The sequence below is a fragment of the Vidua chalybeata genome, chromosome 1, assembly GCF_026979565.1.
Source record: "Vidua chalybeata isolate OUT-0048 chromosome 1, bVidCha1 merged haplotype, whole genome shotgun sequence".
NCBI classification, from domain to species: domain Eukaryota; kingdom Metazoa; phylum Chordata; class Aves; order Passeriformes; family Viduidae; genus Vidua; species Vidua chalybeata.
This window is the reverse complement of record NC_071530.1, coordinates 54,059,643-54,111,454: the sequence shown is the minus strand read 5'-3', so window position 1 is coordinate 54,111,454 and position 51,812 is coordinate 54,059,643. Positions and strand designations below refer to the sequence as shown.

At 45.3% G+C, this 51,812-nt stretch overlaps 1 protein-coding gene and 4 long non-coding RNA genes across 23 annotated transcripts; 2 read left to right on the top strand and 3 right to left on the bottom strand.

The window, feature by feature from the left end:
* Positions 1-6,934: 6,934 nt before the first annotated feature.
* LOC128786636 (uncharacterized) lies at positions 6,935-10,543 on the bottom strand. 8 transcript variants are annotated; one of them, XR_008430395.1, is made up of 3 exons: positions 8,542-10,543; positions 8,148-8,282; positions 6,935-7,861 (listed from the first exon to the last, which is right to left on the bottom strand). It is a non-coding gene; the product is annotated as an uncharacterized LOC128786636 (long non-coding RNA). The 8 variants fall into 8 exon arrangements; XR_008430394.1 differs by having other exon boundaries at positions 8,148-8,183; XR_008430397.1 differs by having other exon boundaries at positions 8,148-8,630; positions 9,195-10,540.
* Positions 10,544-12,705: 2,162 nt separating this feature from the next.
* Positions 12,706-31,263, bottom strand: LOC128786670 (uncharacterized). 10 transcript variants are annotated; one of them, XR_008430433.1, is made up of 7 exons: positions 31,174-31,263; positions 18,426-18,655; positions 14,558-15,832; positions 14,230-14,318; positions 13,837-13,971; positions 13,249-13,550; positions 12,706-12,962 (listed from the first exon to the last, which is right to left on the bottom strand). It is a non-coding gene; the product is annotated as an uncharacterized LOC128786670 (long non-coding RNA). The 10 variants fall into 10 exon arrangements; XR_008430424.1 differs by having other exon boundaries at positions 12,706-13,550; positions 14,558-14,646; positions 14,882-15,832; XR_008430422.1 differs by having other exon boundaries at positions 12,706-13,550; positions 14,558-15,263; positions 15,640-15,832.
* LOC128786632 (endogenous retrovirus group 3 member 1 Env polyprotein-like) lies at positions 19,332-29,220 on the bottom strand. Its single transcript, XM_053940002.1, has 3 exons — positions 29,091-29,220; positions 21,755-21,835; positions 19,332-21,154 (listed from the first exon to the last, which is right to left on the bottom strand). Exon 3 carries the CDS (start codon positions 21,084-21,086, stop codon positions 19,830-19,832), a length of 1,257 nt encoding a protein of 418 aa, XP_053795977.1. The 5' UTR covers positions 21,087-21,154; positions 21,755-21,835; positions 29,091-29,220; the 3' UTR covers positions 19,332-19,829.
* Positions 31,264-31,290: 27 nt separating the features above from the next.
* Positions 31,291-34,524, top strand: LOC128786688 (uncharacterized). Of its 3 annotated transcripts, none has more exons than XR_008430440.1 (5): positions 31,291-31,382; positions 31,472-31,552; positions 31,955-33,044; positions 33,446-33,850; positions 34,182-34,524. It is a non-coding gene; the product is annotated as an uncharacterized LOC128786688 (long non-coding RNA). The 3 variants fall into 3 exon arrangements; XR_008430441.1 differs by having other exon boundaries at positions 31,472-32,874; positions 32,964-33,044; XR_008430439.1 differs by having other exon boundaries at positions 31,472-33,044.
* A 3,046-nt stretch (positions 34,525-37,570) lies between these two features.
* Positions 37,571-39,809, top strand: LOC128786701 (uncharacterized). The gene is made up of 3 exons (XR_008430450.1): positions 37,571-37,645; positions 38,470-38,633; positions 39,256-39,809. It is a non-coding gene; the product is annotated as an uncharacterized LOC128786701 (long non-coding RNA).
* The last annotated feature ends 12,003 nt before the right edge of the window (positions 39,810-51,812 follow it).

Sequence of the window (51,812 nt, the reverse complement as noted above, 5' to 3'; positions counted from 1 at the left end):
GGTCCATGTCAGTTGAGTTCTTCGCCCGCTCTTAGGATTTTCCCATTCAAATGCAAAAATTTTCTGGCTTCGTGGATAGGAAGGCAAAAAGAAGGCATCTTTTAAATCTAAAACGGTAAACCAAGTTAGCTCGGCTGTTAAGAAGTTAATAACGTGTAGGGATTGGCCACCACAGGATACAGATCCTCAGTTCACCTTCTTTATGGCCCGCAGATCTGTAACTAACCGGTAGACCCATCAGGTTTACGAAATGGTAGGATAGGGTATTAACACTTACATAACATAAGTGTAACAAGGTATTCTAGACAATATCATGGTCATCAATGGAAGCAATATTTGATTGAACTTTTCAGTTTGAGGGTCGTAACTTGTGTTTGTCGGTCACAGCAGGGAAGCACAGTGAGGCTGCTTAACAGGACAGGATGCATACATATACTTTCTTCGTCGACATTCACTTAACTTTATTTTACTTACTCTTACAAATAAAAAAACAACCACAACAACACAGGTACCTTTTATTTTTCAACACACCTATTACACTTTTAGGTGTCCATGGCCTAGTCCCAGTCTTCTTGGATACCCCTCAAATCTAGCTGTGTGGTTCCCAACTCTAGATCCTGTCAGAACTTATTCAAACTGGCAAAATTTTTTACTCAATCTTGGGTGCTCTCAACAACCCAGCAAACTTAAGTCTGGTGCTCTTGGAATGTAATCCCTCAACCAGCAGGTTTGACTTAACCCGGAATGCCTTGGAACATTAATCCCTCAATCCAGCAGGTTTGAATCAACCCTGGATGCTCTCTGGAACATTAATCCTCAATCCAGCAGTTGATCTTGGATGTTCTTGGGCATTCTTATCCCTCCATCCAGCAGAATTTTTATGGGCCCCTCCTACACATTTTACCTTTTATTTTTCCCCAATAGATTATGCCAAGAAACCCTCTTTGTTACCTTTTAATTAATTTTTTTTCTAATTAATTACCTTTTATCCCCCCCACACACACACACTAAGGGTTCCCACCTTTCTCTGAGCACCCAGTCCCAGGCACAGGGGTTCTCTCACTCTTTTTATCACTCGCTTCGTCCTCTTTACTGCGCTTTTCTCGCGAAAAAGACGAAAAGCAGCATTGGAGGACTGCCGCTTCTCGCTTAGCAGGTCTGGGGTAACCAGCCCGCCTCTGTCACGATCCGCTTCTTGCGGGGTGTCGTGATGGTTCTTTTCACCGATCCCAAAGTGCAACAAAGGCAAACAACAAGGGACTATCAGTTAATCACAACAAATGCACCTTTATTAGGGGCCAAAACAGTAAACGCGATAGTGGGGATCTGAAAGGAGATAAAAGGATAGAGAGAGAAGAGGGATATGGAAATAGCTACCAACACAGGCGAGATCCTCAGTGCTCCGGACGATGGGGATCCATCTGTCGTGTCGGGGGAGTCTTCGAAGTTCTGGTCGACTTGGGGGTCCAATTATAGTCCACAGAGGGAGAGAGGGGGGGAACAAGTGTAATAATGAAAGTCCATTGTAATCGCCCCGAGGGAACAGGTGAGTCCACAGTAACCACCAAAGCAAGACGAATCCAATGAAGAATAAGTCCATTTGAATCACTGAAGGGAAACAGGTCATGTCATTAGTGGTCAGACCACCACCAATTTCCCCTCCTCCCCTATAGCAGGGGTCTCAGTCTCAGTCCTTGGGAGGAGGGTTCTCATTCTTTGTTTGTCACAGTGGTAACGAGGCAGAGTGCAGATGAGGGGTCTTCAATGAAGGACCGCGAGAGTCACCCCAAAAGTTCATTTGGCTTAAGAACGGAGATTAGAAGCAGGCCGCGCATCAGGCTGTCCGTGCTGGGTCCACGTCAGGTCTTTGCCAAGTCCTTGCCAAGTCCTTGCCAAGTTCTTACCAGGCCTTGTTCGAAAACAGCCAGCGTGACGGTTCAGTGGTTCCACCTGTGCTGTGTCCTGTTCTAAGCCGGAACTACAGTGGGGGATGGGATTCTTTCTTGTGGCAATCGGAAGGAAGCAGAATGGAAAATGAGGGGCTTCAGACGGGCTCTTACACCAACCCCGTGAGTGACGATTGCCCTCGAAAGATCTTCATCAGCAGGATTCCATGGTGTCGTCGTGGAGTCTTCAGGACTCGTCAAGTGTTGGCAGCACGTCGCAGGGAAAAGAGAAGAGGAAAAGGGAAAGAAAGAGAAAACAGGAAAACTAAAACAATCACAACATATTAGTAATCACAACAAATTATAATTAAACAATAAGGCAAAAATACAATAGTAAATCAATAATAGTTATTTAAATAATAATCTATATTAATCAATTAAACAATAAAGATCAAATAATAAACCAGTATAATCAATATTAAACAGTAAAGTAACAAACCTAGTATAATCGATATTACTCAGTACAATTTTATAAACAATAAACAAAAATAATTAAAACAGTGATTAGAGCAAATCATAAACGAAAATTATGTAAAACATATCTTCTAACCTTATAATCTTCTTGTGTCTACAGTCCTGGGAACATCTATAGTGTAAAGGATGTCGGCCAAGTGGTGTGCATTAATTATAGATGTTAATTTTGTTCATCGTTTCATCATTCTCCAATTTACAATAAGCAAGATTACTGATAAAACAAAACAATCATAACTAAAACCAGAAGAACAACAATGGGATGGCACAATTGTTCAGGATACCGGTGGCGGTGGGTGACCACCCGAAAAGGGTATCCCACCACTTGTGCTCAGCATCACTTTTCACCCTTTCTACAACACGATGTATTTCTTGCACATCATGATGAACAGTTACCAGAGTTTTCTGTCCATTGCCCTTGATTTTCCTAGGATCTCTATTAGATCTTGATGAAGTAATAATTGCTTTACCAGAGTAAGGTTCATCCCAATGGAGTAGGCAGTAGCTTGTGAATCAACGTGAGATTGGATTCTAAAAGTTCATGTGAAGTAACTGGAGCTACAAAAGAAAAATCACATCCTGCAATTTTAGTAAAGTTACAAGCACAAAATTTGAATGATTTTAGTATCTACTACTGTACTTTCTATAAACACAGTATCACAAGCGGTTCTGAAGCAGGCACACCCATTGTCTGTATATACAAGGACTGTTTCAGAAGTCTCGTTAGGATGAATATCAAAATGACAGCTATTTTGTTCTGTGTTCCAGACAAATATCTTGAGCTACAATTGCATTACCTTCACAGATAAACCCTAGTTGTTCTCAGATGGTACAGGACTCTAAATTGACAGTTTGCCATTGTCATCAATTGACGGGCCCATTCTCTATGTTCAGAAGGATAGAAAGTGGGGTCCATCATGATTTAATCCTAGTGCAATGATAGGGAATATCAAATCCACCGAGGCATTTCTTTGGTCAGCACAAATGCTGTGGCTTGTTTGTGTTAGGGTTCATAGGTAAAATCACTAAAATTCCACCAGGATGGAAATCCTTTCGAAGTCAGTGGCACTGTCCCAGACTATTTTCCTAATCTCAGTAGGAAAAGTGCCTTCTTCACTTCTCTTATAATTGAGCAGCAAACTGACTGCATCCATAATTGAAGCCTGGATACAGCTAAGAGCTAAGGAAACGTTGCTTTGTGTGGCATTAAGTCCATCAATTATCCAATTTGCTATTATTTACATTTATCTTTTCCCAATTTGTAGAATGTTTGATAGCAACCACTGATGTGTTCCCAGGCTGATAAGGACGATTGCAGTGGTTGTTGTATTTTGGTTAAATCTTTAGTTGTAGGAAGCCATTTATTCATTAATACTTCTGAATCAATATATTTAGGATTCCCAAATCCTGTCCCCACAAGACCAGTTAACGTCTCTTGGCACCCGGTTTTTAGGAGGGTTCACTGTCGCAGCCAGGTGGTCCAACCCTGAAAAGAGGTCTGCAAAAAGGATGGTGAACAAGCTGGTTGTATTTCTGAGATATTGTTTTGCATCAGCAATTTGACTTGTTTAGAGACAAACAGATTAAACAATATCTGTTGTTGGCCAGTTTCCTGATTATATATGGTCAATTCCAAAGATTTTGGGTAAGTGTAACCTGGTTGGGTGGTAGGTGTCACAAACATTAACATCAAGTCCTACTCCAGTATTTGAATCAATACTTTAAACTTAAAAAAACAAAAAACAAAAACAAAAACAAAACAAAACAAAAAAAAGTGCTTCGGTATTTTGGACCAAAACCAAACTACTTCTACAGTTGTGTTAATGTGTTAATTGTGCCAACAATCCTGTATGCTTGGTGCGTACACACTTTTTGTGCTTAAAGAGATCCGTTTCACTTTTTCTGCATGCTACCACAATTAGTTCAGACCACGGCCACTCAGTGGTTTCTGGCCATGGGGTTGTGGTAGGATGCAGAAAAGTATACCAGTTTTATCATGGATTAGGTGGTCTTCATGTCCCTCGGGGGTTCTTCTGAAAAAGTAAACAGAAACAGAATTCTGCTGCGAGAGGCAGAAAAGTTAGAATGATGGAATTATCCAGCATGTATTGTCCAATGCTCTTTCCCTAGAGCACTAGAGGCTTCCCAGCATATTATTCAGAGGGGGTTTTAGCACAAGCTTGCTCACTAGTCCTATAGTAAGAGAGGTCCACCAGAACAGGGTTGGCCAGGGTCATGAGCTGGATGGATTATTAGGATCATTTGGTACAGAGCTAGGAGTCAGTGTAGATGCAGGACCAAAGAGGAATTCTTTGCTCTTGTTGAAAAATACTCCAGGACAGCTATCAGATCCCCAATGTGTGTACTACCTCTTCCTCTTAATCATTTGCTCACCAGAGGAAAAGTGCGGGGCTTCTGCCCTATATTTCCATACTTTTCCTTCCCCTTACAGAAGCATCAGTAAACCAAGAGTTTGCTGATTGTTTGGGCAGAAAGGAGGGGGTACTTCGATTACAGAGGCAGGTTTGTCAAGCTCTCAGTTCTTGGATTAGTAAAGTTTTACAGTCCTTCTGTCATTGAGAAGAAGTTACAGTAATGTTCAAGCTGAGCATACACTTTCCACTAAGGCCCTCTGGGCCACCCCGTCAGGAGGGGGAGTCCCACTAGTGGCTGTCTTTAATAACTTGAAGGGGCCTCTCAATACAATTGGTTGTTTTCCATGCAATTTTCACTTCTAGGAAGCTAAGATAACATCAACAATCCTTTTTCCCAGGTAGTGTATCTTTTCTCAGCATCTTTGGAACCAGGGGAGTAAAAACCAACAGGTTGTCAGACCCTCAGCACCCCGCTGCCATATGTGTACTGACAGCCTGAGCAGGCAAATCCCCATCCACCTGGAAAGGATCTGTAGGATGGATAGGGGTCATGCTTGATGAGCTGTGCTTCAAAAATCAGCAATTGCAATGCTGACTCCTGAGAAAGACTCCAATCCCATTTCACCCCTTTCCTCAACAAGTCATAAAGGGGAACAAATGGGTCCTTGCTTACTAGGAAATCTAGCTGGTCTTTCTACAGGAGATACAGCTGCTATCGTTTTTTGGAAGGAGAATTGCTGTAGGTTGAGTGATTCTGGAAGCCCACAAATTAAAGGGGTCATTATCTTGGGCTTCACAGGTAATTGCATCAGGGATTCAAAGCCAGGAATTAATTTCTTTTTGTGAGTCATTTGCAGGCAAGCAGCTTTGTGCACATTTTCCAAGAGTTGGTCGGGGGTACTAATTCTAGCTATGGGATCTCCCTTTCCAAGGGGCTTGTTCCCCCGGCCCAAAAAGCTGCACGCTGTGTCAGGGACCATGTGTCACCTTTCTCTCCTGTTGTTAAGAAGACACCATGTCCCCAATACCCAGTGGCTTCCTGTTCAGTTAATTGAATTTGATCACCACCAGTGAGGACACCCGGAAAACACATTCTGTTTCTGATTCATGTGGAGGCTGTCCATATTCCCTTTTAAGCTTAGCTAGCTCGGTGGCAGTGTTTAGTTGTGATGGTATGTGTTTGGCTGTGATGTGAGGTTCGAGATCATCATCACTGAGATAGTTCTACTCTGTTTAATCAAGGGTCTCAAGTGGTGGCAGCAATGTTCCCCACAATTACTTGCTGCTTCAAGTTCTTGATGAGGATAGATTTGTTTCATGTGAGGAGTTTCCTTCTCCTCAAGCTCTGTAGAGGAATCAGCATGATGTGATTTGTTAATATGTTCCTCTGTTAAGGCAGCTCGCAATGCATAGATCACATCTTTTGCTTCATAGAACTGGTTTTGCAAAATTTCAACTAGATTTTGAAGGGAGTCTATTATAGCATGTTCCTCACTTCTTCGCTCGAAGCCATTTTCTATAGCTGCCGTAAGACAAGCTCCCAAAACTGAGCATGAGATAGTATTTTTTTGCCCAGTTTGAATTTTGTTTCATGTTGTAATGAACACACTCTATCAATAACATTTTCTAAGTTCAACCAATTACTCTGCGCCCATTTTTCTCCTTCCGTAGAAGGTCTGGCATTGTGTTTGGCTAGTAGTGCATAAAATTCAGCTTTAATTTCAAGGCTAAGATTGTCACTCATTTTGTGAAGGGACCAAAACCACGACAGGGAGCTACAAACTTAAGTTCCACAAAACTACACAGCCCTCGCTGTGTCGCCCTTCGCTTCCCTGGCTGGGTGAAAGGACAATAATCTGCCTGCGAGGCTCTGCTTAGTTGCTTCAAGTTGTCCCTTCCTTCCCAGACCAGATACACACAACAACAACAAAACAACAGTGTCCCGCCTTTTGCACTAAGGGATCCTTTATGAATTTCCAAAGACAGTGTGGGTGCCTTTTCAGCTGCAACCCTTCTGTCTAGACAGAAATCCTGTCCGTGACGCCAATTTTAATGTCACGATCCGCTTCTTGCGGGGTGTCGTGATGGTTCTTTTCACCGATCCCAAAAGTGCAACAAAGGCAAACAACAAGGGACTATCAGTTAATCACAACAAATGCACCTTTATTAGGGGCCAAAACAGTAAACGCGATAGTGGGGATCTGAAAGGAGATAAAAGGATAGAGAGAGAAGAGGGATATGGGAATAGCTACCAACACAGGCGAGATCCTCAGTGCTCCGGACGATGGGGATCCATCTGTCGTGTCGGGGGAGTCTTCGAAGTTCTGGTCGACTTGGGGGTCCAATTATAGTCCACAGAGGAGAGAGGGGGGGAACAAGTGTAATAATGAAAGTCCATTGTAATCGCCCCGAGGGAACAGGTGAGTCCACAGTAACCACCAAAGCAAGACGAATCCAATGAAGAATAAGTCCATTTGAATCACTGAAGGGAAACAGGTCATGTCATTAGTGGTCAGACCACCAATTTCCCCTCCTCCCTATAGCAGGGGTCTCAGTCTCAGTCCTTGGGAGGAGGGTTCTCATTTTTGTTTGTCACAGTGGTAACGAGGCAGATGAGGGGTCTTCAATGAAGGACCGCGAGAGTCACCCCAAAAGTTCATTTGGCTTAAGAACGGAGATTAGAAGCAGGCCGCGCATCAGGCTGTCCCGTGCTGGGTCCACGTCAGGTCTTTGCCAAGTCCTTGCCAAGTCCTTGCCAAGTTCTTACCAGGCCTTGTTCGGAACAGCCAGCGTGACGGTTCAGTGGTTCCACCTGTGCTGTGTCCTGTTCTAAGCCGGAACTACAGTGGGGGATGGGATTCTTTCTTGTGGCAATCGGAAGGCAGAATGGAAAATGAGGGGCTTCAGACGGGCTCTTACACCACCCCGTGACTGACGATTGCCCTCGAAAGATCTTCATCAGCAGGATTCCATGGTGTCGTCGTGGAGTCTTCAGGACTCGTCAAGTGTTGGCAGCACGTCGCAGGGAAAAGAGAAGAGGAAAAGGGAAAGAAAGAGAAAACACGAAAACTAAAACAATCACAACATATTAGTAATCACAACAAATTATAATTAAACAATAAGCAAAATACAATTAGTAAATCAATAATAGTTATTTAAATAATAATCTATATTAATCAATTAAACAATAAATTGATCAAATAATAAACCAGTATAATCAATATTAAACAGTAAAGTAACAAACCTAGTATAATCGATATTACTCAGTACAATTTTATAAACAATAAACAAAAATAATTAAAACAGTGATTAGAGCAAATCATAAAAGAAAATTATGTAAAACATATCTTCTAACCTTATAATCTTCTTGTGTCTACAGTCCTGGGAACATCTATAGTGTAAAGGATGTCGGCCAAGTGGTGTGCATTAATTATAGATGTTAATTTTGTTCATCGTTTCATCATTCTCCAATTTACAATAAGCAAGATTACTGATAAAACAAAACCAATCATAACTAAAACCAGAAGAACAACAATGGGATGGCACAATTTGTTCAGGATACCGGTGGCGGTGGGTGACCACCCGAAAAGGGTATCCCACCACTTGTGCTCAGCATCACTTTTCACCCTTTCTACAACACGATGTATTTCTTGCACATCATGATGAACAGTTACCAGAGTTTTCTGTCCATTCCCCTTGATTTTTCCTAGGATCTCTATTAGATCTTGATGAAGTAATAATTGCTTTACCAGAGTAAGGTTCATCCCAATGGGAGTAGGCAGTAGCTTGTGAATCAACGTGAGATTGGATTCTAAAAGTTCATGTGAAGTAACTGGAGCTACAAAAGAAAAATCACATCCTGCAATTTTAGTAAAGTTACAAGCACAAAAATTTGAATGATTTTTAGTATCTACTACTGTACTTTCTATAAACACAGTATCACAAGCGGTTCTGAAGCAGGCACACCCATTGTCTGTATATACAAGGACTGTTTCAGAAGTCTCGTTAGGATGAATATCAAAATGACAGCTATTTTGTTCTGTGTCCAGACAAATATCTTGAGCTACAATTGCATTACCTTCACAGATAAACCCTAGTTGTTCTCAGATGGTACAGGACTCTAAATTGACAGTTTGCCATTTGTCATCAATTTGACGGGCCCATTCTCTATGTTCAGAAGGATAGAAAGTGGGTCCATCATGATTTAATCCTAGTGCAATGATAGGGAATATCAAATGCACCGAGGCATTTCTTATGGTCAGCACAAATGCTGTGGCTGTGTTTGTGTTAGGGTCATAGGTAAAATTCACTAAATTCCACCAGGATTGGAAATCTCTTTCGAAGTCAGTGGCACTGTCCCAGACTATTTTCCTAATCTCAGTAGGAAAAGTGCCTTCTTCACCTTCTCTTATAATTGAGGCAGCAACTGACTGCATCCATAATTGAGCCTGGATACAGCTAAGAGCTAAGGAAACGTTGCTTTGTGTGGCATTAAGTCCATCAATTATCAATTTGCTATTATTTACATTTATCTTTTCCCAATTTGGTAGAATGTTTGATAGCAACCACTGATGTGTTCCCAAGGCTGATAAGGACGATTGCAGTGGTTGTTGTATTTTGGTTAAATCTTTAGTTGTGGAAGCCAATTTATTCATTAATACTTCTGAATCAATACTATTTAGGATTCCCAATCCTGTCCCCACAAGACCAGTTACGTCTCTTGGCACCCGGTTTTTAGGAGGGTTCCACTGTCGCAGCCAGGTTGTCCAACCCTGAAAAGAGGTCTGCAAAAAGGGTGAACAAGCTGGTTGTATTTCTGAGATATTGTTTTGCATCAGCAATTTGACTTGTTTAAGAGACCATAACAGATTAAACAATATCTGTTGTTGGCCAGTTTTCCTGATTATATATGGTCCAATTCCAAAGATTTTCGGGCTAAGTGTAACCAGTGGTTGGGTGGTAGGTGTCACAACATTAACATCAAGTCCTACTCCAGTATTTGAATCAATACTTTAAACTTAAAAAACAAAAACAAAAACAAAAAACAAAACAAAACAAAAAAAAGTGCTTCGGTATTTTTGGACCAAAACCAAACTACTTCTACAGTTTGTGTTAATGTGTAATTGTGCCAACAATCCTGTATGCTTGGGTGCGTACACACCTTTTTGTGCTTAAAGAGATCCTTTCACTTTTTCTGCATGCTACCACAATTAGTTCAGACCACGGCCACTCAGCTGGTTTCTGGCCATGGGGTTGTGGTAGGATGCAGAAAAGTATTACCAGTTTTATCATGGATTAGGTGGTCTTCATGTCCCTCGGGGTTCTTCTGAAAAAGTAAACACAACAGAATTCTGCTGCCGAGAGGCAGAAAAGTTAGAATGATGGAATTATCCAGCATGTATTTGTCCAATGCTCTTTCCCTAGAGCACTAGAGGCTTCCCATGCATATTTATTCAGAGGGGGTTTTAGCACAAGTGCTACTAGTCCTATAGTAAGAGAGGTCCACCAGAACAGGTTGGCCAGGGTCATGAGCTGGATTATTAGGATCATTTGGTACAGAGCATAGGAGTCAGTGTAGATGCAGACCAAAGAGGAATTCTGTGCTTCTTGTTGAAAAATACTCCAGACAGCTATCAGCTCCCCAATGTGTGTACTACCTTCTCCCTCTGTAATCATTTGCTCACCAGAGGAAAAGTGGAGGGCTTCTGCCCTATATTTCCATACTTTTCCTTCCCCTTTAGCAGAAGCATCAGTAAACCAAGAGTTTGCTGATTGTTTGGGGCAGAAAGGAGGGGTTACTTTGATTACAGAGGCAGGTTTGTCCAAGCTCTCAGTTTCTTGGATTAGTAAAGTTTTTACAGGTCCTTCTGTCATTGAGAAGAAGTTACAGTAATGTTCAAGCTGAGCATACCACTTTCTCACTAAGGCCCTCTGGGCCACCCCGTCAGGAGGGGGAGTCCCACTAGTGGCTGTCTTAATAACCTTGAAGGGGCCTCTCAATACAATTGGTTGTTTTCATGCAATTTTTTCTACTTCTAGGAAAGCTAAGATAACCATCAACAATCCTTTTTCCCAGGTAGTGTATCTTTTCTCAGCATCTTTGGAACCACGGGAGTAAAAACCAACAGGTCTTGTCAGACCCTCAGCACCCCGCTGCCATATGTGTACTGACAGCCCTGAGGAGGCAAATCCCCATTCCACCTGGAAAGGATCTGTAGGATGGATAGGGGTCACTGCTTGATGAGCTGTTGCTTCAAAAATCAGCAATTGCAATGCTGACTCCTGAGAAAGACTCCAATCCCATTTCACCCCTTTCCTCAACAAGTCATAAAGGGGAACAAATGGGTCCTTCTGCTTACTAGGAAATCTAGCTGGTCTTTCTACAGGAGATACAGCTGCTATCGTTTTTTGGAAGGAGAATTGCTGTAGGTTTGAGTGATTCTGGAAGCCCACAAATTAAAGGGTCATTATCTTGGGCTTCACAGGTAATTGCATCAGGGATTCAAAGCCAGGAATTAATTTCTTTTTGTGAGTCATTTGCAGGCAAGCAGCTTTGTGCACATTTTCCAAGAGTTGGTCGGGGGTACTAATTCTAGCTATGGGATCTCCCCTTTCCAAGGGGCTTGTTCCCCCGGCCCAAAAAGCTGCACGCTGTGTCAGGGACCATGTGTCACCTTTCTCTCCTGTTGTTAAGAAGACACCATGTCCCCAATACCCAGTGGCTTCCTGTTCAGTTAATTGAATTTGATCACCACCAGTGAGGGACACCCGGAAAACACATTCTGTTTCTGATTCATGTGGAGGCTGTCCATATTCCCTTTTAAGCTTAGCTAGCTCGGTGGCAGTGTTTAGTTGTGATGGTATGTGTTTGGCTGTGATGTGAGGTTCGAGATCATCATCACTGAGATAGTTCTACTCTGTTTTAATCAAGGGTCTCAAGTGGTGGCAGCAATGTTCCCCACAATTACTTGCTGCTTCAAGTTCTTGATGAGGATAGATTTGTTTCATGTGAGGAGTTTCCTTCTCCTCAAGCTCTGTAGAGGAATCAGCATGATGTGATTTGTTAATATGTTCCTCTGTTAAGGCAGCTCGCAATGCATAGATCACATCTTTTGCTTCATAGAACTGTTTTGCAAAATTTCAACTAGATTTTGAAGGGAGTCTATTATAGCATGTTCCTCACTTCTTCGCTCGAAGCCATTTTCTATAGCTGCCGTAAGACAAGCTCCCAAAACTGAGCATGAGATAGTTTTATTTTTGCCCAGTTTGAATTTTGTTTCATGTTGTAATGAACACACTCTATCAATAACATTTTCTAAGTTCAACCAATTACTCTGCGCCCATTTTTCTCCTTCCGTAGAAGGTCTGGCATTGTGTTTGGCTAGTAGTGCATAAAATTCAGCTTTAATTTCAAGGCTAAGATTGTCACTCATTTTGTGAAGGGACCAAAACCACGACAGGGAGCTACAAACTTAAGTTCCACAAAACTACACAGCCCTCGCTGTGTCGCCCTTCGCTTCCCTGGCTGGGTGAAAGGACAATAATCTGCCTGCGAGGCTCTGCTTAGTTGCTTCAAGTTGTCCCTTCCTTCCCAGACCAGATACACACAACAACAACAAAACAACAGTGTCCCGCCTTTTGCACTAAGGGATCCTTTATGAATTTCCAAAGACAGTGTGGGTGCCTTTTCAGCTGCAACCCTTCTGTCTAGACAGAAATCCTGTCCGTGACGCCAATTTTAATGTCACGATCCGCTTCTTGCGGGGTGTCGTGATGGTTCTTTTCACCGATCCCAAAAGTGCAACAAAGGCAAACAACAAGGGACTATCAGTTAATCACAACAAATGCACCTTTATTAGGGGCCAAAACAGTAAACGCGATAGTGGGGATCTGAAAGGAGATAAAAGATAGAGAGAGAAGAGGGATATGGGAATAGCTACCAACACAGGCGAGATCCTCAGTGCTCCGGACGATGGGGATCCATCTGTCGTGTCGGGGGAGTCTTCGAAGTTCTGGTCGACTTGGGGGTCCAATTATAGTCCACAGAGGAGAGAGGGGGGGAACAAGTGTAATAATGAAAGTCCATTGTAATCGCCCCGAGGGAACAGGTGAGTCCACAGTAACCACCAAAGCAAGACGAATCCAATGAAGAATAAGTCCATTTGAATCACTGAAGGGAAACAGGTCATGTCATTAGTGGTCAGACCACCAATTTCCCCTCCTCCCTATAGCAGGGGTCTCAGTCTCAGTCCTTGGGAGGAGGGTTCTCATTCTTTGTTTGTCACAGTGGTAACGAGGCAGATGAGGGGTCTTCAATGAAGGACCGCGAGAGTCACCCCAAAAGTTCATTTGGCTTAAGAACGGAGATTAGAAGCAGGCCGCGCATCAGGCTGTCCCGTGCTGGGTCCACGTCAGGTCTTTGCCAAGTCCTTGCCAAGTCCTTGCCAAGTTCTTACCAGGCCTTGTTCGGAACAGCCAGCGTGACGGTTCAGTGGTTCCACCTGTGCTGTGTCCTGTTCTAAGCCGGAACTACAGTGGGGGATGGGATTCTTTCTTGTGGCAATCGGAAGGCAGAATGGAAAATGAGGGGCTTCAGACGGGCTCTTACACCACCCCGTGACTGACGATTGCCCTCGAAAGATCTTCATCAGCAGGATTCCATGGTGTCGTCGTGGAGTCTTCAGGACTCGTCAAGTGTTGGCAGCACGTCGCAGGGAAAAGAGAAGAGGAAAAGGGAAAGAAAGAGAAAACAGGAAAACTAAAACAATCACAACATATTAGTAATCACAACAAATTATAATTAAACAATAAGCAAAATACAATTAGTAAATCAATAATAGTTATTTAAATAATAATCAATATTAATCAATTAAACAATAAATTGATCAAATAATAAACCAGTATAATCAATATTAAACAGTAAAGTAACAAACCTAGTATAATCGATATTACTCAGTACAATTTTATAAACAATAAACAAAAATAATTAAAACAGTGATTAGAGCAAATCATAAAAGAAAATTATGTAAAACATATCTTCTAACCTTATAATCTTCTTGTGTCTACAGTCCTGGGAACATCTATAGTGTAAAGGATGTCGGCCAAGTGGTGTGCATTAATTATAGATGTTAATTTTGTTCATCATTTCATCATTCTCCAATTTACAATAAGCAAGATTACTGATAAACAAAACCAATCATAACTAAAACCAGAAGAACAACAATGGGATGGCACAATTTGTTCAGGATACCGGTGGCGGTGGGTGACCACCCGAAAAGGGTATCCCACCACTTGTGCTCAGCATCACTTTTCACCCTTTCTACAACACGATGTATTTCTTGCACATCATGATGAACAGTTACCAGAGTTTTCTGTCCATTCCCCTTGATTTTTCCTAGGATCTCTATTAGATCTTGATGAAGTAATAATTGCTTTACCAGAGTAAGGTTCATCCCAATGGGAGTAGGCAGTAGCTTGTGAATCAACGTGAGATTGGATTCTAAAAGTTCATGTGAAGTAACTGGAGCTACAAAAGAAAATCACATCCTGCAATTTTAGTAAAGTTACAAGCACAAAAATTTGAATGATTTTTAGTATCTACTACTGTACTTTCTATAAACACAGTATCACAAGCGGTTCTGAAGCAGGCACACCCATTGTCTGTATATACAAGGACTGTTTCAGAAGTCTCGTTAGGATGAATATCAAAATGACAGCTATTTTGTTCTGTGTCCAGACAAATATCTTGAGCTACAATTGCATTACCTTCACAGATAAACCCTAGTTGTTCTCAGATGGTACAGGACTCTAAATTGACAGTTTGCCATTTGTCATCAATTTGACGGGCCCATTCTCTATGTTCAGAAGGATAGAAAGTGGGTCCATCATGATTTAATCCTAGTGCAATGATAGGGAATATCAAATGCACCGAGGCATTTCTTATGGTCAGCACAAATGCTGTGGCTGTGTTTGTGTTAGGGTCATAGGTAAAATTCACTAAATTCCACCAGGATTGGAAATCTCTTTCGAAGTCAGTGGCACTGTCCCAGACTATTTTCCTAATCTCAGTAGGAAAAGTGCCTTCTTCACCTTCTCTTATAATTGAGGCAGCAACTGACTGCATCCATAATTGAGCCTGGATACAGCTAAGAGCTAAGGAAACGTTGCTTTGTGTGGCATTAAGTCCATCAATTATCAATTTGCTATTATTTACATTTATCTTTTCCCAATTTGGTAGAATGTTTGATAGCAACCACTGATGTGTTCCCAAGGCTGATAAGGACGATTGCAGTGGTTGTTGTATTTTGGTTAAATCTTTAGTTGTGGAAGCCAATTTATTCATTAATACTTCTGAATCAATACTATTTAGGATTCCCAATCCTGTCCCCACAAGACCAGTTACGTCTCTTGGCACCCGGTTTTTAGGAGGGTTCCACTGTCGCAGCCAGGTTGTCCAACCCTGAAAAGAGGTCTGCAAAAAGGGTGAACAAGCTGGTTGTATTTCTGAGATATTGTTTTGCATCAGCAATTTGACTTGTTTAAGAGACCATAACAGATTAAACAATATCTGTTGTTGGCCAGTTTTCCTGATTATATATGGTCCAATTCCAAAGATTTTCGGGCTAAGTGTAACCAGTGGTTGGGTGGTAGGTGTCACAACATTAACATCAAGTCCTACTCCAGTATTTGAATCAATACTTTAAACTTAAAAAACAAAAACAAAAACAAAAACAAAACAAAACAAAAAAAAGTGCTTCGGTATTTTTGGACCAAAACCAAACTACTTCTACAGTTTGTGTTAATGTGTAATTGTGCCAACAATCCTGTATGCTTGGGTGCGTACACACCTTTTTGTGCTTAAAGAGATCCTTTCACTTTTTCTGCATGCTACCACAATTAGTTCAGACCACGGCCACTCAGCTGGTTTCTGGCCATGGGGTTGTGGTAGGATGCAGAAAAGTATTACCAGTTTTATCATGGATTAGGTGGTCTTCATGTCCCTCGGGGTTCTTCTGAAAAAGTAAACACAACAGAATTCTGCTGCCGAGAGGCAGAAAAGTTAGAATGATGGAATTATCCAGCATGTATTGTCCAATGCTCTTTCCCTAGAGCACTAGAGGCTTCCCATGCATATTTATTCAGAGGGGGTTTTAGCACAAGTGCTACTAGTCCTATAGTAAGAGAGGTCCACCAGAACAGGTTGGCCAGGGTCATGAGCTGGATTATTAGGATCATTTGGTACAGAGCATAGGAGTCAGTGTAGATGCAGACCAAAGAGGAATTCTGTGCTTCTTGTTGAAAAATACTCCAGACAGCTATCAGCTCCCCAATGTGTGTACTACCTTCTCCCTCTGTAATCATTTGCTCACCAGAGGAAAAGTGGAGGGCTTCTGCCCTATATTTCCATACTTTTCCTTCCCCTTTAGCAGAAGCATCAGTAAACCAAGAGTTTGCTGATTGTTTGGGGCAGAAAGGAGGGGTTACTTTGATTACAGAGGCAGGTTTGTCCAAGCTCTCAGTTTCTTGGATTAGTAAAGTTTTTACAGGTCCTTCTGTCATTGAGAAGAAGTTACAGTAATGTTCAAGCTGAGCATACCACTTTCTCACTAAGGCCCTCTGGGCCACCCCGTCAGGAGGGGGAGTCCCACTAGTGGCTGTCTTAATAACCTTGAAGGGGCCTCTCAATACAATTGGTTGTTTTCGTGCAATTTTTTCTACTTCTAGGAAAGCTAAGATAACCATCAACAATCCTTTTTCCCAGGTAGTGTATCTTTTCTCAGCATCTTTGGAACCACGGGAGTAAAAACCAACAGGTCTTGTCAGACCCTCAGCACCCCGCTGCCATATGTGTACTGACAGCCCTGAGGAGGCAAATCCCCATTCCACCTGGAAAGGATCTGTAGGATGGATAGGGGTCACTGCTTGATGAGCTGTTGCTTCAAAAATCAGCAATTGCAATGCTGACTCCTGAGAAAGACTCCAATCCCATTTCACCCCTTTCCTCAACAAGTCATAAAGGGGAACAAATGGGTCCTTCTGCTTACTAGGAAATCTAGCTGGTCTTTCTACAGGAGATACAGCTGCTATCGTTTTTTGGAAGGAGAATTGCTGTAGGTTTGAGTGATTCTGGAAGCCCACAAATTAAAGGGGTCATTATCTTGGGCTTCACAGGTAATTGCATCAGGGATTCAAAGCCAGGAATTAATTTCTTTTTGTGAGTCATTTGCAGGCAAGCAGCTTTGTGCACATTTTCCAAGAGTTGGTCGGGGGTACTAATTCTAGCTATGGGATCTCCCCTTTCCAAGGGGCTTGTTCCCCCGGCCCAAAAAAGCTGCACGCTGTGTCAGGGACCATGTGTCACCTTTCTCTCCTGTTGTTAAGAAGACACCATGTCCCCAATACCCAGTGGCTTCCTGTTCAGTTAATTGAATTTGATCACCACCAGTGAGGGACACCCGGAAAACACATTCTGTTTCTGATTCATGTGGAGGCTGTCCATATTCCCTTTTAAGCTTAGCTAGCTCGGTGGCAGTGTTTAGTTGTGATGGTATGTGTTTGGCTGTGATGTGAGGTTCGAGATCATCATCACTGAGATAGTTCTACTCTGTTTTAATCAAGGGTCTCAAGTGGTGGCAGCAATGTTCCCCACAATTACTTGCTGCTTCAAGTTCTTGATGAGGATAGATTTGTTTCATGTGAGGAGTTTCCTTCTCCTCAAGCTCTGTAGAGGAATCAGCATGATGTGATTTGTTAATATGTTCCTCTGTTAAGGCAGCTCGCAATGCATAGATCACATCTTTTGCTTCATAGAACTGGTTTTGCAAAATTTCAACTAGATTTTGAAGGGAGTCTATTAGAGCATGTTCCTCACTTCTTCGCTCGAAGCCATTTTCTATAGCTGCCGTAAGACAAGCTCCCAAAACTGAGCATGAGATAGTTTTATTTTTGCCCAGTTTGAATTTTGTTTCATGTTGTAATGAACACACTCTATCAATAACATTTTCTAAGTTCAACCAATTACTCTGCGCCCATTTTTCTCCTTCCGTAGAAGGTCTGGCATTGTGTTTGGCTAGTAGTGCATAAAATTCAGCTTTAATTTCAAGGCTAAGATTGTCACTCATTTTGTGAAGGGACCAAAACCACGACAGGGAGCTACAAACTTAAGTTCCACAAAACTACACAGCCCTCGCTGTGTCGCCCTTCGCTTCCCTGGCTGGGTGAAAGGACAATAATCTGCCTGCGAGGCTCTGCTTAGTTGCTTCAAGTTGTCCCTTCCTTCCCAGACCAGATACACACAACAACAACAAAACAACAGTGTCCCGCCTTTTGCACTAAGGGATCCTTTATGAATTTCCAAAGACAGTGTGGGTGCCTTTTCAGCTGCAACCCTTCTGTCTAGACAGAAATCCTGTCCGTGACGCCAATTTTAATGTCACGATCCGCTTCTTGCGGGGTGTCGTGATGGTTCTTTTCACCGATCCCAAAAGTGCAACAAAGGCAAACAACAAGGGACTATCAGTTAATCACAACAAATGCACCTTATTAGGGGCCAAAACAGTAAACGCGATAGTGGGGATCTGAAAGGAGATAAAAGGATAGAGAGAGCGAGAGAAGAGGGATATGGAATAGCTACCAACACAGGCGAGATCCTCAGTGGTCCGGACGATGGGGATCCATCTGTCGTGTCGGGGGAGTCTCCGAAGTTCTGGTCGACTCGGGGCTCCAGTTATAGTCCACAGAGGAAAGAGGGGGGGAGCAAGTGTAACAATGAAAGTCCATTGTAATCGCCACGCGGGAACAGGTGAGTCCACAGAAACCACCAAAGCAAGACGAATCCAATGAAGAATAAGTCCATTTGAATCACTGAAGGGAAACAGGTCATGTCATTAGTGTCAGACCACCAATTTCCCCTCCTCCCTATAGCAGGGGTCTCAGTCTCAGTCCTTGGGAGGAGGGTTCTCATTCTTTGTTTGTCACAGTGGTAACGAGGCAGATGAGGGGTCTTCAATGAAGGACCGCGAGAGTCACCCCAAAAGTTCATTTGGCTTAAGAACGGAGATTAGAAGCAGGCCGCGCATCAGGCTGTCCCGTGCTGGGTCCATGTCAGGTCTTTGCCAAGTCCTTGCCAAGTCCTTGCCAAGTCCTTGCCAGGCCTTGTTCGGAACAGCCAGCATGACGGTTCAGTGGTTCCACCTGTGCTGTGTCCTGTTCTAAGCCGGAACTACAGTGGGGGAAGGGATTCTTTCTTGTGGCAATCGGAAGGCAGAATGGAAAATGAGGGGCTTCAGACGGGCTCTTATAGCCTCTCATTCACACACATTCATCCCCCCTTTATTCGCCCTGTAATGCAAAGGATCTCCCAGTTGCCGAGCCGTGGTGTTAAAAACAGGCAAATTCAGAGCCAGAATATGTTAAAAAAATTTGGGCCTGTTTATTAAAATCACAGACAGCTGGGGACGAGGTCCCAGGATAAGCCCAGGACCTCAGCGGCAAGCCAGAAAGTAACAACGTGCAACAGTAACTGTGCACAGGCACAGGGTGTTTCCTTGGCAACCAAGTCCGCGGAAAGACCCGGGGTGGCCAGCACCCGGGGTTATTAAAGTCTCTGGAGGCCGTCAATTGGTGCGTTCTTGATCCTCTCGTTGATTGGCTCCTTTTCTGGTCCTTGATTGGTTTATAAGATGGTGCATTTCTGGCCAATCATTCCTGAACTTCGAGGCACCATTGGTTGGTCTGTTCCTCCAATAGCAGGTTGGACTGATGATGTAGTTCTCTGATGCACCTGGCCTCCCCCCCCTTGATTGGCAACTGTGCACCAACATTTAACTAAGGGTACATATTAAACTTCGTAACTAACAGTAACTCACAACCACTTACTACATTAACAATTTAACAATTCATTACATTGACAATTGGTTACATTAATTAACAATTACCTACACCCCATCACCACTCCCACCTATTAAAACGAGTTTATTTGTAACAACTCCCCCCTCTAAATCTTTGATCGGGCTTTAGCCCGCATCAAACCTTTAATTTAAACAGGAGCATCATAAACTTGGTAAATTTTTCTTAATTTCTGGTACTTTTCATAGGTCTTCTTAGCAGTTTCAGAGTTCTTTCCCAGTTTATTTTCTTGTATGATCATGATCTTCTCGATCTTCTCTCTGCTTAAGCTTTCTAGGGAATTCTGCACAATGTTAGTTATCAACCGAATTAAACAAGGTATTAAACAAGGAAGTAGAATAAGACTTATTAAGGCACCTCCTACAATCAATAAAACCTTCTTCCACCATTCTCCCCCTAAGAGGTTATCCCACCAATTTAATTTTATTAGAGGGCTCCATCTCTGGACTGGGACATGTGCCAATTTCCTAATCCTGGTTGTAATATTTTTGATAAGATCTCCATAATCATCAATTTCAATACAACACTCTGATGAATTAAATTTACCACAGACCCCACCTTCTTCTGCCAATAAATAATCTAATGCTAATCGATTTTGGTAGATAGCCGTCCTCATTTGGCGGTTTTGGGTAGAGATCAGATCTAAGACCATGGCCGTTTCATTGGTTATGATTTCCAACACTGCCTGTAATCTAATAATTCTATTTAACATATAAATGGGAGTTCGGTACCCCCACGACCCATCTTGGGCCCAGGTGGCAGGGCCATATGTCTCGATTATTCTTTCTGGAGGCCACTCTTCTTCCCCCCACTTTTGAGATCCACCAATTAAGTCTCTTCTTTTACGTTTTAATTCATCATATAAGGGAATTCCTAGATGTTGACTTCCGTCTCTGGGCAGTAAAAAGAAAGAAGGTTTTATAATACCTAGTGTACAACTTCCTGTCCAATCTTTAGGCAACATTACATATGCCATTCTACCACAAAGCCAAAATAACTCATTTGGGGCTCTCCAGAATTTATGATGTTCTACAGAAGTGACCCCATTTTTACTCCAAAACTTGTACATTTGGGGATCATCATGGAAAGGGTTGGGATCTGTGGTAATACATTCATATAACTTTTCCTTTTGAATATAAGAACATCCCTGTTTTTGTTTTCTGGACCAATAGAGGTGAGGAGCCCCAGGAATCCACCATTGGTGGGTATCGTTGGTAACTAGATATCGCTTACAGGATAACTCACCCACATATGAAATGAACTTAGAAGATCCCTTCCTCCACAGACATTCCTCCCCGATTACCTCAGATTTTAAATTCCATACTTCTTCGTCATTCCTTTTATCTTGCACAGGTGATGACCTTTGGATTCTCATCTTATTCTTCATTAACCTTAAGATCTCCTTTGGACTCAGTGCAATTCCTTCCCATGGCCAAATTTCTGCTGTTCTAGTGTCTCCACAAATCCAACAGTTAGTTATATTAAATTCATGGCTTATCTTTTCCACCAGGTCTAAAAACAGATTTTTCCCACCTAGAATCTTGAGTCCTGCTCCTTTTCTTATTACCCCTTTCACTTCCTTTTCTTTTATAAAGTCAGGCTCGTGAACCTCTTTTGCTTTCTCCTTTTTCTCTGGCTTCTTCTCCAAACATATCCATTTTTCCCTTGTAGGGCATTCTCCCAACAGTTTTTGTTTATGATTTCCTATGTTTTCGGAGAGCCAATAGGTTGTACCGTCCTCTACACATGTCGTTAATTGTAAAAAGTCAATACAGTTGGGACTCGGATTTGTATGAATTCTTAGGACGGCACTCCGAGAGTCTCCTGCATAAAGTGGATAGTAACATCTATCACAGGGGTCTATCTGACTTCCCTGGATGTTTATCACTGTTAGCAGTGCTAACAGCAACAAGGGTCCGGTACAGGGCACTCTCCCAACCTCCATATTTTTCGGGAAGGCCTATGGTATATCTGCCTTGTGGCAAGAGTGTATCCTGACCCGGTCTTGCCCCTTGTAATATGATCTTACCGTTACCTCCTCCTGCAGTGACTTACTTCCCTCCTTGTATTGACTTGAGTGTTTCTTTTTAGGGCCTGATTACTAAATGAGTGGGAGGATGCTCTATTCTTTGGGATCTGCAATAAAAAGATACCAGAAATTTGACGCAAGTTATAATAAATACTTCAATACTAACAATTTAAACTTTTAACACTAATAACAAGTTAGAATAATTATTTAAATAATAGGTAACAATTAATAAATAATATCTGAACAGTTCATAATAGATTAAAACCCTGCTCTTCTTCTTATTTCACTTCTCTTGAGGTTTTCTCTTTAAAGTCAGTTTTGTGTCAGATGTATTGATCACTGTCCACTCAGTAGGAGCTTGTACCGGACCTTTGACTCTTGTGACATGTGTCCATCCTCTTTCTTGGGTCCTTACTGCAGTTTCAGTAGTTAAGAGAACCTGGAAGGGACCCTCCCACATGGGAGATAATGGCTGTTCTTTCCACACCTTTATTAAAACCCAGTCTCCCGGCTGAAACGAATGAATTTTAAAGTCAATTGGGGTACTTTGGGGAAGATATCCGTTTTTCCTTAATTCCTCTAAGGTATTCGCAATCACTTGTACATACTTCTTGGTACTCTGTTCTCCCTCTTCGTAAGTCCCTGTGTGGTCTGAGACAGTTAGGAATGGCAACCCAAACATCATTTCATAAGGAGAAATGCCAATATCGGCTCTTGGTTTTGTTCTTATTCTCATTAGTGCTAATGGAAGACATTTTAACCAGTTCATTTTTGTTTCCTCCACCAATTTGGTGAGTGTTATTTTTAAGGTTTGGTTCATTCTCTCCACTCTTCCTGAGCTTTGAGGTCTCCACGGGGTGTGAAGTCTCCATACTATTCCTAAAGCCTCTGTTATCTGATGTAAGACCTTGGCTGTGAAATGTGGCCCTCTGTCTGAATCAATAATGTTTACAATACCATATCTCGGTATGACTTGTTCCAGTAAGATCTTACTAACCACTCCTGCTGTAGCTCTTGTAGTTGGAAATGCTTCAACCCAATGAGTCAGATGATCTATTATCACTAATAAATACTTAAACTTTTGGACTGGGGGAAGTTCAGTAAAATCAATTTGGACATTTTGGAAAGGTCTCTGGGCCAATTCTCTTCCACCCAGTGGGGCTTTTCTCATTACTTTTCTATTTACTCTCTGACAAATCATACAATCTCTTGTGATTATCTTAGCTACTTCAAATATACCAATGCATACATAAGTTCGCAGAAAATGATCGCACAAGGCCTGGGTTCCCCAGTGGGTTGAAGCATGCAAATTCTCCAAAATTTTCCTGGCTAGCGCTTTGTTTAATACCTGTCTCCCATCTGGCATTCTCCACTTCCCTCTTTCATCTCTTATTCCCCCATGTTTTAGCAACTCTTTTTGTTCTTGCTCACTAAAAATTGGGTTTTCTTTATTATCTCTGTCCCCCAGATTGACTAACTGCAGGATTTTCTCTTCTTTTTCTAAGGCAGCCTCTTTAGCTGCTCTGTCTGCTAAATTGTTGCCCTGCACCTCTTTAGAAGTTCCTTTCTGGTGACCTTTTATATGTACCACTGCAATTTCCAAAGGGTCTTTGAGAGCTTCCAACGTTTTCTTGATTAGCTTTTCATGGACTAGGGTCTTGCCTTTAGAGTTTATAAACCCCCTTTCTCCCCAGATCTTACCAAACGTATGTACTACACCATAGGCATATTTGGAGTCAGTGTAAACAGTTCCTTTCTTGTACTTTAACCACTGCAGCCCTTTTAGTAAAGCATAAACCTCACAACACTGTGCAGACCATTTTGCTGGAAGCCTCCCTTTTTCTATAATTTCCATACTCTTACCATCTATTACTGCATATCCTGACATTCTCTTCCCCTCCTTTACCCTGGAAGAACCATCCACAAACAACACTTCTCCTTCTGGTAATGGCTGCTCTTGCAAATCTTCCCTTACTTTGGTCTGCAAATCTATGACTTCTATACAACAATGTTCTAAATTTTCTTGTGGCTCTCCATACAAAAATTGGGCTGGATTTTGAACATTCGTTGTGGCTAATTCTAAATTCTCAATATTGGTGAGCATCAATTCATATTTTAACAGCCTGCTGTCTGTAATCCACTGACTTGCTCTCTTACTCAATATAGTTTTCAAATCATGAGGTGTATACACTTTGATTTTGCTCCCAAATGTTAGTTTGTATCCCTCCTCTACCAAAGCTACAGTAGCAGCCACTGATTGTAAACATGTAGGCCATCCTCTCACTACCGGGTCTAATAGCTTAGACACATAAGCTACTGGTTTTCTATCTCCGCACCACTTTTGGACCAATACTCCATATGCAATACCTTCTTCTACATTTATAAACAACTCAAAGGGTCTGTCTAAATCAGGTAAACTTAAAACTGGTGCTGTCACGAACTTTTCTTTCAACTCTTGTAACTTCTGCTCATCTTGCTCATTCCAATCTAGAGGTTCTTCTTCAACTAATTTATCATATAGGAACTTGACCAGTTTAGTATGCCCATCAATCCACAATTTACAATATCCGATTAACCCCAACAATTTCCTTACATCCCTTTTTGTTTTCGGTGCAGGTAGGGAGAGGATCCCTTGAATTCGCTCAGCTTCTAATTTCTTGTATCCTTTCCCAATCAGATGACCTAAATATTTCACTTCCTGTTCTACAAATTGGAGTTTCTTTTTTGACACTTTTAAACCCTTTTCCCCAAAAAAGTTTAATAATTTCACTGTTGTTACTTGAACCTGCTCCCTCTGTTCCCCTGACACCAACAAATCATCAACATATTGCAGAATTTGGGTATCTCCCACCGGTTGAAACTGCCTTAACAATTCTTCCAAAGCCTGGCCAAACAAATTTGGGGATTCTGTAAAACCTTGGGGTAGCCGGGTCCATTGGAGTTGTTGTTTCCTTCCTGTTTCCTCATCCTGCCACTCAAAGGCAAACCAACTTCTACTTTCTTCAGCTAGAGGACAAGCCCAGAAGGCATCTTTCAAATCTATCACACTGAACCATGCATGTTTCGGTGGTACCTTACTTAGAAGTGTATACGGATTGGTTACTACAGGGTACCGTGAAATTGTCTGTTTGTTCACCTCCCTTAGATCTTGGACTAATCGGTAAGTACCATCTGATTTCTTTACCGGTAATATTGGCGTGTTATGGGGAGACATGCATGGTTCTAGGATTCCATCTTTAATCAATTCTTTTATAACTGGAGCTAGTCCTTGTTTCCCTTCGGCCGAAATAGGATATTGCTTTACTCGAATTGGTGAAGTTCCTGGTTTCATTTTTACTTCTATGGGGGGTATATCGAGTAGGCTGCGGCCTCCCCCTTCTGCCCAGACTTCGCTATTGATTTCATTTTCATCCTCCGACTTGAGAACCAGCATCTCCGCTACCATCTTTCCCTCTTTAGGGATTACCCCTACCCCTAATTGCACCTGTAGGTCTCTACCTAATAAATTACATTCCAATTTAGGCATATATAACAAATCTACATATCCTTCTCTTGAATTTCCTTTAACCACAACTTGCTCTATTACCGATACTTCAAAAGGCTCATTACTAGCACCTCTCACTTTACACACTCTTTGACTCAATTTACAACCTTTTGGGAACCGTGAAACACATGACCTATCAGCCCCAGTGTCAACTAAAAATTCAAATTCTTCCCCCTGGGGACCTATTTCCAAATTTATCAAGGGCTCCAACTTATGCTCACCCATTTTCCCCAGGGGATAGAGCCCCTGACACCCCTAATCATCATTTTCTCCAATCTCCGTTTCTTTGTACAGTCTCCTGTCTTTCCTCCATTTCTTACACTCCTTCCTAAAATGACCTTTTTCACCACAATAAAAACATTTCCCCTCCCAGGAGTCTGCGTCCTGCCCTCGAATCTCCTCCTTCCTTGATTTTTCCCTTCCCTTTGGCTCTTCCCTTTCTCTGTCCTGACTCTCCCTAGCTATTGCAACCATAATTCTAGCCTTCGATTTCATCTTTTCTTCCTCCCTCCTCAAATAAACTCTCTGTGCCTCCCTTAACAATTCATTCATGCCTTTTTCCTGCCATTCTTCTATCTTCTCTAACTTCCTTCTAATATCTGGCCATGCTCTAGTTACAAATTGCACCTTTACCAACACTTTCCCTTCTGTGCTCTCTGGATCCACACTGGAATATAATTGAAAATTTCGCCTTAGCCTATCTAACCAGGCATTTGGGGTTTCATCTTTCTCCTGCTGGCTATCAAAGGCCAGCTTTGCATTACTAGTCCGGGGGACCGCTCCCCGGATACCTTTAATAACCAAAGACCTATAACAATTCATATTTCTACGGCCTTCTTCCGTATTTGGATTCCAATCAGGTGGAGTGAGAGGCATCTTCTCTTCACCCCGCGGCCCGGCCCTATTCTCTTTCTCCCATGCTTTTATGCCTGCAACCCGAATGAAATGCATTTCCTCTGAAGAAAAGAGAATACCTAAAATAGAATTCATTTCCTCCCAAGTATATGTACTTGAACCTAAAAACTGATCAACTTGATCAGCAACTCCTATAGGGTCTTCCAATAGGGGTTTAAGTTCTTTCTTAAAACTTCTCACCTCTGAGCCCGTCAAAGGTACATTTACAAAACCGATTCCCCCCTGGACACCTCCCATCGGAACCTCTCTCAAAGGTAATAACCTTTCTCCTGCTTCCCCCTTTTGGAAGCTCCTCTCAACTTGCGATCTAGTATTATAATGATGACTACCTGAGATTGCAATCCTCTCTTTTGGTCTTACAACTCTTTCGCACTCACAGTTGTGAGTTGCTACCCTCTCCAAGCTACTCTGTTGAGTTTGTGTAAGATTTTGTGTGGGAGGCAGAGGGAGGGCGACAGGGATGGAGAGAGGCATGGGAGAAACTGCTGGAGGGGGGACTGTCGGTGAAGCCAGAAGAGTATGACAAGGTGCGGGTTGGGCAGGAAGGGATGCTGATGGAGTAGAGTGGGAGACAGGTTGAGCAGGGAGGGGCCCTGAAGAGGTAGGAGGGGAAATAGGCTGAACAGGAAGGGATGCTGGAGGAGCCGAAATGGGTTCAGGTTGGATAGGAGGGGGTACTGGAGGAGGAAGATAGTCCAATGGATCCCATTTTTGCTTAAATTCTTCTTTTCCCTCTTTTATTTCTTTGCCCACTCTATACATTCGAACCTTTTTATCCCAAATTTCATTTTCCAGCCAACAGGCTGCATATTTGATTTCCTCCTCATCTAGTACTTCCCTTGAATTAACATATTTATTTAAAGCTAGACATAACCATTTTTCTTTTGACCCATACCAAGGCCAATTAACAGGTCCTTCTTGAATGTTCTTTTGTGGCCATATTTCAATACAATAATGTATCATTTTTATCTTATCCAATTCCTTTAAAGTTTTATCATGGTCCCAATTCTCTAACATTTCCCCCAATGGACTGTCTTGTGGTATGTCTTTCAATTTCATTTTCTTAGCTTTTCCCTTATGGGTACGCTTACTTGCACACTGACCCATAACTATAAACAACTTGTATCAATTTAACTAAATAGACAACTTCGCAATAAGTCACTGTGTAAACTTTAAAGGAGAATGACAATCCAAAAGGATTTACAATAAAAAGAACAACTAAAATTTAAACATAAATCAATAGGAGACCCCGTGGGAAAATTGAATACCGTGGGAACGAAAATAATGACCCGTGGGAAAATTAGATGCCGTGGGAACCAAGACTCAAAACAAACCAAAATGGCTGATCAGCCGGAAGTCTTTTCAGATGTCTATCACTCACTCCCAAACCACTCCCCTTCTCGAGGGGAGTACCCCAAAAGCAACTAAAATGGCTCCTCTGAGCCACCCACACTCACACACACGCACCCTGTAAAACAACCACTCCCCTTCTCGAGGGGAGTACCTCAAAAGCAACTAAAATGGCTCCTCTGAGCCACCCACACTCACACACCCACACTATCAATGACTTAAAATCTGTGTACTAGAACAACAAAATGTCGGCTCTTCAACACAACCTCACAAGATACCCTCTGACACGAACAGAAATCCTAACCCAAAGATATAAGCTGACAAAACGCCAAAAAACTCTCTACTCCAAGGAATGTACACCTCAATCACTTAAAGCAAAAAGATTACACATAATACCACAAACAATACTGCAAAATACCAAATTGGTATTTTTGTGTTAAAACAAATAAAACAACACAATATAATAATCCAATAAATAACACTATCGGTAACAACAGACAAAATAAACGTACTTGATAATATCGACCACAAAATTCCAATTAAGAGCAAATCACACATAGACGAGACAACTTATATAAACTAGAACAAAATAATATCCCTAACTGACAGGTTCTAAACCCTCCCTCCTACCCCTAATGGATAGAGGGACTTCTCCTAGCCGGCGGCCTTTTGCCTTCCCCGGCCCGTCGCCGTGCTAGGAGGAATTTCCCCTTGGCCAGACCCCCTGGCCTAGGGTCCTATTCCCCTCTGGTCAGGCTCCTACTCCCTCCCCCTGCCAAAGGAGGGACAATCCCCCAACCGGTGGCCTCACTACCAGTAGGTCTCCGGTTGAGAGTCTTTAGCCCACCCCAGAGGTCCTAGTTCCTCAAGATGCCCGGGACACTTCCCGTGCTCACCTTGAGGAACTGCCCTTCAGATTGCTTGAGCCGGTGGAACTCCCCTGCGCCCCCCTTGTTCACTCCCCTCCCAGCCAGCCGCCCCAATGCCTGTCACTGTACTAGGAGGCCCGGTTCCGAAGGTCTTTCTAGCAAGCCAGAAAGTTTCTGGCAAGCCAGAAAGTTATCCCTACCAACCACCACCTTCGGTTCCTTCGTTTTCGGATCAAGGGTCCAGGGACCGTCCACCCCCCTCCCAGCCAGCCGCCCCAATGCCTGTCACTGTACTGGGAGGCCCGGTTCCGAAGGTCTTTCTGGCAAGCCAGAAAGTTATCCCAACCAACCACCACCTTCGGTTCCTTCGCCTTTTTGGCTCAAGCAACCCCTAGGAGCCCCCACCACCCTGGGGGAACGGGAGCCTACGCGGGTGAGGGCAGGAGAAAAGGAGGTACTCCCCCTTCACCCACGCTAAGGAGGGTCCCTCGGGGTTCCACACTCACTCCAATGCTTTATTCCAATCGCTTCCCTCCGTTCCCGGCCGGCCCCCTCGCGGGAGTCCGAAAACGCGGTACTAGGAGGTCCACTGTCGCTTCGGGAGTCTGAGATGTCAGCCCCCGTCTCACTCACTCTCCACGCATGAGCGTACCCCCTTATGCCTGCCCCACTCGCAACGCCTACCTGTGCGTTGCGAGCCCCGCTCCCTCTCGAAGGGCCTTCTCAGTCTGGGTTGCCGGGTCCTCAGTTGTCTCTCGGGTGTAGCCAGCAACCAACCGTCTTCGGTCTCGGAGAAATCCAAGTTCGGGCAGCAATAAAAAAAAACGCTGGACCGGTCTTCCCGGACCCGTCCTTCTCCAGGACCGCCTCTGGGGCGTGGCTATCCCGGACGAGCCCCCAATCTGTTAAAAACAGGCAAATTCAGAGCCAGAATATGTTAAAAAAATTTGGGCCTGTTTATTAAAATCACAGACAGCTGGGGACGAGGTCCCAGGATAAGCCCAGGACCTCAGCGGCAAGCCAGAAAGTAACAACGTGCAACAGTAACTGTGCACAGGCACAGGGTGTTTCCTTGGCAACCAAGTCCGCGGAAAGACCCGGGGTGGCCAGCACCCGGGGTTATTAAAGTCTCTGGAGGCCGTCAATTGGTGCGTTCTTGATCCTCTCGTTGATTGGCTCCTTTTCTGGTCCTTGATTGGTTTATAAGATGGTGCATTTCTGGCCAATCATTCCTGAACTTCGAGGCACCATTGGTTGGTCTGTTCCTCCAATAGCAGGTTGGACTGATGATGTAGTTCTCTGATGCACCTGGCCTCCCCCCCCTTGATTGGCAACTGTGCACCAACATTTAACTAAGGGTACATATTAAACTTCGTAACTAACAGTAACTCACAACCACTTACTACATTAACAATTTAACAATTCATTACATTGACAATTGGTTACATTAATTAACAATTACCTACACCCCATCACCACTCCCACCTATTAAAACGAGTTTATTTGTAACAGTGGGGGCTTTTAGCCACTCGGCACGAAACTCGGATAGCTGGTACATCTGAGGGTCCACCAGAAGAACGGGAGGGACACTCGGGCTGCTGAAATCCTGCTCGTTGATTGAAGGGTCGCAGAAGGGGCAAACAGGGAGACAACGAAGCAGAAGGGAGGCAGATTCCGAGAGCCCCGAAGGGCGGGGTGAGGATTCTTTTACTGCGTAGGGGTAGGAGGGTTTAGCATTCGAGGGTACAATCGGGAGAAGGCTAAAGGGAGGGGAAATATAACATTAACCAGTGGGGAAAAGGGAAAGGAGTGTTCTTGGTGGAAGAACCAAAGGGGAAACGTGGAACAGAGAAGATTCTAGGCTAAGGGGCAGACTTGAACTATAACTGACAGGACAGGGGGAGGGTACAATTCTCTTACAAAAGGGGGTGGAGAACTCATACAACTGCTGTTTCCCATGGCAACCCTAGACTGCCTTCCCCAACCCCTCCTCCTACACCAGTGACAGCTTTTCACACTGAAGGGCAGTGCTATTGTATAACAAACACTTAACTCTTAGCCCAGCCGGGCTCGCTGGCTACTTTTGCAAGCTTTTTACCAACTAGCGATGCTTGTAAGCGGTGCTTGTAACTCCTAGCTTGTACCACGCTCCCACTAGCTGCGCTATCAGCTAGCGGCGTTCAAAGCAGCTCCTCAAACCGCGGCTTGTGCCCGCGCGCCCGCTGCGCTATCAGCTGGGCTGCGCCTAAAGCACCTTTGCAAGCCCCGACTTAAGCCCCGCGCCGCGCTCCCCCAGCTCGCCAGAGACAGCCCGTGCCACGCATGCGCACCACCCGCTCTATCAGGTAGAGTGCGCACTACCCGCACTATCAGGTAGTGTGGCTGAGAGCTGCCCCGCGCATGCGCACTACCCGCACTAGCAGGTAGTGTGGGCTGAGAGCTGCCCTGCGCATGCGCTCCCTAGCACCGCCGCGCCGCGTCTCTGTATCGTAGCAACGCCGCACCGTTCCACTCACACATGCACACACACGCACAAGCACGCACGTCCGGACGTAACAGACACACTACACTGCAATCGGGACACACACCACACACTGAAATCGCGATTTCGCCCTCCCCGAGCCGCGCTATCAGCTGGGGAGGTCCTCCCGCCGCCGGCCTCTCCCCCGATGGCGGTCTGCTTGCAAGCCCCTAGGCAAACCTGCGCGCAAAAACATCTTTTTGCGACTTATCAGTGCCAACCTTAAGAAAATAAATTAATACATACCGCTTTCATCCGCTAGTCGACGGGCCGTGGTCTGCTCCCCGCAGTGTACAGCCGAGGCGCAGAGTCCCTCCGGGGAAAAGCCCCGTGGCGCCTGAGGGTGTCTGCTCCCAACCGGACCTGCGGGTGAGCAGAGCAGTCCCTTCGTGGTCGCCAACTGAAACGATACGCGGAATAAATAGACTCCATAACCTGGGGTAGTTATGAAGTGGGTATGTACGTCAGCGCCCGGCACAAGTGAGATAGCCCTCCAAAACTTGTGCCCCGAGCCTCAGTCTGACCCACACTTTTATTCTTAAAGACGTTCCATATGCAAAACACTGCACGACTTTTTCATGCATATTCAACCCCTGGCCCCGCCTGTCCTCGCTTCTCATGCTAAGTAAGTCCACGCCCTTCTGGGCATGCGTGGTTTGCTGTGGTGGTCGTACGGGTGTCTCTTGGTGGTCCTGAGGCTGAAGATTGTGGTTTTCCTCATCATTGTACTTTTGAACTTTTCCTCTCTGCGCATGCGCTTTTAGTCCTTTGGTGCTTATCTGAGTACGTCTGTCAGTCTTGATAGGCTTGGAGACAGAGGAGCTTCTTTATCTGGGTTCTTTGCTTCTTCTGGTATTGTTCTTTATGCAAGAAGCTTCAGAAATTTGCATTTTCCTTTGCCCTTTGTATTAGGCAGAGGTTTCCTAAGCAAAAGGTAGAAAATTCAACACATAACTATACAAGCTAAATTATAAATGCTTAATTCATTTTGATAACCTAATTCTAAAAATCTCTGTTTCACCTCGAGAGCTGTCACAGAGCAGAAGGGCAGATGAGAGGCTGAAAAGCAGCAAAGCTGAACAGCCTGCCTCAGCTTCAGCAGTGTGCAATTGACTGAAGGCGAAAAACCAAGCAGCAGAGCAGCAGGCTTCTGTGCGCACTGAAGGCAATTGCAAGCATGCAGCAGCTGCTCCTTGCCAAGCACAGGCAGCTGCCTAGGTTCTTGGTTCTTGACCAACTCACAGTTGCCCTTCTTTTCAGCAGCTGCCACCGTGTTCTCTGCATCTCGCAGCCTCTGGGGAGCAACAAGAATTTCCAAGGTGGGATGCATGACGACTATGGCAAAACCCAGGAAAGTTGTCCTGGAACACCTTCCATTGGCATGCCAAGACTGAATTCAACAGGCAGGAGAGCAGCAGCCACCGTCCTCCAGCTGTCTGCGAGCTTCGCACACAAGCCGGCTTCTTCGCGGCTTCGTTCTTCGCCTCTTGCAAGCTACCGCCATCTCCGGCTGCCGGAGGACAAGAAGCGGCTACTTTGCGCACAGATCACTGGAGCGGCAGCGGTGCGCTCCGGAGCGCCGCTTCTGCCGAAAGACTCCGGGAAGCGGCACTTGCTTTCGGCCAGCTCCGGAGCTGCGTATTCTGCCTCTCTAGTCGCCTACATCTTAGCCAAAAGCTTTTCCGCTCCAGTTCTCAAGGAGAAAGTGTACCAGCACTGCTCACTTAGCCCGACCTTGCCAAGAAATAAGATTTGCTGCACATTCCAAGGACACTGCATTTTCCTGGGCAAGCTGCAACCTTCTGGCAGATGGCTGTGCTCTCTGCCCACTCCTGCCCAGTTCTTGGTACTAGCGGGCACGTTGCAGCCTGGCGAAGGCAAGAAACCTCTGAAACGATACGCGGAATAAATAAATAGACTCCATAAGCTAGGGTAGTTATGAAGTGGGTATGTACGTCAGCGCCCGGCACAAGTGAGATAGCTCTCCAAAACTTGTGCCCCGAGCCTCAGTCTGACCCACACTTTTATTCTTAAAGACGTTCCATATACAATACACTGCACAACTTTTTCATGAGTATTCAACCCCTGGCCCCGCCTGTCCTCGCTTCTCATGCTAAGTAAGTCCACGCCCTTCTGGGCATGCGTGGTTTGCTGTGGTGGTCGTACGGGGTCTCTTGGTGGTCCTGAGGCTGAAGATTGTGGTTTTCCTCATGATTGAACTTTTGAACTTTTCCTCTCTGCGCGTGCGCTTTTGGTCCTTTGGTGCTTATCTGAGTACGTCTGTCAGTCTTGATAGGCTTGGAGACAAAGGAGCTTCTTTATCTGGGTTCTTTGCTTCTTCTGGTATTGTTCTTTATGCAAGAAGCTTCAGAAATTTGCATTTTCCTTTGCCCTTTGTATTAGGCAGAGGTTTCTTAAGTAAAAGGTTGAAAATTCAACACATAACTCTACAAGCTAAATTATAAATGCTTAATTCATTTTGGTAACCTAATTCTAAACATCTCTGTTTCACCTCGAGAGCTGTCACAGAGCAGAAGGGCAGATGAGATGCTGAAAAGCAGCAAAGCTGAACAGCCTGCCTCAGCTTCAGCAGTGTGCAATTGACTGAAGGCAAAACACCAAGCAGCAGAGCAGCGGGCTTCTGTGCACTTCTGAAGGCAATTGCAAGAATCCAGTAGCTGCTCCTTGCCAAGCACAGTCAGCTGCCTAGGTTCTTGCTTCTTGACCAACTCACAGTTGCCCTTCTTTTCAGCAGCTGCCACGGTGTTCTCTGCGTCTCGCAGCCTCTGGGGAGCAACAAGAATTTCCAAGGCGGTGTAAGAGCCCGTCTGAAGCCCCTCATTTTCCATTCTGCCTTCTGATTGCCACGAGAAAGAATCCCTTCCTCCACTGCAGTTCCGGCTTAGAACAGGACACAGTGCAGGTGCAACCACTGAACCGTCATGCTAGCTGTTCCGAACAAGGCCTGGCAAGAACTTGGCAAGGACTTGGCAAGGACTTGGCAAAGACCTGACGTGGACCCAGCACGGGACAGCCTGATGCGCGGCCTGCTTCTAATCTCCGTTCTTAAGCCAAATGAACTTTTGGGCTGACTCCCGGGGTCCTTCATTGAAGACCCCTCATCTGCCTCGTTACCACTGTGACAAACAAAGAATGAGAACCCTCCTCCCAAGGACTGAGACTGAGACCCCTGCTATAGGGAGGAGGGGAAATTGGTGGTCTGACCACTAATGACATGACCTGTTTCCCTTCAGTGATTCAAATGGACTTCTTCTTCATTGGATTCGTCTTGCTTTGGTGGTTTCTGTGGACTCACCTGTTCCCGCGTGGCGATTACAATGGACTTTCATTGTTACACTTGCTCCCCCCTCTTTCCTCTGTGGACTATAACTGGAGCCCCGAGTCGACCAGAACTTCGGAGACTCCCCCGACACGACAGACGGATCCCCATCGTCCGGACTACTGAGGATCTCGCCTGTGTTGGTAGCTATTCCCATACCCCTCTTCTCTCTCTCTCTCTCCTTTTATCTCCTTTCCGATCCCCACTATCGCATTTACTGTTTTGGCCCCTAATAAAGGTGCATTTGTTGTGATTAACTGATAGTCCCTTGTTGTTTGCCTTTTTGCACTTTTGGGATCGGTGAAAAGAACCATCACGACACCCCGCAAGAAGCGGATCGTGACATTAAAATTGGCGTCACGGACAGGATTTCTGTCTAGACAGAAGGGTTGCAGCTGAAAAGGCACCCACACTGTCTTTGGAAATTCACAAAGGATCCACTAGTGCAAAAGGCGGGACACTTGTTTTGTTGTTGTTGTGTATCTGGTCTGGGAAGGAAGGGACAACTTGAAGCAACTAAGCAGAGCCTCGCAGGCAGATTATTGTCCTTTCACCCAGCCAGGGAAGCGAAGAGCGACACAGCGAGGGCTGTGTAGTTTTGTGGAACTTAAGTTTGTAGCTCCCTGTTGTGGTTTTGGTCCCTTCACAAAATGAGTGACAATCTTAGCCTTGAAATTAAAGCTGAATTTTATGCACTACTAGCCAAACACAATGCCAGACCTTCTACGGAAGGAGAAAAATGGGCACAGAGGAATTGGTTGAACTTAGAAAATGTTATTGATAGAGTGTGTTCATTACAACATGAAACAAAATTCAAACTGGGCAAAAATAAAAGTATCTTATGCTCAGTTTTGGGAGCTTGTCTTACGGCAGCTATAGAAAATGGCTTTGAGCGAAGAAGTGAGGAACATGCTCTAATAGACTCCCTTCAAAATCTAGTTGAAATTTTGCAAAAACAGTTCTATGAAGCAAAAGATGTGATCTATGCATTGCGAGCTGCCTTAACAGAGGAACATGTTAACAAATCACATCATGCTGATTCCTCTACAGAGCTTGAGGAGAAGGAAACTCCTCACATGAAACAAATCTATCCTCATCAAGAACTTGAAGCAGCAAGTAATTGTGGGGAACATTGCTGCCACCACTTGAGACCCTTGATTAAAACAGAGTAGAACTATCTCAGTGATGATGATCTCGAACCTCACATCACAGCCAAACACATACCATCACAACTAAACACTGCCACTGAGCTAGCTAAGCTTAAAAGGGAATATGGACAGCCTCCACATGAATCAGAAACAGAATATGTTTTCCGGGTGTCCCTCACTGGTGGTGATCAAATTCAATTAAGTGAACAGGAAGCCAGTGGGTACTGGGGACATGGTGTCTTCTTAACAACAGGAGAGAAAGGTGACACACGGTCCCTGACACAGCGTGCAGCTTTTTGGGCCGGGGGAACAAGCCCCTTGGAAAGGGAAGATCCCATAGCTAGAATTAGTACCCCCGACCAACTCTTGGAAAATGTGCACAAAGCTGCTTGCCTGCAAATGACTCTCAAAAAGAAATTAATTCCTGACTTTGAATCCCTGATGCAATTACCTGTGAAGCCCGAGATAAGGACCCCTTGAATTTGTGGGCTTCCAGAATCACTCAAACCTACAGCAATTCTCCTTCCAAAAACGATAGCAGCTGTATCTCCTGTAGAAAGACCAGCTAGATTTCCTAGTAAGCAGAAGGACCCATTTGTTCCCCTTTATGACTTGTTGAGGAAAGGGGTGAAATGGGATTGGAGTCTTTCTCAGGAGTCAGCATTGCAATTGCTGATTTTTGAAGCAACAGCTCATCAAGCAGTGACCCCTATCCATCCTACAGATCCTTTCCAGGTGGAATGGGGATTTGCCTCCTCAGGGCTGTCAGTACACATATGGCAGCGGGGTGCTGAGGGTCTGACAAGACCTGTTGGTTTTTACTCCCGTGGTTCCAAAGATGCTGAGAAAAGATACACTACCTGGGAAAAAGGATTGTTGATGGTTATCTTAGCTTTCCTAGAAGTAGAAAAAATTGCACGAAAACAACCAATTGTATTGAGAGGCCCCTTCAAGGTTATTAAGACAGCCACTAGTGGGACTCCCCCTCCTGACGGGGTGGCCCAGAGGGCCTTAGTGAGAAAGTGGTATGCTCAGCTTGAACATTACTGTAACTTCTTCTCAATGACAGAAGGATCTGTAAAAACTTTACCAATCCAAGAAACGGAGAGCTTGGACAAACCTGCCTCTGTAATCAAAGTAACCCCTCCTTTCTGCCCCAAACAATCAGCAAACTCTTGGTTTACTGATGCTTCTGCTAAAGGGAAAGGAAAAGTATGGAAATATAGGGCAGAAGCCCTCCACTTTTCCTCTGGTGAGCAAATGATTACAGAGGGAGAAGGTAGTGCACACATTGGGGAGCTGATAGCTGTCTGGAGTGTTTTTCAACGAGAAGCACAGAATTCCTCTTTGGTCTGCATCTACACTGACTCCTATGCTCTGTACCAAATGATCCTAATAATCCAGCTCATGACCCTGGCCAACCTGTTCTGGTGGACCTCTCTTACTATAGGACGAGTAGCACTTGTGCTAAAACCCCCTCTGAATAAATATGCATGGGAAGCCTCTGGTGCTCTAGGGAAAGAGCATTGGACAAATACATGCTGGATAATTCCATCATTCTAACTTTTCTGCCTCTCGGCGGCAGAATTCCGTTGTGTTTACTTTTTCAGAAGAACTCCGAGGGACATGAAGACCACCTAATCCATGATCAAACTGGTAATACTTTTCTGCATCCTACCACAACCCCATGGCCAGAAACCAGCTGAGTGACCGTGGTCTGAACTAATTGTGGTAGCATGCAGAAAAAGTGAAAGGATCTCTTTAAGCGCAAAAAGGTCTGCACGCACCCAAGCGTACAGGATTGTTGGCACAATTTTACACTAACACAGACTGCAGAAGTGGTTTGTTTATGGGAAAAAACACCAAAGGGCTTTCTTTTAAGTTTATAATAAATGCTGTAGCTCAATCTACTACGGTTTATACCACCACCACTACCACCACTCGAGCCCAGCCACCAGTTATGCTTACCCCGAAAATTTTTGAAGTTGGACCATATGTAATCAGGAAAACTGGCCAACAACAGATATTATTTGATCCGGCATGGTCTCTTAAACAAGTCAAATTGCTGATGCAAAACAATGTCTCAGAAATACAACCAGCTTGTTCACCCTTTTTGCAAACCTCTTTTCAGGCTTGGACAACCTGGCTGCGACAGTGGAACCCTCCTAAAAAATGGGTGCCAAGAGACATAACTGGTGTTGTGGGAACAGAATTGGGAATCAATTCAGAGGTATTAATGAATAAATTGGCTTCTACGACTAGAGATTTGACCAAAATACAGCAACCACTGCAGTCGTCCTTATCGGCCTTGGGAACACATCAGTGGTTGCTATCAAACATTCTACCAAATTGGGAAAAGATAAATGTGAAGGATAAAAAATTGATCATTGATGCACTTAATGCCACACAAAGCAATGTTTCCTTAGCTCTTAGCTGTATCCAGGCTCAATTATGGATGCAGTCAGTTGCTGCCTCAATTATAAGAGAAGGTGAAGAAGGCACTTTTCCTACTGAGATTAGGAAAATAGTCTGGGACAGTGCCACTGACTTTGAAAGAGATTTCCAATCCTGGTGGAATTTAGTGAATTTTACCTATGACCCTAACACAAACACAGCCACAGCATTTTGTGCTGACCATAAGTAATGCCTCAGTGCATTTGATATTCCCTAGCATCGCATTAGGATTGAATCATGATGGACCCACTTTCTATCCTTCTGAACATAGAGAATGGGCCCGTCAAATTGATGACAAATGGCAAACTGTCAATTTAGAGTCCTGTACTATCCGAGAACAACTAGGGTTTATCTGTGAAGGTAATGCAATTATAGCTCAAGATATCTGTTTAGACACAGAACAAAATAGCTGTCATTTTGATATTCATCCTAACGAGACTTCTGAAACAGTCCTTGTATCTACAGGCAATGGGCGTGCCTGCTTCAGAACCGCTTGTGATACTGTGTTTATAGAAAGTACAGTAGTAGATACTAAAAATCATTCAAATTATTGTGCTTGCAACTTTACTAAAATTGCAGGATGTGATTTTTCTTTTGTAGCTCCAGTTACCTTACATGAACTTTTAGAATCCAATCTCATGTTGATTCACAAGCTACTGCCTACTCCCATTGGGATGAACCTTACTTTGGTAAAGCAACCATTACTTCATCAAGATCTAATAGAGATCCTAGGAAAAATCAAGGAGAATGGACAGAAAACTCTGGTAACTGTTCATCATGATGTGCAAGAAATACATCGTGTTGTAGAAAGGGTGGAAAGTGATGCCGAGCACAAGTGCTGGGATACCCTTTTCGGGTGGTCACCCACCGCCACGGGTATCCTGAACAAATTGTGCCATCCCGTTGTTGTTCTTCTGATTTTAGTTATGATTGGTTTTGTTTTATCAGTAATCTTGCTTATTGTAAATTGGAGAATGATGAAACGATGAACAAAATTAACATCTATAATTAATGCACACCACTTGGCCAACATCCTTTACACTATAGATGTTCCCAGGACTGTAGACACAAGAAGATTATAGGGTTGGTAGATATGTTTTACATCATTTTCTTTTATGATTTGTTTTAATCACTGTTTTAATTATTTTTGTTTCTTGATTATAAAATTATACTGAGTAATATCGATGATACTAGGTTTATTACTTTACTGCTTAATATTGATTATACTGGTTATTATTTGATCAATTTATTGTTTAATTGATTAATATTGATTATTATTTAAACAAACTATTGCTGATTTAATTCTTGTCTTAGTTTTCCTGTTTTCTCTTTCCTTTCCTTTTTCTCTTCCCTTTTCCCTGGAATGTGCTGCCAACACTTGATGAGTCCTGAAGACTCCACGACGACACCATGGAACCCTGCTGATGAAGATCTTTCGAGGGCAATCGTCACTCACGGGGTGGTGTAAGAGCCCGTCTGAAGCCCCTCATTTTCCATTCTGCCTTCCGATTGCCACAAGAAAGAATCCCTTCCTCCACTGCAGTTCCGGCTTAGAACAGGACACAGTGCAGGTGCAACCACTGAACCGTCATGCTGGCTGATCCCAACAAGGCCTGGTAAGAACTTGGCAAGGACTTGGCAAGGACTTGGCAAAGACCTGACGTGGACCCAGCACGGGGCAGCCTGATGCGCGGCCTGCTTCTAATCTCCGTTCTTAAGCCAAATGAACTTTTGGGGTGACTCCCGGGGTCCTTCATTGAAGACCCCTCATCTGCCTCGTTACCAGTGTGACAAACAAAGAATGAGAACCCTCCTCCCAAGGACTGAGACTGAGACCCCTGCTATAGAGAGGAGGGGAAATTGGTGGTCTGACCACTAATGACATGACCTGTTTCCCTTCAGTGATTCAAATGGACTTATTCTTCATTGGATTCGTCTTGCTTTGGTGGTTCTGTGGACTCACCTGTTCCCGCGTGGCGATTACCATGGACTTTTGTTGTTACACTTGCTCCCCCCTCTTTCCTCTGTGGACTATAACTGGAGCCCCGAGTCGACCAGAACTTCGGAGACTCCCCCGACACGACAGACGGATCCCCATCGTCCGGACCACTGAGGATCTCGCCTGTGTTGGTAGCTATTCCCATATCCCTCTTCTCTCGCTCTCTCTCTCCTTTTATCTCCTTTCCGATCCCCACTATCGCATTTACTGTTTTGGCCCCTAATAAAGGTGCATTTGTTGTGATTAACTGATAGTCCCTTGTTGTTTGCCTTTTTGCACTTTTGGGATCGGTGAAAAGAACCATCACGACACCCCGCAAGAAGCGGATCGTGACATTAAAATTGGCGTCACGGACAGGATTTCTGTCTAGACAGAAGGCTTGCAGCTGAAAAGGCACCCAGACTGTCTTTGGAAATTCACAAAGGATCCACTAGTGCAAAAGGCGGGACACTTGTTTTGTTGTTGTTGTGTATCTGGTCTGGGAAGGACGGGACAACTTGAAGCAACTAAGCAGAGCCTCCCAGGCAGATTATTGTCCTTTCACCCAGCCAGGGAAGCGAAGGGCGACACAGCGAGGGCTGTGTAGTTTTGTGGAACTTAAGTTTGTAGCTCCCTGTCGTGGTTTTGGTCCCTTCACAAAATGAGTGACAATCTTAGCCTTGAAATTAAAGCTGAATTTTATGCACTACTAGCCAAACACAATGCCAAACCTTCTACGGAAGGAGAAAAATGGGCACAGAGGAATTGGTTGAACTTAGAAAATGTTATCGATAGAGTGTGTTCATTACAACATGAAACAAAATTCAAACTGGGCAAAAATAAAACTATCTCATGCTCAGTTTTGGGAGCTTGTCTTACGGCAGCTATAGAAAATGGCTTCGAGCGAAGAAGTGAGGAACATGCTATAATAGACTCCCTTCAAAATCTAGTTGAAATTTTGCAAAACCAGTTCTATGAAGCAAAAGATGTGATCTATGCATTGCGAGCTGCCTTAACAGAGGAACATGTTAACAAATCACATCATGCTGATTCCTCTACAGAGCTTGAGGAGAAGGAAACTCCTCACATGAAACAAATCTATCCTCATCAAGAACTTGAAGCAGCAAGTAATTTGTGGGGAACATTGCTGCCATCACTTGAGACCCTTGATTAAAACTATCTCAGTGTATAGCTATCTCAGTGATGATGATCTCCAACCTCACATCACAACCAAACACATACCATCACAACTAAACACTGCCACTGAGCTAGCTAAGCTTAAAAGGGAATATGGACAGCCTCCACATGAATCAGAAACAGAATATGTTTTCCGGGTGTCCCTCACTGGTGGTGATCAAATTCAATTAAGTGAACAGGAAGCCAGTGGGTACTGGGGACATGGTGTCTTCTTAAAAACAGGAGAGAAAGGTGACGCATGGTCCCTGACACAGCGTGCAGCTTTTTGGGCCGGGGGAACAAGCCCCTTGGAAAGGGGAGATCCCATCGCTAGAATTAGTACCCCCGACCAACTCTTGGAAAATGTGCACAAAGCTGCTTGCCTGCAAATGACTCTCAAAAAGAAATTAATTCCTGACTTTGAATCCCTGATGCAATTACCTGTGAAGCCCGAGATAAGGACCCCTTGAATTTGTGGGCTTCCAGAATCACTCAAACCTACAGCAATTCTCCTTCCAAAAACGATAGCAGCTGTATCTCCTGTAGAAAGACCAGCTAGATTTCCTAGTAAGCAGAAGGACCCATTTGTTCCCCTTTATGACTTGTTGAGGAAAGGGGTGAAATGGGATTGGAGTCTTTCTCAGGAGTCAGCATTGCAATTGCTGATTTTTGAAGCAACAGCTCATCAAGCAGTGACCCCTACCCATCCTACAGATCCTTTCCAGGTGGAATGTGGATTTGCCTCCTCAGGGCTGTCAGTACACATATGGCAGCGGGGTGCTGAGGGTCTGACAAGACCTGTTGGTTTTACTCCCGTGGTTCCAAAGATGCTGAGAAAAGATACACTACCTGGGAAAAAGGATTGTTGATGGTTATCTTAGCTTTCCTAGAAGTAGAAAAAATTGCACGAAAACAACCAATTGTATTGAGAGGCCCCTTCAAGGTTATTAAGACAGCCACTAGTGGGACTCCCCCTCCTGACGGGGTGGCCCAGAGGGCCTTAGTGAGAAAGTGGTATGCTCAGCTTGAACATTACTGTAACTTCTTCTCAATGACAGAAGGATCTGTAAAAACTTTACCAATCCAAGAAACGGAGAGCTTGGACAAACCTGCCTCTGTAATCAAAGTAACCCCTCCTTTCTGCCCCAAACAATCAGCAAACTCTTGGTTTACTGATGCTTCTGCTAAAGGGAAAGGAAAAGTATGGAAATATAGGGCAGAAGCCCTCCACTTTTCCTCTGGTGAGCAAATGATTACAGAGGGAGAAGGTAGTGCACACATTGGGGAGCTGATAGCTGTCTGGAGTGTTTTTCAACGAGAAGCACAGAATTCCTCTTTGGTCTGCATCTACACTGACTCCTATGCTCTCTACCAAATGATCCTAATAATCCAGCTCATGACCCTGGCCAACCTGTTCTGGTGGACCTCTCTTACTATAGGACTAGTAGCACTTGTGCTAAAACCCCCTCTGAATAAATATGCATGGGAAGCCTCTGGTGCTCTAGGGAAAGAGCATTGGACAAATACATGCTGGATAATTCCATCATTCTAACTTTTCTGCCTCTCGGCGGCAGAATTCCGTTGTGTTTACTTTTTCAGAAGAACTCCGAGGGACATGAAGACCACCTAATCCATGATAAAACTGGTAATACTTTTCTGCATCCTACCACAACCCCATGGCCAGAAACCAGCTGAGTGACCGTGGTCTGAACTAATTGTGGTAGCATGCAGAAAAAGTGAAAGGATCTCTTTAAGCGCAAAAAGGTCTGCACGCACCCAAGCGTACAGGATTGTTGGCACAATTTTACACTAACACAGACTGCAGAAGTGGTTTGTTTATGGGGAAAAAAACACCAAAGGGCTTTCTTTTAAGTTTATAATAAATGCTGTAGCTCAATCTACTACGGTTTATACCACCACCACTACCACCACTCGAGCCCAGCCACCAGTTATGCTTACCCCGAAAATTTTTGAAGTTGGACCATATGTAATCAGGAAAACTGGCCAACAGCAGATATTATTTGATCCGGCATGGTCTCTTAAACAAGTCAAATTGCTGATGCAAAACAATGTCTCAGAAATACAACCAGCTTGTTCACCCTTTTTGCAAACCTCTTTTCAGGCTTGGACAACCTGGCTGCGACAGTGGAACCCTCCTAAAAAACGGGTGCCAAGAGACATAACTGGTGTTGTGGGAACAGAATTGGGAATCAATTCAGAGGTATTAATGAATAAATTGGCTTCTACGACTAGAGATTTGACCAAAATACAGCAACCACTGCAGTCGTCCTTATCGGCCTTGGGAACACATCAGTGGTTGCTATCAAACATTCTACCAAATTGGGAAAAGATAAATGTGAAGGATAAAAAATTGATCATTGATGCACTTAATGCCACACAAAGCAATGTTTCCTTAGCTCTTAGCTGTATCCAGGCTCAATTATGGATGCAGTCAGTTGCTGCCTCAATTATAAGAGAAGGTGAAGAAGGCACTTTTCCTACTGAGATTAGGAAAATAGTCTGGGACAGTGCCACTGACTTTGAAAGAGATTTCCAATCCTGGTGGAATTTAGTGAATTTTACCTATGACCCTAACACAAACACAGCCACAGCATTTTGTGCTGACCATAAGTAATGCCTCAGTGCATTTGATATTCCCTAGCATCGCATTAGGATTGAATCATGATGGACCCACTTTCTATCCTTCTGAACACAGAGAATGGGCCCGTCAAATTGATGACAAACGGCAAACTGTCAATTTAGAGTCCTGTACTATCCGAGAACAACTAGGGTTTATCTGTGAAGGTAATGCAATAATAGCTCAAGATATCTGTTTAGACACAGAACAAAATAGCTGTCATTTTGATATTCATCCTAACGAGACTTCTGAAACAGTCCTTGTATATACAGGCAATGGGCGTGTATATACAAGAACCACTTGTGATACTGTGTTTATAGAAAGTACAGTAGTAGATACTAAAAATCATTCAAATTATTGTGCTTGCAACTTTACTAAAATTGCAGGATGTGATTTTTCTTTTGTAGCTCCAGTTACCTTACATGAACTTTTAGAATCCAATCTCATGTTGATTCACAAGCTACTGCCTACTCCCATTGGGATGAACCTTACTTTGGTAAAGCAACCATTACTTCATCAAGATCTAATGGAGATCCTAGGAAAAATCAAGGAGAATGGACAGAAAACTCTGGTAACTGTTCATCATGATGTGCAAGAAATACATCGTGTTGTAGAAAGGGTGGAAAGTGATGCCGAGCACAAGTGCTGGGATACCCTTTTCGGGTGGTCACCCACCGCCACGGGTATCCTGAACAAATTGTGCCATCCCGTTGTTGTTCTTCTGATTTTAGTTATGATTGGTTTTGTTTTATCAGTAATCTTGCTTATTGTAAATTGGAGAATGATGAAACGATGAACAAAATTAACATCTATAATTAATGCACACCACTTGGCCAACATCCTTTACACTATAGATGTTCCCAGGACTGTAGACACAAGAAGATTATAGGGTTGGTAGGTATGTTTTACATCATTTTCTTTTATGATTTGTTTTAATCACTGTTTTAATTATTTTTGTTTCTTGATTATAAAATTATACTGAGTAATATCGATGATACTAGGTTTATTACTTTACTGCTTAATATTGATTATACTGGTTTATTATTTGATCAATTTATTGTTTAATTGATTAATATTGATTATTATTTAAACAAACTATTGCTGATTTAATTCTTGTCTTAGTTTTCCTGTTTTCTCTTTCCTTTCCTTTTTCTCTTCCCTTTTCCCTGGAATGTGCTGCCAACACTTGATGAGTCCTGAAGACTCCACGACGACACCATGGAACCCTGCTGATGAAGATCTTTCGAGGGCAATCGTCACTCACGGGGTGGTGTAAGAGCCCGTCTGAAGCCCCTCATTTTCCATTCTGCCTTCCGATTGCCACAAGAAAGAATCCCTTCCTCCACTGCAGTTCCGGCTTAGAACAGGACACAGTGCAGGTGCAACCACTGAACCGTCATGCTGGCTGATCCCAACAAGGCCTGGTAAGAACTTGGCAAGGACTTGGCAAGGACTTGGCAAAGACCTGACGTGGACCCAGCACGGGACAGCCTGATGCGCGGCCTGCTTCTAATCTCCGTTCTTAAGCCAAATGAACTTTTGGGGTGACTCCCGGGGTCCTTCATTGAAGACCCCTCATCTGCCTCGTTACCAGTGTGACAAACAAAGAATGAGAACCCTCCTCCCAAGGACTGAGACTGAGACCCCTGCTATAGGGAGGAGGGGAAATTGGTGGTCTGACCACTAATGGCATGACCTGTTTCCGTTCAGTGATTCAAATGGACTTCTTCTTCATTGGATTCGTCTTGCTTTGGTGGTTTCTGTGGACTCACCTGTTCCCGCGTGGCGATTACAATGGACTTTCGCTGTTACACTTGCTCCCCCCTCTTTCCTCTGTGGACTATAACTGGAGCCCCGAGTCGACCAGAACTTTGGAGACTGCCCCGACACGACAAACGGAACCCCATCGTCCGGACCACTGAGGATCTCGCCTGTGTTGGTAGCTATTCCCATACCCCTCTTCTCTCTCTCTCTCTCCTTTTATCTCCTTTCCGATCCCCACTATCGCATTTACTGTTTTGGCCCCTAATAAGGCTGCATTTGTTGTGATTAACTGATAGTCCCTTGTTGTTTGCCTTTTTGCACTTTTGGGATCAGTGAAAAGAACCATCACGACACCCCGCAAGAAGCGGATCGTGACAAGTGGGATGCGTGAAAAATAAAATCAAAACCCAGGAAAGTTGTCCTGGAACACCTTCCATTGGCATGCCAAGAGTGAATTCAAGAGGCAGGAGAGCAGCAGCCACCGTCCTGCAGCAGCCTGCGAGCTTCGCACACAAGCCGGCTTCTTGGCGGCTTCGTTCTTCGCCTCTTGCAAGCTACCGCGATCTCCGGCTGCCGGTGGACAAGAAGCGGCTACTTCGCGCTCAGATCACTGGAGCGGCAGCGGTGCGCTCCGAAGAGCCGCTTCTGCCGAAAGACGCCGGCAAGCGGCACTTGCTTTCGGCCAGCTCCGGAGCTGCGTATTCTGCCTCTCTAGTCGCCTACATCATAGCCAAAAGCTTTTCCGCTCCAGTTCTCAAGGAGAAAGTGTACCAGCACTGCTCACTTAGCCCGACCTTGCCAGGAAATAAGATTTGCTGCACATTCCAAGGACACTGCATTTTCCTGGGCAAGCTGCAACCTGCTGGCAGATGGCCGTGCTCTCTGCTCACTCCTGCCCAGTTCTTGGTATTAGCGGGCACGTTGCAGCCTGGCGAAGGCAAGAAACCTGAGAGCTGTCACAGAGCAGAAGGGCAGCTGAGATGCTGAAAAGCAGCAAAGCTGAACAGTCTGCCTCAGATTCAGCAGTGTGTAATTGACTGAAGGCGAAAAAGCAAGCAGCAGAGCAGCGGGCTTCTGTGCGCACTGTAGGCAATTGCAAGAATCCAGCAGCTGTTCCTTGCCAAGCACAGGCAGCTGCCTAGGTTCTTGCTTCTTGACCAACTCACAGTTGCCCTTCTTTTCAGCAGCTGCCACCGTGTTCTCTGCATCTCGCAGCCTCTGGGGAGCAACAAGAATTTCCAAGGTGGGATGCATGACGACTATGTCAAACCCAGGAAAGTTGTCCTGGAACACCTTCCATTGGCATGCCAAAAGTGAATTCAAGAGGCAGGAGAGCAGCAGCCACCGTCCTGCAGCAGTCTGCGAGCTTCGCACACAAGCCGGCTTCTTGGCGGCTTCGTTCTTCGCCTCTTGCAAGCTACCGCGATCTCCGGCTGCCGGAGGACAAGAAGCGGCTACTTCGCGCACAGATGAGTGGAGCGGCAGCGGTGCGCTCCGAAGAGCCGCTTCTGCCGAAAGACGCCGGCAAGCGGCACTTGCTTTCGGCCAGCTCCGGAGCTGCGTATTCTGCCTCTCTAGTCGCCTACATCTTAGCCAAAAGCTTTTCCGCTCCAGTTCTCAAGGAGAAAGTGTACCCGCACTGCTCACTTAGCCCGACCTTGCCAGGAAATAAGATTTGCTGCACATTCCAGGGACACTGCATTTTCCTGGTACTAGCGGGCACGTTGCAGCCTGGCGAAGGCAAGAAACCTGGAGAGCTGTCACAGAGCAGAAGGGCAGCTGAGATGCTGAAAAGCAGCAAAGCTGAACAGCCTGCCTCAGCTTCAGCAGTGTGTAATTGACTGAAGGCGAAAAAGCAAGCAGCAGAGCAGCGGGCTTCTGTGCGCACTGAAGGCAATTGCAAGAATCCAGCAGCTGCTCCTTGCCAAGCACAGGCAGCTGCCTAGGTTCTTGCTTCTTGACCAACTCACTGTTGCCCTTCTTTTCAGCAGCTGCCACCGTGTTCTCTGCATCTCGCAGCCTCTGGGGAGCAACAAGAATTTCCAAGGTGGGATGCATGACGACTATGTCAAAACCCAGGAAAGTTGTCCTGGAACACCTTCCATTGGCATGCCAAAGTGAATTCAAGAGGCAGGAGAGCAGCAGCCACCGTCCTGCAGCAGTCTGCGAGCTTCGCACACAAGCCGGCTTCTTGGCGGCTTCGTTCTTCGCCTCTTGCAAGCTACCGCGATCTCCGGCTGCCGGTGGACAAGAAGCGGCTACTTCGCGCTCAGATCACTGGAGCGGCAGCGGTGCGCTCCGAAGCGCCGCTTCTGCCGAAAGACGCCGGCAAGCGGCACTTGCTTTCGGCCAGCTCCGGAGCTGCGTATTCTGCCTCTCTAGTCGCCTACATCATAGCCAAAAGCTTTTCCGCTCCAGTTGTCAAGGAGAAAGTGTACCAGCACTGCTCACTTAGCCCGACCTTGCCAGGAAATAAGATTTGCTGCACATTCCAAGGGCACTGCATTTTCCTGGTACTAGCGGGCACGTTGCAGCCTGGCGAAGGCAAGAAACCTGGAGAGCTGTCACAGAGCAGAAGGGCAGCTGAGATGCTGAAAAGCAGCAAAGCTGAACAGCCTGCCTCAGCTTCAGCAGTGTAATTGACTGAAGGCGAAAAAAGCAAGCAGCAGAGCAGCGGGCTTCTGTGCGCACTGAAGGCAATTGCAAGAATCCAGCAGCTGCTCCTTGCCAAGCACAGGCAGCTGCCTAGGTTCTTGCTTCTTGACCAACTCACTGTTGCCCTTCTTTTCAGCAGCTGCCACCGTGTTCTCTGCATCTCGCAGCCTCTGGGGAGCAACAAGAATTTCCAAGGTGGGATGCATGACGACTATGTCAAAACCCAGGAAAGTTGTCCTGGAACACCTTCCATTGGCATGCCAAAAGTGAATTCAAGAGGCAGGAGAGCAGCAGCCACCGTCCTGCAGCAGTCTGCGAGCTTCGCACACAAGCCGGCTTCTTCGCGGCTTCGTTCTTCGCCTCTTGCAAGCTACCGCGATCTCCGGCTGCCGGTGGACAAGAAGCGGCTACTTCGCGCACAGATGAGTGGAGCGGCAGCGGTGCGCTCCGAAGAGCCGCTTCTGCCGAAAGACGCCGGCAAGCGGCACTTGCTTTCGGCCAGCTCCGGAGCTGCGTATTCTGCCTCTCTAGTCGCCTACATCATAGCCAAAAGCTTTTCCGCTCCAGTTCTCAGGGAGAAAGTGTACCAGCACTGCTCACTTAGCCCGACCTTGCCAGGAAATAAGATTTGCTGCACATTCCAAGGACACTTCATTTTCCTGGTACTAGCGGGCACGTTGCAGCCTGGCGAAGGCAAGAAACCTGGAGAGCTGTCACAGAGCAGAAGGGCAGCTGAGATGCTGAAAAGCAGCAAAGCTGAACAGCCTGCCTCAGCTTCAGCAGTGTGTAATTGACTGAAGGCGAAAAAGCAAGCAGCAGAGCAGCGGGCTTCTGTGCGCACTGAAGGCAATTGCAAGAATCCAGCAGCTGCTCCTTGCCAAGCACAGTCAGCTGCCTAGGTTCTTGCTTCTTGACCAACTCACTGTTGCCCTTCTTTTCAGCAGCTGCCACCGTGTTCTCTGCATCTCGCAGCCTCTGGGGAGCAACAAGAATTTCCAAGGTGGGATGCATGACGACTATGTCAAAACCCAGGAAAGTTGTCCTGGAACACCTTCCATTGGCATGCGAAAAGTGAATTCAAGAGGCAGGAGAGCAGCAGCCAGCGTCCTGCAGCAGCCTGCCAGCTTCGCACACAAGCCGGCTTCTTGGCGGCTTCGTTCTTCGCCTCTTGCAAGCTACCGCGATCTCCGGCTGCCGGAGGACGAGAAGCGGCTACTTCGCGCACAGATCACTGGAGCGGCAGCGGTGCGCTCCGAAGAGCCGCTTCTGCCGAAAGACGCCGGCAAGCGGCACTTGCTTTCGGCCAGCTCCGGAGCTGCGTATTCTGCCTCTCTAGTCGCCTACATCATAGCCAAAAGCTTTTCCGCTCCAGTTCTCAAGGAGAAAGTGTACCAGCACTGCTCACTTAGCCCGACCTTGCCAGGAAATAAGATTTGCTGCACATTCCAAGGACACTGCATTTCCTGGGCAAGCTGCAACCTTCTGGCAGATGGCCGTGCTCTCTGCCCACTCCTGCCCAGTTCTTGGTACTAGCGGGCACGTTGCAGCCTGGCGAAGGCAAGAAACCTGGAGAGCTGTCCCAGAGCATAAGGGCAGCTGAGATGCTGAAAAGCAGCAAAGCTGAACAGCCTGCCTCAGCTTCAGCAGTGTGTAATTGACTGAAGGCGAAAAAGCAAGCAGCAGAGCAGCGGGCTTCTGTGCGCACTGAAGGCAATTGCAAGAATCCAGCAGCTGCTCCTTGCCAAGCACAGGCAGCTGCTAGGTTCTTGCTTCTTGACCAACTCACAGTTGCCCTTCTTTTCAGCAGCTGCCACCGTGTTCTCTGCATCTCGCAGCCTCTGGGGAGCAACAAGAATTTCCAAGGTGGGATGCATGACGACTATGTCAAAACCCAGGAAAGTTGTCCTGGAACACCTTCCATTGGCATGCCAAAAGTGAATTCAAGAGGCAGGAGAGCAGCAGCCACCGTCCTGCAGCAGTCTGCGAGCTTCGCACACAAGCCGGCTTCTTCGCGGCTTCGTTCTTCGCCTCTTGCAAGCTACCGCGATCTCCGGCTGCCGGAGACAAGAAGCGGCTACTTCGCGCACAGATGAGTGGAGCGGCAGCGGTGCGCTCCGAAGCGCCGCTTCTGCCGAAAGACGCCGGCAAGCGGCACTTGCTTTCGGCCAGCTCCGGAGCTGCGTATTCTGCCTCTCTAGTCGCCTACATCTTAGCCAAAAGCTTTCCGCTCCAGTTCTCAAGGAGAAAGTGTACCAGCACTGCTCACTTAGCCCGACCTTGCCAGGAAATAAGATTTGCTGCACATTCCAAGGACACTTCATTTTCCTGGTACTAGCGGGCACGTTGCAGCCTGGCGAAGGCAAGAAACCTGGAGAGCTGTCACAGAGCAGAAGGGCAGCTGAGATGCTGAAAAGCAGCAAAGCTGAACAGCCTGCCTCAGCTTCAGCAGTGTGTAATTGACTGAAGGCGAAAAACCAAGCAGCAGAGCAGCGGGCTTCTGTGCGCACTGAAGGCAATTGCAAGAATCCAGCAGCTGCTCCTTGCCAAGCACAGGCAGCTGCCTAGGTTCTTGCTTCTTGACCAACTCACTGTTGCCCTTCTTTTCAGCAGCTGCCACCGTGTTCTCTGCATCTCGCAGCCTCTGGGGAGCAACAAGAATTTCCAAGGTGGGATGCATGACGACTATGTCAAAAACCCAGGAAAGTTGTCCTGGAACACTTTCCATTGGCATGCCAAAAGTGAATTCAAGAGGCAGGAGAGCAGCAGCCACCGTCCTGCAGCAGTCTGCGAGCTTCGCACACAAGCCGGCTTCTTCGCGGCTTCGTTCTTCGCCTCTTGCAAGCTACCGCGATCTCCGGCTGCCGGAGGACAAGAAGCGGCTACTTCGCGCTCAGATCACTGGAGCGGCAGCGGTGCGCTCCGAAGAGCCGCTTCTGCCGAAAGACGCCGGCAAGCGGCACTTGCTTTCGGCCAGCTCCGGAGCTGCGTATTCTGCCTCTCTAGTCGCCTACATCTTAGCCAAAAGCTTTCCGCTCCAGTTCTCAAGGAGAAAGTGTACCAGCACTGCTCACTTAGCCCGACCTTGCCAGGAAATAAGATTTGCTGCACATTCCAAGGACACTTCATTTTCCTGGGCAAGCTGCAACCTTCTGGCAGATGGCCGTGCTCTCTGCCCACTCCTGCCCAGTTCTTGGTACTAGCGAGCACATTGCAGCCTGGCGAAGGCAAGAAACCTGGAGAGCTGTCCCAGAGCATAAGGGCAGCTGAGCTGCTGAAAAGCAGCAAAGCTGAACAGCCTGCCTCAGCTTCAGCAGTGTGTAATTGACTGAAGGCGAAAAACCAAGCAGCAGAGCAGCGGCTTCTGTGCGCACTGAAGGCAATTGCAAGAATCCAGCAGCTGTTCCTTGCCAAGCACAGGCAGCTGCCTAGGTTCTTGCTTCTTGACCAACTCACAGTTCCCTTCTTTTCAGCAGCTGCCACCGTGTTCTCTGCATCTCGCAGCCTCTGGGGAGCAACAAGAATTTCCAAGGTGGGATGCATGACGACTATGTCAAAACGCAGGAAAGTTGTCCTGGAACACTTTCCATTGGCATGCCAAAAGTGAATTCAACAGGCAGGAGAGCAGCAGCCACCGTTCTGCAGCAGTCTGCGAGCTTCGCACACAAGCCGGCTTCTTCGCGGCTTCGTTTCTTCGCCTCTTGCAAGCTACCGCGATCTCCGGCTGCCGAGCGG

Excerpts from the sequence above, each read along its gene's own strand:
- LOC128786632 (XM_053940002.1), bottom strand. The coding sequence starts at position 21,086 with ATGAAGAATAAGATGAGAATCCAAAGGTCATCACCTGTGCAAGATAAA.